We start from the raw sequence: 72,089 nt of genomic DNA, 5'->3' as shown, positions 1-72,089 counted from the left end.
TCTAACCTCCCTGCACTCGAAATAGATTTTTTGGAGCTACAGAAACCCAAATAGCGCGCTCTCAATTGCGTTAGAAAGTAGACATCCAGGGCTTTCCAGAAATATATAATAGTCCATACTTTCTCCGAGTTTAGACGACACAAACTGGTGTTCAACGCCAGCTTTCTACCCTATTCTGGCGTTAAACGCCAGAAACATGTTACAAGCTAGAGTTAAATGCCCAAAACAGGCTGCAAACTGGCGTTTAACTCTAAGAGAAGTCTCTACACATGAAAGCTTCAATGCTCAGCCCAAGCACACACCAAGTGGGCCCCAGAAGTGGATTTCTGCATCATTTACTTATTTCTGTAAACCCTAGGTTACTAGTTCATTATAAATAGGACTTTTTACTATTGTATTAGTCGTCTTGGTTATTCTGGCTCCCTCTCTGGGGCTGAAGCCAATGAACACCATTATCACTTATGTATTTTCAACAGTGGAGTTTCTACACACCATAGATTAAGGTGTGGAGCTCTGCTGTTCCTCGAGTATTAATGCAAAGTACTATTGTTCTTCTATTCAATTCATTCTTATTCTTATTCTAAGATATTCATTCGCACACAAGAACATGATGAATGTGATGATTATGTGACACTCATCACCATTCTCACTTATGAACGCGTGATTGACAACTACTTCCGTTCTACATGAAAATAAGCTTGAATGTATATCTCTTGGGTTTCTAATCAACGATTCACATCGACTCCCCTCTGAGAATGGGGCATCTGAATCCGAGATTAGAATCTTCGTGGTATAGCTAGAATCCATTGGCAGCATTCCTGAGATCTGAAAAGTCTAAACCTTGTCTGTGGTATTCCGAGTAGGATCTAGGATGGGATGACTGTGACGAGCTTCAAACTCGCGACTGTAGGGTGTGGTGACAGACGCAAAAGGATAGTAAATTCTATTCCTACACGATCGAGAACCAACAGCTGATTATCCATACGATATCTGTGCATGGTATTTTTCATCCGGGACGAGCAATCCGATAGTTGATTAGCCGTACAGAAACCGTAGAGGACCATTTTCACTAAGAGGACGGGAAGTAGCCATTGACAACGGTGACACCCAACATACAGCTTGCGATAGAAAGGAGTATGAAGGATTGGATGAAGGTAGTAGGAAAGCAGAGATTCAGAAGGAATAACGCATCTCCATACGCTTATCTAAAATTCCCACCAATGAATTACATAAGTATCTCTATCCTTATTTTATGTTTATTTATCTTTTAATTATTAAAACTCCATAGACCATTTGAATCCGCCTGACTGAGATTTACAAGATGACCATAACTTACTTCAAGCCGACAATCTCCGTGGGATCGACCCTTACTCACGTAAGGTTTATTACTTGGACGACCCAATGCACTTGCTGATTAGTTGTGCGAAATTGTGAAAAAGAGTTGAGATTACAATTGAGCAAACCAAGTTGTTGGCGTCATTGAGATCACAATTTCGTGCACCACTAACATACCAATAATAACATTTTAAATAAAAATATAAAAAAATATTTATTTACCGAAAATATTTTTTTCAACAAATTAAAATCTTTCAAGCACAAAAAAGTTTAATATTACAAAAGATATTTATAACAAAATAAAGTTAAAATAACAATCTAAATAGAAAGTACTAAACTAAATAAATTTAAATTTATAGAATAAAATCTTAAAACAAATCTAAATAAATAAATTTACATTGAAGTCAATATTAAAATTCTTAGATTTCGTTTTACTTATCTAATATGTATAAGTGTTTATACTAAAAAAAACTAATTACAACTTACAAAATAACAACAACAAAAAATTATACCAAACTATATACATATATATTTTTTTAAAATTTAAAAATTAACAAATTCATAAAATTTTAAACACAATTTATCAATTATTTTTATTAAAGAAATAGTTGCAATTTAAAAATTAATAATTAATTATTTATTTAAATTTTATAAAGATTAAACGACGTAAAGTATTTTTTTAAAGTACGTTTAATTTTTATATTATTAATATTAACATATTAATAATAATATTTTAAATAAAAAATAGAATAAATATTTATTTTTAGCAAAAATAAATTTTTTTAATAAATTAAAATTTTTCAAATACAAAAAAAAATTAATATTATAAAATTTTTTGTAACAAAATAAAATTAAAATAACAATTTAAATACAAAATACTAAAACAAATAAATTCAAATATATAGAATGAAATCTTAAAACAAATTTAAATAAATAAATTTATATTAAAATTAATTTTAAAATTTTGTTTTACTCATTTATTATGTATAAGTGTTTATATTTAAAAAATAATAATTAATTATTTATTATCGAGTAAATTTCATAAATCGAATCTTCTTAATAATTGAGATATGTATTTTTTCTCTTTTAGTAAAGCGGTTTAGACTAAACCGTATTATATATATGTATGCAGTTCGATCCTTGTAAATCGTTTTTGTTATATATATATATATATATATATATGGCTTAAATAATAGACGCCCTTATTTTATGAAATATTAAATCCGAATACATCTGAATAATTAATGGAATTTACAAACAAAATATGGAATTTAGGTTGGAAAATGTATGACATTTTGCACACTACTTAAATCTCTCATTATTTGTACACACAATATTTATTTATTTTCGTTTTTACACCTTTCCACTTCTAAGTTCAACAAACAACAGTTCCCTGATTGAAAAACTCACAAGGACCAAATTGAAAATTTTTTTATTTAAATAAATTAAAAAATATTTTATTTAATGAAATAAATAATTTATAAAATAATTACAAAATATGTAGAATGTTTTATTCCGTTTACAGTGAATAAAATAAGTTTATACATATATCGTTTATAGTGTAAACGAGATACGTATAAACTTATCTCGTTTACACGGTAAACAAAATAAGAGTGGGCGTAGTCTATATGTATATGTCGTTCACAGCAACGTTTTCGAGCCCCATTTCCAACCTTTCGACCACTTTCTCCTCTCTTTTATCCTTTTGTGACATATTATTGAGTAACACTAAGATGGCGCGCACAGATATATGTGATCCAAACATCAATCGATTGAACGCGATATGGCACGTCGCCGAAGTAGTCGACTTCACGGTTAGTTTTGTTATCTTCACATTTATGTTAACGCATATATGTATAGCCATGATTAGGATACTTGCCAAGAATTAAAATACAATTTATGGTTTAGGTGGCTGAATATATCGTTAGCAACGGTTGACTGATATTGTACGATTTTAGAAATGTGGTTTTGATTTTTGTTGTAATGAAGTTATTAAGCACATAGATGTTAGAAATAAGAGAGTAATCTGAAGAAAGTGATTATGTATTATTTTGTGTATCTAAAAGTACAATCTACAAGGGGTATATATAGGTACTAGAAGAATCAAAGTAATAAAAGCCTACAATCCTACAATTAATATACAGATATGCTATATAAATATAAATGATACTAATTGATACTAATTGATACTAATTGATCCAAACTCAAGTGGGAGCTAAGGATACTATCTTGAGTTTGGATACCAGAGTTTAGAAAACGAGTCGGGTGATGAGGCTTCGTGAAGATATCAGTAGTCTGATCCAGTGTTCCAACAATAATGAGATGAATAGCATCAATAAGCATACTTTGCCAAACAAAGTGACAATCAATCTCAATGTGTTTGTTACATTCATGAAACATATCATTATGGAAAATCTGAATAGCAATGCAGTTGTCACAAAAAAGATCAGTCGGGGATGACTGAGGAGCACCCAAGTCTTCGAGAAGCCAACGAATCGAAACAACCTTAGCAGTTGTGTCAGCAATAGCACGGTATTCAGCTTCTATGCTGGATCGAGCAGTGAACGTTTGCTTCTTAGCCCACCAGAAAATGAGAGAGTCGCCAAAAAACAAACAATAACCAAAAGTGAAACTGAAACGACGATCAATGAGATCACTAACCCAATCAGCATCTGAGTATGCCTGAAGGGATAAGGATGAATGGGTAGAAAAATAAAGGCCATGAAATAGGGTGCCTTTGATGTAGTGAAGAATGCGAAGAACTACCGCATAGTGAGTAGTACGAGGAGCTGACAAGAACTGGCTAAGAACATGAACCGGATAGGCGATGTCTGGTCGGGTCACAGTTAAGTAGATGAGTCCTCTAACTAACTGTCAATAAAGAGTAGGATTATCCAAAATAATGCCATCCATAGGAGTAAATAGAACATTAGGCTCAAGGGGAGTTGACTCAATGCGACTATCTGTAATCCCGACACAAGCAAGAAGATCTGAAGCATACTTAGCCTGAGAGAGATAGATGTCGTCATCTGTGGATAAGACCTCTAAACCAAGAAAATAACTGAGAGAACCAAGATCTTTCATCTCAAAAATACGGTGAAACAAGGCTTTGAGATTAGAGATACCATCAACATCTTCTCCAATAATGATCATGTCATCAACATACAAAAGTAGAAGAACAACTCCACGTTCACTTTTACGAGTAAAGAGAGCATTCTCATGAGGGTTGCAAGTGAAACTGAGATTGCACATAGTGGTGATAAACTTGTCAAACCATTCACGAGGGGCTTGCTTAAGACCATAAAGTGTCTTGCGAAGGAGACAAACTTTGCCAGAAGGACAAGGATAATCTGGAGGTGGTTTCATATAGACCTTCTTTTTCAAATCCCCATTAAGGAAAGCATTCTTCACATTCATCTGATTGAGAGACCATTTTTTTACTATAGTAATGGCAAGGAGAGCTTGAACAGATGTGAGACGAGAAACAGGAGCAAAAGTTTCTTCATAATCAATACCATACTCTTGCATACAACCTTGACCAACCAATCGTGCCTTATAACGATCAATAGATCCATCAGAGTGAGTCTTGATCTTGTATACCCATTTACTACCTACAACTTCCTCATCAGAAGGAGGATCAACCAAGTCCCAAGTGTGTACTTTTTCAACTGCTTGAATTTCTTCCTGCATTGCTTGCTGCCAACTTGGATTTGTGGAGGCTTCTCTGTATGACTTAGGTTCATGGTGATGAAAAATAGTAAAAAAATAATGATAATTAAGAATATGAAGAGGTGAATTTCTTACCCTAGAAAGACGAGTGGAAAGAAGAGGCATGGCAATAGGAGCAGGATCATCGTCCGGTCTAGAATCATCAGGAGTTGGAGAAGGCAGAAGACTAAGAGCCTATAGAGGTTGACTTGAGATAGAACCTGTAGAATCATCACTAGGAAAAAGATCAACATTGGGGTTAGTGAAAAATGGTGACTGAGTAGGAGGAATGGACTCAAATGAGGAGAACCTAAAAAACATGTGATGCTCCCAGAATACAACATGACGAGATATACAAATACGTCTAGAGAGAGGGTCCCAACAATGATAACCCTTGTGTTCATTGCCATAACCAAGGAAACAATACATGCGAGCCCAAAGTTCAAGTTTACTATGTTCATGAGGTTGAAGAAGAACAAAGCAAACACAACCAAAAAATCGAAGAGAACTATAATCTGGAGAGGTATGATAAAGACGCTCAAAAGAAGTAATGTTACCAAGGACAGAAGAAGAAAGTCTATTGATAACATGAATAGCAATAAGAACAGCTTCACCCTAAGTACACTCAAAACACGAAAAGGAAATAAGCAATGCACGAACAAAGCCAAGAATGTGACGGTGTTTGCATTTAGCTCGGCCATTTTGTTAAGACGTACAGGGGCAAAAAAACTCAGACAAAGTACCCTATTCTGCTAGAAAGTTTAAAAGTTTAAAGTCACGGTATTCCATAGCATTATCGTGTCAAAAAACTTTAATGACCTTGGAAAACTGAGTTTTGATCCTAGTGGCAAAATTAATATAAATCGGAGGTAGCTCATGGCGATTAGTCATCAAATAAACCCATGTAAAATAGCAATATTCATCAATAAAAATGACAAAATACCAAGCCATTCCCATAGAAGTGGTGGGAGCGGAGACCCCAAACATCAAAGTGGATAAGATCAAAAGGAGAGCAAGAGATGAATTATTGGAAAAAGATAAAGTAGGTTATTTGCCAGTTTGACAAGAAATACAATAAAAAAAGACTCATTATTAACCTGACCCAAAACACCCTGAGACACAAGAGGACACAATTTTTCTAAGGAGCTGTGGGCAAGACGGTGATGCCACAAGTGAAGGGTAGATGGAGAAAAAGCAGCACAGAGATTTGTCTCAGGAGGAATATGAAGATTCTCAAGTTCAAACAACCTTCCAACCTTACGTCCAGTCCCGATAATTTGTCCCATCCAACGATCTTGTACACGACAATCAGAAATTCAAAAATTGACATCAAAACCGAGATCAACAAGTTGACCAACAGAAAGAAGATTAAAGTTCAATTTTTGAATATAATAAGTATCAGGGAGAGTAAGAGTTGACTGCAAAATAGAACCCTTGTGTGCCGCGTGCAAGAAGGAACCATCAGCAATATTGACGGGAGGTGCATTTGTAGTGGGAGACAAAGACGAGAAAAGATTACGCAAAGGAAACGTGATTAAAACCACCAGAATCGAAATACCATTTAGAATTACCTGGAAGAGTCGAAAAAGCAGTAGGAGTATTACCAGAAGAGGAGAGAAGATGCTGAAGAAGAGAGGCAATATCAGATAGAGAGACAAGAGACGAATTGAGAGGAGCATAGGTGGTAGATTCAGTATTAGCAGCAACAGTAGAAACAGGCATAATTTTGGAGAAGTTGGGACAAGAATGATACTTGAGTTGATCAGGACGTGGCGGGCGAGTAGGCCAGGTAGTAATCAAATATCCCGAGAGCTTGCAATAGTGGCAGAACAGGTGTAGATAATTGTAGCTAATGTGACCCTTCTATTGGCATTTGCGACAGTCAATAGAAGGACAGTCTTAGAAGAAGTGTCCAGAACGGTTAAATTTCGACAGAATTTACCCTTTCAGTCTATGATAGCAAAAACATCTGATTTGTCCATAATAGTAGATACAGAGATCAAAGAGAGGAGAAAAATTGCAAATTCGGACAAAAAATGAGAAAATAGAGGGTAGAATCGGAAAGAGCTCACCAAAAAACTTTAGAGAGGGTCCCACTGTCAATCACGTCAGCAGAAACAGACATGTGGCATCACATGAAAGGAGGAGAGAATCATGTAGGTGCTGACGAGGCCAAGTGAGGTGGCACGCAGGTCAGGGGCTGGCCGGGTCGGAAGGGATGCGAGTCGAGGGAGGCCGTGGGTCCGCAACACGTGGAGGACTCTGAACCGTTGATCTTGGACGCAAATCAACGGTTCTGGAGTGTTCTGGGAGGAAGAAAATGTGATTGCGGCAGAGAGTTTTTGGCGGCGCATGGCGGCGTGTGAACGAGTTTCCAGCGACGTGGTTGGATACGTTCGACTCAGAACGACGAGACGAAGAGGATATGTGGTTACTAGAAGAGGAAAACGTCGGAAATGTGATCGAAAAGAGGAACAAAGAGATTATTGGAAAAAGAAAACATGAAAAGGCTATGAACTATTTTCCATCCGAAAAAAAAAACAACTTAAGCTCTTGATATCATGTTAGAAACAAGAGAGTAATCTGAAGAAAAGTGATTGTGTATTATTTTGTGTATCTGAAAGTACAATGTACAAGGGGTATATATAGGTGTTAGAAGAATCAAAGTAATAAAAGCATACAATCCTATAATTAATATACAAATATGGTATATAAAATGATACTAATTGATCTAAATTGATTCTAATTATTCTCTAACAATAGATATTAAATGTTGTGGTAGATGTTTACCTTGAAATTATTTTAATAATTATGTTTATTAATTTAATAATTTAATTATTAACTATCCAAATAAAATATATTTTTTAAGTAAATAATTATATAATTTTGTTTTTACTTAAATTAATATATTGAGTACAAGTTTGTTAATTAGATTATTAATTACTTTAAAAAAAATTATTTTAATTAACGTATTGAGGAGATGTTTATTAATTAACTTAGTAATTATTAACGTAAAAAATTTTATTAAAATAAATTCAGTTAGTATATATTTGTAAATTCTTGTTTAATAAATGTATGTAATAGTTAAATCAGTTTGTTATGTCAATTCTCATTGGAAGTTTATTTTTTTAATTGGATTATTTGTTTTTTGTTAGAGATCTCACCTACTTTTTTCTCGACAAATGAGTCACACACTTCTACTACTAGACGTTATCGTCCCATATTTGAGAGAGGATGGCTTCGGCAATATGGTGCCTCTCAAGGACTTCGTCTTTGACAACTCCCTGATCACGACATTCATAGAGCGCTGGTATCTGGAGACCCACACATTCCACCTACCATGAGGTGTGTGCACCATTCCCCTGCAGGACGTTGCTACCACCTTGGGCTACGTTTGCACAGAGATCCAGTAGAGGGATGCCTCCGTGATTTCCACAGATGGTACGACATCAAGACTCTAGGGACATCCAGTTGCAGCTTGGCGGCAATGCACATGGTACTTTAATCATTCCGATTCGACCACTCGGTACTCAACACTTCTGCAAATGCTGTAGTTTTTCACACCCTACATTACTGCATTTCTGCTTTTGAATATGTGGCCTATCCAAAACTCCACCCCACCATCTAGGTTGTAATCGTCTTTTCCGGTGTTGGAAAACAGAGCTTTCACATGCATCGTGTCCAGATCCAATGCATAATAGTGACTTGGTACATTTGATAGTGCCAGAATCGGGTGCGGGAGGTAAAATATAGCGCACTGCTGCCTCGGCCGGCGTCTCTGGTACAAACTCCTCCTCATCATATTTAGAAAAATCACTATCGTTGCTATCCGCAACATACTTCTCGTCGGAGTTTTCATCATCTACGTCCGTGTTTTTCACTGGACTAGCAACATAAATTGGTGGTGGTGCGAGAGGTGGGTCATCCCGCACAAAGGTTGAGTGGACGAATCCACCGCTACCAACATCACCAACCTCCACGAAAAGCTCCATTACTTGTTCCGCCATGATTCTCCCATGGATGTTAAACATGAGGCGTACATGCTCGTTGCCATGGAGCCGAAACAGACGAAACCAAGAAACTCTGTTTTCCGATGGTGCTAGCAACCTATACCCCACCCTTTCAATCTTCTTTCTCCCTAAACCACCAAGATTACTCAATATTAGACTCTTCAACTCGGACAAGGAACTTACTTGCCGAGTGCGCAACAATAACGGATTATCACACTCAAATATCACCCCAATGTCACTGTTTCTCATACGACAATTAGGATGCACACAGATAATCACATATCTGCTATTATGGGATATTTTGCCTATTTTTTAGAAGAAAAACGGAGAGAAGAAGATATGAAATGTATGTGGAGAATATTAAGGATTGCACATCCTTTTATAACTGTTGAAAATTTGTCTTACGGTATTTCATTTACACTGTAAACGAGATAAGTTTGCACGTATCTCATTTGCACTGTAAACGAGATATACACGTGTTAGGTCTGTCTTATCTCGTTTAAAGTATAAACGAGATACGTATAAACTTATCTCGTTCACACTATAAACGAGATAAGACATACTTCATATTTTTGTAATTATTTTATAAATTATTTATTTTAATAAATAAAATATTTTTTAATTTATAAATAAAAAATTCGACCAAATTGTACCAATTTAAACTTAAAAATCGAATTGAACTTATCTCAAGGTAAAATTATTTTAAACAAAAAATGGTGAAATATGACCAAATTATATTTTGGTTGCCCAAAATTTTAAGGATTATTACTATATTTTAAATTCGTTAAACATAAATCATGCAACAACTATATGAATATTTAAGTCAATAATTTGAATATTGGAGTATTATGAAAACTTCATAATAGTCAAACAAAGGACGGATTTAGTAATATATTATTATGGTGTCATTTTCATTAATCACTTGTAGAATGTAACCCACAATAACTAATCATACACTTAATTGGCACGTGCGTGGCAGCCCACGAAAGACATAGTAGGAAGCTTGGAATTATGATAAGCATGAAAGTAATCCCGGATCATGAACAGTAAACCCCCTAATAATGGAGATATTTGTACTTTATAAATTGTGGTCAATTATTAGGTCTAGGGTTGGCATCCCTTATGTATGCCTCATGGGTCATAGGTGGCCCCCAGGCTCCACCACTAATAAAGGTCCTTTTTCTTAAAAAAAAAGTATTGCTATTTGAAGGATGGCAAATGAGTTAATAGTCAAAATCGTCTCTAAAAGATATCTCGATTTTTATTTTGGTCCTCGAAAGATAAAATTAATCAAAATTGTCTCTGAAAGATACACGATTTGATCACGTTAGTCCTTCCGTCAGTTAGATGATGACGTGTCATATTAAGTGCCACATGACACATGCTGACGTGGTGGATTAATGCCACGTGATTAGTTGACGTGTCAGATCAGTGACACGTGGTATGCCACATGTCACTTGACATGTAAAAAAGTTATTTATAATTAAAATAGTCCTTGAAAGTTCAGACGTAAGTCATTTTCATCCCTAAAATTTTAAAAATTAATCAAATTAGTCCTTATATAATTTTTTTTATTTCTTCTTGATAATATTAAATTTGAAATATTTTTTGATACTACTCATTTTAATAGAAATATAATTGACAAACAAAAAATTAGTAATTGTATCTTTTTTTCTTAAAAATTTTTCAATAAAATTATCTCTCTCCTTTAATTCTTCTCAAAATCTCTTATTTTTTTCTATTTTAAAACCTTTTTTTATATTATTACATTTTGTTGGAATATATATATACTCAAAGGTATATGCTCAAAATCAAAATTTATGTACGTTAACCTAAATAAAGTTATACCACTTTTTTTCTACTATATATTTTTTTTCCATTATGGTATTACTTACATATATTACATATAGGATGTAACGGTAGTGATATTAAAAGTCAAAATTCAAGAAGATCCATAAATTTTGCTTCAATTTCAAACTTTACAAAATATTAAAAATTTGTTGTTTAATTATTATTATTATTATTATTATTATTATTATTATTATTATTATTATTATTATTATTATTATATATGCTAAACGAATTGCTTTTTAAGCGTACTACATGCAAAGATCATAATAAATTTTTGTGTGTTTCATATGTTTCAGATAGATTATATAATTTTTTTTTTAATACATAAATTTTGATTTTGAACATATAATTTTATTTAGGTTAACAAATACATACATTTCAATTTTGAGTATATATATATATATTCCTGCAAAATGTAATAATGTAAGAAAAAGGTTTTAGAATAGAAAAGAATAAGAGAGATTTTGAGAAGAATTAAACGACAGAGATAATTTTATTGAAAAAATTTTAAGAAAAGATACTAATTTTTTGTTTGTTAATTACATTTCTATTAAAATTAGTAGTATCAAAAAATTTCAAATTTAATATTATTAAGAAAAAATAAAAAAAATATATAAGGACTAATTTGATTAATTTTTAAAATTTTAAGAATGAAAATGACTTACGTCTGAACTTTCAAAAAATATTTTGATTATAAATAACTTTTTTACATATTAAGTGACACGTGGTATGCCACGTGTCACTGATATGACACGTGGCATGTGACACGTGACATTAACCCACCACGTCATCATCCAACTGACAGAAGGACTAACGTGACCAAATCGTGTATCTTTTAGAGACGATTTCAATTAATTTTATTTTTTGAGGACCAAAATAAAAATCGGGGTATCTTTCAAAAACGATTTTGACTATTAACTCAATGGCAAATATTATTAACAACTACGATCTCGAATCATAAAATCATACTTCTTCAAATTATATTAAACTAACCAGTTCGATTGGGTTAACCAAAAATTAATACAAATACGATTGCTTCATAATAAAAATTAGTTTTTAATGAATCCATTAAAAAAACGATCAACAAATCAGTAAATTAGTTGAACCAGCCTAATTTTTAATAATTAATCAATTTAAAATTATAAAAATATTTTTAAAAAATTATATATATATAATTAATATATAAAATATTATTTTATTATATCAAATTTGGATCAACTCTCGTTGAGTTTTGAATTTAGACTTTTAAACTATTAAACTTCTAATTTTATTGATTCGATATTCGATTGAGTTTTTAAAATCTTAGATAAAATACTGAGAAAGAGAAATGAACAATGAGAGTATTTTATAAACTGAAACAAGATTATTAATTTATGCATGCTACACAATGTCAGAACTTTAAGTAAACTATATAATTTTGGCCAGCCAGAGAAAAGAATTTGGATGGGTGTGGGACAAGAAAAAAAAAATGCAAGTCAAACATTAGATGAAACAAGAAGAGTTATGGAGAAGATGATTTGGGATAAAATTAAAATAAAATAAAAATTGTGCCTCTTTTATAATCAATTTTATTAAGTAACTAATAAGAAATGTAACTAATTTCAATCAACTCTTATTTGAACGTATTTTAAGATTCATGGAAAAAAAATTTACAATATATTAAAAAAATATTTAAATTATATAAAAAAAATTTAAATCATATTAAATTTATTCTTAATGTTGTGGATGCTTTTTTTTTGCAAAAGAAACATTTATATTCTAAACCCCAATAAATTTTTTTATTAAAGGATGAAAAAAAATTCACAATATACCAAAAAATCTAAATGATGTCAAAAATACATTTAAATTATATAGAAAAAATATTCACTTTACATAAAAAAAAACATCCACAATATACTAAAAAAATATCTAAATTATATCGAAAAACATTCAAATTACTTGAAAAAACATTCAAATCACATCGAAAAAATTCAAATCACAAAAAACTGACGCTGGTGGAGGGCGCAACGACGGCGACGCAATGGAAGAAGACGACACGAGGACAAGGGTACGAGCGTACGTTCGTGAGTGACAGTGGGGGCGGCAGCTACTAGTTTTGTGACGGAGGAGGGGCTAGTAATCCCTAGAAGACTAAGCGGTGGTGCGACGATGAAGCGACGACGTTGTAGTGTGTTGATTTGCGTCGCGAGGCGTGCACCGTGAGTGGAGGCTATGACGGTATGCAACAATAATGGAGTCGCGCGAACTCTTGTCGATGTTGCGGCAGTGCGGTGGAGGCGCCACAATGAAACCGTGGTAGCGTGGGATATTGGAAAAAGAAAAACGCAATATTGATTATTGGAAGAGAGGAATTAGAGTTTGTGATTTTATGTGGTGACTAGGAGTAAAATTGAAATTAAGATAATTTGTGTATGAATTTTTTTAAAAAAATAAAAATTATAGAAAAATTGATTGAGTTGGGTTATAACATAGTTGCTCGGTACTTTCTCTTTTTCAATGGTTACAATAGCAATACCCTTATTTTAATTTATATGTTCTTCATTTTTGCTCATTAGTGTATTCTCTTTGTATGACATGGTGCTTAATAAGGTTAATGTTTTCTCGTCATTCTACTTTTTTTTCCTTTCCATCCTCCTTTCTACAAATAAAGATCTCATTTTACTTTCTTAAAAACTTTTAACCAAAATTATATATAAACAACTCTTATTTATAATACTTTACCTATATGAAACACTCATTTAAACACCTTTTAGAATGGGAAAAAAATAGCTAGTAGAAATGGTAACTTTTTTCGACAGGACGAGTATTTTGAGAAATTTATCTATCAAAAAATGAATATGGGGAGATTTTTCTACCCGCAACGGCACGAAAAGAGATCCCATCCCGTGAGTATCTAATACCCATTAATATGCAATTACTAAAATATCACGCATATATATAATTTGAAAACCCCTGATTTTTCTATACTTTCTCTTTTTCTCTCTTTCCCTTTCTCCCTCTCAAACACCGAGTCTCACACACGTTCACTCAATCACTCAGCTAGTACCTGTATTACATAACACAAGTGTAGACCCAGCCCATAAATTTTTACATGTCGTAGTCTTGTTCTTGGACTCAGTCTTTGCTCCCCATCAAAAATTTATTATTAATTTATCAATTATATCCTTAATTCATTGAATTACTGAATTAATACACAATTTTTTCTTATTAATTAAGAATTGTTTATTAATATTCAAATTACACTCAATGTCACATTTATCAGTAACTGTTTTGCCAACCTTGTTAACTTAAATAAATCAATGCAAGTCTAAACACTTGATTATATTATGTATTGATTTCTGCTCTGGTATTTATTAGAAAAGGAGAAAAAAAATAATGATGCCTTTTTTTTCTCTTCGGAGTGTGCAATTGTTTTGTTCAGCTTAGAAAAATGTTATTTAAACAACAAAAATCATTGACATTTAAACAACCACCGCCTTGCCCATTAAATATGATGGTAAGAGTGGTAACCCTACTCTAACAATCATCACCATAATTAAAAACAGCTGTTTAAATGACACAATCCTTGATAGCAGATGTGGTCTTATGGATCCATACATGTGCCTCATATAGTGCTACTAATTGTAATTAATAATAGAAGAAACCCTATCCAGTTGACTTCATAACAGGACGTGTCTTAGATAAGAATAAGAGTGACATATAAAACACTCTTTCCCCACCTAAACAGTACCATTCCATAGACAATAATGCAGTTAGAATTGATAATTGAGTAACCCTTACAAGGAGCATTCACCCTTCAATTCAAGTTTAGCGTGTTAGTTAGTGCCCTATACAAAATGTTAACACACTTAATTAGAGAGAAACAAGATTTAACATAATATGTTAACAGCCAGCGGCCTTGAGGAAATTGTCAAAGGGACTAGCAGGAGGCAGCTTCATTGCCAGCCATGGCTCCCTCGGCGACGCTGCCGCTACTTGCCTATTCTCTCCACTCTTCACTTCCTGCACCCAATATACACTTTTAACAAATTATAATATAATCGTAAACTTTAGGTTAAAAAATAGTTTATAAGTACAACAACATTTCGAAATTCCATGATTATATGCAAAAGGTAATTATTTCATATCTGCAGTGATTTTATTAAATTGACAGTAGAACACATTAGAATTAGATACAGAACAAACCTTTTCAAATGCTGATTTCCAGTTATCACATATTGGAGGAAGATATTTATCAGCAGCTGGACTGCAATGATGATTCTCAAAAGTCAGCCAATTCGAAAGCTTCTTCCTTGCATATGTCCCGAGCTTCTCGCACTGGCTGGCCATGGCGTTGTATGGAAGGGGTGAGGTCGAGACGGTCGACCCTGCCACTTGACCAGCTACCTCTAGTGCCTGAAAAGTAGTGGAAGTGCTTATTTATTGAGCTTTTATAGGAACATTGGTGAGTCACATTGAAACAAATGCATCATTAAGAAAACTAAGTCCACTTATAAATAAATGCGAAACTAAGCGAGTTTACATGAAGGAGCTTCTTTCATGATAAATACACAAACATGAGAGAGAGTACCGATTCCATAAGCTGTCCAATGCTTATAACATGAGGCATAGAAGGGGATGGAGGCATCTTCGGAACAAATCGAGAAAGGTCTGAGACAGATGCTTCGCTTATTGTGTCATCCTCAACTCCTGAGCCAGAAGGAAAATCCTACCAAGAAAGGACAACTATCACCAACAGATTCATAACTGACTCAGTAGTGTAAAGACCCTAATACCCCTGTGTATCCCCCTAAATATTCTCAAATACTGATCATAATCAGAACAACAATATCCACTATCTCTAGATTCTCCAAATTCTAGTGAACTTGATGCAAACAGAGATGAGAAAACGTACCCCATCAAATGACAGTGAATCCTGGGGATGAATATTCATCTTATTATGATCAAGAATTGACTGAGGACCATAAACAAATTCCTCATCCGGCTTAAATGTCTCCGAGAGTAGCGTTGTCAGGTTATCTCTATGCAGCTTGAGAAACAGAAACCACAGAGATAAAGTAAATACAAAGGGTTATGATTCACGGACAAATAGTGTTTCAGGGTAAAATAAGAGTACCTCCGTGATATTAGCTAAATTTTGAGCCAAGTGATCCTTTATGATCTCATCACATTTGCATATTCTGCTCCGTAGATCAGATAATACTGACATGGCCACCTGATTATCCGCAGCAGTACCATATTCTCTCAAATCCACATGGACCTTAACATATACTTGATGATCGTCATTGATACCCAAAAATGGATCAACCTGATTATATAGAAGCAGGAAGTTATTAAGACATTCTTGAGGTAATAAAGTTCGGTGATTTATGACCAATATCAATTAGGTTGTGCACTTTCGTTTGGTAAGTGTCCAAGACAAGAAATACAAACAAGACAAAAAAGTTGTCTCTGTACTTTGTCCCACTTTTTAGGCTTAACAACAAATTGAGTAAATTTTGTTCCAGGACAGTAACATTGTCCATTGCGGTAACTGTATCTATTTCCCCTCCCAAACAAGTTTGTGGCTCAGTTTTCTCTAATTCTATCTTGAAAAAGCTACCAAACAATGTGTATGACTGTGTTTGAAGACAATTTCAAGATAGGTATAAGAGACATCCGGACACACGCCTGTATAGAAAAGGAGACAAGTGCAGAAACAGGACGAGCCAAAATATTTTACATGGTCCAGAATAACTACAAGACGAGCCAAACAAAACTATTAAGAGAACACTAGCAGAGTATCAAAATGAGATCAGCCACTCACTTCAGACATTGCTAACGATGTGAACACATCATTCAGATCATGAATCTGGTACACTTTACAGGCAGACATCAACATGCCAGTAGATAATACAAAAACGGACCTCTGATGTGATGGCGGCAACATTCCTGCGACAACATAAGTACATAAGTTTAAATTTTTCCTTGAAGTCAAATATCCAGTTCCATTGAAATCGGATATGCATCATAAACACTCAATAGGTCACACCATTACTGGAGTCCAGCAACATAGTCCAGAGAGACAGAGGAAGCTGGAAGAAGCGGATCAACAGGTTATCTTTGTCTTTCAGGTTCTGCAACAGTAAATTTTAAATGACTAAGGCAAAAAATAGAAATCATGAAGGTATATATCATGCACTCAAAATTGTTGATCCAGATTCATAACAAATTGAAGGATCAAAGTTTACAAAGTATGAAATCATATATTTGGTAAGCATGCTAGTCAATATGACTGTAACTAAGTCAAATGGAACCAGACCAAAGTCAAACAAAAAATAATTCTTAAGTGTAATTGATGAGATCAGCGAAGTTACATTTTCGCTTCATAGCTAAGCTTACTATAGAATTTTAGGCAAAATTTCATTTGTTTCAGTAAACTGTGGTGTCATGCTATTTTGAAGATTCTGTTCTATCAATTTGAAATGAATTAAATTGAAATAGCAGGGAGCATGAGACATATAAACCTACCTTTGCACGTAAAACAAGTAGTGTTGATATGAATGAGTGAGCTATAGCCTCAAAATTTGCAGGTAAATTATCAGGAAGATTGGCTTGAATCCAAAAGGAAGAAAGCAACTGTCCTATTTGATCCTCATTTAACTTCATAATACCTAATTCCTGAAGGAAAGTTCAATACAAAAACTGGGTAAATAACAGTTTTTCATTGTTTTCTTGACTAAAAAGGCACCAAAATCAATTCAAGTACTTACAGTGTCAGTCAAACTCGGTGATCCCATTGCCCTATCAATGATGGAGCTGAGTTTGCAAAAGTTAGGAGAATTCTTTAAGCCATACCCCGGCTTGTAGTCTTCAGCAGTAATGTCTTTTTCCTTGCAACCATCATGAATGGCACTTCCATGACCTTCAGTTTTAATGCCATCTTGGTCTTTGCGGAGCTTTTCAAGTAAAGCCGTAATAGAGGCAGATGTAGATGCAGTCTGAAAACTCTTTTTACTGTGTCGATCCGTATATACAGACCGCATAGAGGAATCATCATGTGTTTGGAAGGAACTTGGGAAAAGAAGCCCAGAAAATATTACGTGTGCTCCAACGCGAGCCTCCAAATCTGGATGCAACATTACTTTTAGAAGTTGCACGAGAAGAACTTCAGGAAATCCCTGGGTGGGAAGCGTAAAAAGATTTATTAGATGTATCCTCTGAAATGATGGGTATCATTCACTCTTAATTACTGAAAAGAATGAAAAACAAAACATCACCATCAACAACAAAAACCACCACCAAGCCTTATCCTATTGGTAAGGTTAACTACATGAATCAAACGACACCATAGTGCCTTGTCAAGATCACAAAAAGTAGTTTACTAATTGCATCACTTAATATTCTAGCTTCTGTTTGCAATATTCATCCTTTACTTTAGACAATGCTGGATGGAAACGTGCTCCTCACCTGCTGTGAATTTAAACGAGACAACGCTAGGGTGACCACACGAGTAAGGACTATCACTGATCCAATTGTTGCCCTAGCAAGAGGACCAGATGGTAAACTTTCCAGGGTTATTGCCATCAAGTCAAATAGCGGTTGGGTTTCAGTGACCTGTAAATGAAGAAAAGGAATGCAGTAATTTAGTAACTAAATATCTTGCAGCAACTTAGTTATTAGAAAACCATAATGCGGGGGAAGAATGAAAACACAAACCTACCCCGTTGGCGATTTCTAGTAAGCAGTCCTCAATAGAATTTTGGAGAGAGATATTCACATTGAACTCTTGCTCGCCGACAAATTCGCTGCCGGAGGATTGAAGGCTTTTCCTTAGATGCCTGCAGAGGTCACCAACAAAACCGATCTCTTTCAACCCTGCCCCTGATCTAATTTGCATAGACAACGATGTGGCAACTTGAACAATATATGTCTTAAGTTTTGGATCATTCATAACATTTTTGTGATCCAAATGATGTACCACACAAGTTAGAATTAACTGCTGATTTCCTGTAGAAAAAGCCGAACAGAAAGGAAAACAATATTACGGGAAAAGTATAAAAATATTTACAAAAGCACCTAACATAGCATTGATCATAGCTGTTTAAAACCCTAAATTTATTACATATTTGAATAAAGAATGATTTATTTATGAAAATTCATAGAACCGGAATGTGTCAGAGATAATATACCAGAGTTCTCCATGAAGTAGGCCATGCTGGATAAGACTTTTGCTGCTAGCCCTTGCTGAGGAGCCCAATGCTGCCTAGAATCGAAGTAAACAAACATCCGATCCATTACACGACGCATAGTAGATCTTTCCTTTGCTAACTCAACCATTCTTTGAATGCATATCTGAGCCCATATTTCTGGTGTTTCACTTTCTTCTCTGTATCAATGATTAAAAATAAAAACAAAATACAGTTTTAGAAGCAGCCAATATTAAAGGCAAAATCACCACAGCTACAAAACATTCTTGTAAGTTGTTGAATATCAGGAATACCTGGTCAATCGAGAAGGATCCTTTTTTTCTGGTTCTGGTTGGATGATGGAGCAGCTAGAGTGAATGACATCACTGACAACTGAACCACCGCGACCTTCACGTCGGACAACCTCATCCACCCAATTATGATGAGGCTCTGCCCTCACTCCACCATCTTCAATTGGTGTACCGCATTTGTAGTTATCTAAAACGGCATCAATGATCTGCATTTTGCTAATGTCAATTTAAAACCAGCTATTGATTAAAGAACATGACAGAATGATGGATGGAAATCAAAAGGGTCAAAGGGAGGTGTTCACTGTAAATTTGCTCCCTCTCGTTCACAATATTTGTTACTTTAGAGAAACTTTCTTGAGTTAGTTGTCTATCATTCTCACATTTTAATATAAAATAAAATTGATCAAGTATTTTCAACTAATGTTAAGCACAATAAACAATGAAGCATTTACACAATAAAATAGTTCAAAACCCTGACCAACAAAAAACACTCACACCCTAAGCGCATGTTACCACTCACTCTCACTCTCGTGCTCTTCATCTTCTTCATCAAAATGGTTACGCAAAAACTGAATCTCACTCTCGTATCCTCTCACTCAGTCTTAATCTTCCGATTTCTTCATGTTGTTCCTCATCACTCACTCTCATTCTCTCAATTTCTCTCTTGCTAAACATAGAAACCTTCCTAGTAATGAGTTGACTCTTAATATTATTCTCCTTTCTATTTGAGTTTATTGGTAGCAAAACCTGCTTGTTTAGCATAATCTATATAATTTTTCTATTTTGTGAAGTGTGTTGAAAGAGAATTTGAAGATTGATAATGATGAATAAGAATAAAATCCTACGACAAATTCTGGTTTCAAAAAACTACTAGAATAATGGCATGCAAAAAACATAAGGATATTTTGGTAAAAGTCCTTGATTTTGGGTTTCTTAATTGATATGGAAACAAAGGGAGTATTTCATTACAATGTCACTTCCAACAATGATGAATAACTTACCTCATCAAGATCCACGAAAATGTGTGAAAATTCAGCCATGAACCAAATCTGCCAAGGAAATCAACACGCATATACCATGAAACTTTAAAAGAAAATAGTAGGTATGGAAATAAACCAACCTCCATGCACTGAAACACAACATAATAGCACACAGAATTGGATCGAACACTCTACTTACCATCGCGGAAAGGCATTGCAAGCTTGATGCCCTCAAGCAGCGCTTTTCAAGTGCTCCGACATGCTCCCGCGATAGCATGCATACTTTCCTCACCAACTTCTCCATGTTATGAGTATAAGTTGCATCAACCTGTTCTTTCTTTGTGTCAATATATAAGGAGAGATAATCTAAAAGCAATAGCCAAGGCAAAACCTATAACTACAAAAAATAACTGCTTCAGATTATCACTACTATGTACTAGTATTCATTAACTTTTTCCTGTTTCTTGGTAGATACATCCAAGTAAATACTAATTGAATGAAATTACACTTATGCATAAGCAAACATCGAAAGTAGCTTAGGCCTTCTCGATTGCATTTTTCACCTGAGAGTATATGAAAGTTGTTAAGACTTGGCAACCAAGTGTTTGGATGGTCTCATCCTTAGAACAACCCAGGAGCTCCGACATCACATCGAGCACATTAACCGCAAAGTATGCTCTGCAATAAAAAGGACACATCATTATTATTTAACTTTTAATTTGCATTTTAGAAAAATACACTATCCAGATGAATCGAGCACTGCGTGGTAGAGACGATTAATAGTTTGATATCAGAGAACCGTCAACAGAATGTGGAAATAAAAGCTAACTATTAATCAGATAGGAAACTTACATCTGCACCTTACAAACAGAAATCAACTTATTGAAAGTTTCTGCGACGATCTTGACAGGTTTGATTTTGATGTGCTCAGATCTGAGCTCTTTGTAACACCTTTCCTCAAGATGTTTCGCAATCTATCAGGGGAAGAAAAAGGATATCATCATGAACTTCGAAAATAGACTTGTGTAAACCAAGCATGCCCAATTTTCTTTTACCAGCATTGCCAATAAACATTCAAGACAAAGAATAAATACCTTTGGAATCCGGAAAGGATTTCTTGCTGCATATTCACATAACTTGATAATCTTCCTTTCACTTGGAAACTCATCCTATTAAGTATTTGAAAAGAAAATAAGAGTCTGATAATCTTCCTTTCACATAGATAGCTGCATAATCATTCATATCTTAAGTCCTTTTTCTTAGTATATACAATAGTCACCACTAAAATTTGTCACAATGGTAAAATAAGGGGCATCACCTAAAACTAGCAACAATCTAGCTAAAAAAAATGAGATCAATGGGGTAACTAATCAAATTTTCAATGGAAAAGAGTTTGATATATAAGAGACTAACAGGGGATTTGGGGAAGATATCAGCAAGAAGCTTCCGGTAACGCTTGACTGGTTGTCGTGATCTCGACCTCAATGCAGGACAGCAAACACACATGCTTCCACATGCTGGAAAGATCTTCCTTGAAATGATTCCCATTTACCTGCATTTCCCAAAATCCAGAGAAATATTCAACAAAATTTAGAGCATACCACCAAGTTAAATTATAACACAACCATAATCTGAAAAGGAAAAAGAAACACAAGCAAAACCAAGACCAAAACACACAAAAAAAGGCTTAACATTAACAAAACCAAAGAACTGAAGAAGGTTGAAAGAATGTCATGATCCAAAGAACATGAACAGATTTCGAAACAACTGAACAAATAGATAAAATGGGGAGGGGGGGTAAGGTTGAATGTTAACACATTGAAACTGGAGGTTATCATAATTTACAAACAGTTACATGTATGTCATGTTCATTGTTCAGTTTCAAACTGAAAAGCACCAAAAGATAAAAAAATATAAAAAGAAATAAACGAGAGAAAACCAGCTACCCAGAAAAGAATATAAAAAGCAGAAACTACATAAAACGGTAAAAGTAGAAACTTGACAAGTAAGTATCGATCAACTACATCCCAAAACAAAATGTAAATCGTAACACCAACCAAAATTTAAAGAGGAAAAAGACCAAATGTTTGGATAACAGAGAAACCAATCCAAAAAATGAAAAAGAGGTTTAAAAAAAATGAGCTCACACTACCTAAGCTTGAGGAAGAAAAAGAAGAAGATCCGGGAGTGAAAAATTGAATCCCTTGAGCTTCATACAAAGTAAACGCAAGCAACAACAACAGCAACAGCAACCTCCATTAGCATAATGCCATAATAACAGTGGAGAGAGGGGGAGAGAGAGAGAGAAGAAAAATGGCGCGTGGGCTAAAGGTACTGTTTGTTTTAAGACAGCACGAAACCAATGTCGTGAGTGCTAGATCACGTGATAGTGTCAGATAACCCAAATCCAGTTACCTTTTTCTAACTCTTTATTATTATTATTATTATTATTATTATTATTATTATTATTATTTAAATATTTGATATTATTTTGGGTGTGAAAGGAAAAGGTAAAGCTATGGGAGTAGTGTTCAAACTTTGGTGTCAGGATTCAGAACGTTCAAGACACAACTCAGACTTTGATCGGTTATTTTCAAAGCTCGAGACAACCTCAATCGTTGTCACCAACTTGCACGCTTATTGTTATGGAAACCGATGCTGCAAAAATCCTTTATTTTGAAGTCAATATACCGTATATAGTAGGAGCAGAAAAGACAAGCTTTATTTAAAAATTTAAAAGAAAAAAAAAGGTAATGACCGAAGAAAAAGCTTTAATTTTGAACTCTCGAGTTCAGGTTTAAGAACAGCGAATACCGCATGGTGTACGAGCTTCTCGTATGTTCATTGTTCTTCAGTTACTAGATTTATTTCTAATCTACTTTATACATGAAGAGAAAAATTGACACTAGTTTAGTGAATAACAAGTGTATTAACTTGCGTCAAGCATGAAATGTATAAATTTCAACCATTGATTGTATAAATAAATTAACGGAAATACTGAGGATAATATAGTCTATCATCAAGTACCGTTCATTATTAGGCTACAAAAATTATAGAAATCAATAACTTTTTTGAATAATATGAACAACTACCAATTAAATTAAAACCAATTATACTTTTAGATTATTCACCTAAATTTTAAAATTAGAATAATTATTCGCACATCTAGTAAAATAAACATCCAATATATCTATTATTCATATTGTTTAGTATTTTCATTGTCTACCTATACTCTTTTTTTATATTTAATATAGACTAGAATATGTGAATTTCATTGATATTGGTGTTTTTGTATGTTTTTTTCTTCCAAAATACCGAATCATATGACAAATTAAGAAGTTGTTGGGTTCAATTTTTCATTTCCAATCATTTCTTTTTTGACAAAAAAAATCAGAAATTATTTTTCTTATGAAAAGTTTGTTGGTGTTTTGGCTGAATATTGGAGAGTGGGGTGTTTTGCCGATCGGTGGAGGTCACAGTCAACACGTAGGGGGAATAGTAACCCTGCTCGTCAGAAGCATGTCAACACCCCAACAACACGGGGTGGTCGTGTTGAAAGCTGTCTGCATGCAGGAGACAACTCTTCCACTCCAGTAAACAGCAAGCGTTGGTCATAGCCTTATATAAAGAGCCTCCCCACTCCCAGTTATATACATTAGTGAGAGTGTGTTAGTGAGATTGGAAGATACACACAACCTCCCCCGCAAGGAGCAAAGGACATTCCACTGGACCAGCATTGCATCGCTCTTCGCGGAGTGCAGCTTCATGACTGGACAGTTTTGCATGGAGCATGGATAGCGGAGTGGGACAACAGGCAAAACACTCGACTGCGGGATCTGCACCTCCTTCTGACCTGGGACTTTATACCGACCATGTAATATCGGGATTGGTACGTGGGCTCATTCGGACATATGCTGAGATTGTTGGAGTATGTTCCTCAGCATCTACAGCGATCTGCACCTCAGGGCCCACCTCAGCATGCAGTGTTTGAGCCGTTTCCTTATTATGTACCACAGCCACCGGACCATAGTCATGGTAGCTATCACACTCATCACAGTGAGTCCAGCCACCACAGACGTCGTAGTCAGCACAACCAACACTCTCAGGGCAGCCACCACTCTCAGCACAGCCAGCACCCTTAGCACAGCCACCCGGGCTAGTCCGGCTAATTGCATCAACCCATACTGATGATTGCAGCCGGTCATGATTGGTTTGACTTTTTCATCGGCGGTCACGAAGATCAGCAACTACAGAATTGGGCCAACGCTAGTTTGGGTGCTTGGTCATATGTCAGTGCTATGCATTCACCGTCAGGGTCGGCTAATTCACATGGGACATCAATAGGTATGGACCATGGTTTGCGGGGTCCTGCTTCTGACCACACGTCAGGGGGTGCGTCGTGTGATAGTGGTTTCCTTCAGCGGGCATACACAGTTATTGACGAGTACAATCCCAGTGCAGCTGCTCCGGCAGAGGCAGGTGGGTCCGATGCTTCGGCAGATGCAGGTGGGTCGGCTGCTCCGGCTATGGATGACTCAGTTCCAGGTCACCCATATGACCTACGGACGGAGTGAAATCCGCCTAATAGGTATACTCCGTCACGGTTCGGTCAGGGCATAATGGGTAAAGGATTAAACTGGTTGGCTCGAAAGAAGTAAGCATAGGGTTTAGGGTTTTTAGATTTAATCCTAAAAATTAAGTTAATGTAATTCGTATTTAATGTTCTGTATGTTGACTTATGTAATTCGTAGTTAATCTTTTTTATATTTACTTCACGAAGGTAATAAATGATAATATTCACCTGACATTAAACATCAATGGATAAACTCAAATTTAAAAATACAAACACGACTAACATAAAAAAACATCAACTGACAAAATACAAATTAAAAAATACAAACACGACGAAAATAAAAATCATTCACCTGCACCACTCGGTCCAGCATGCTGAAGACATCGACTCCGACTATGACCCTAGCACCACAGAGACGACATATCCGAGGACCACGCATGTCGCGTGAGTCCATCTCATTCAAGTATCATGTCAATTTGGGGCGACCTTTCGACGTTCGCCTCAAGGCGAGATTAGCGACCAATGTGGGTCCCTTATATGCAGGCCATGTCTCCGGATCACCTAACGGTGTGAACTCAAATCTATATACCTTACGAACCTCTGTCATCTTGTACACGTCATACACATACAGCTGATATGGACAACATGGAGGAGGTAAATATTTATGGTTCTTGTGATTCCTAGTTTCAAACGTTAATGTTAGGGTTCTAACATACGAATTATATGTGGCAGTTTGAGTCGCGGCCGTACGAAGGAATGATCATACCCGGCGAGTTACATGGACATCTTGATGTGTGTGATACCATTTTTTTGTTGTTGTCGTTCGAGTGTATCGAATGGCACCCTACGGACCGAGTGATGCGTCAGTTTGGGTATGCACATCCTCCCCCGCGAGAAGCAAGGGACATTCCACTGGACCAGCATTGCATCGCTCTTCGCGGAGTGCAGCTTCATGACTAGACAGTTTTGCATGGGACATAGATAGCGGAGTGGGGCAACAGGCGAATTACTCGACTGCGGGATCTGCACCCCCTTTCGACCTGGGACTTTATACCGACCATGGAGTATCGAGATTGGTACGTGGACTCGTTTAGACATATGCTGAGATTGTTGGAGTATGTTCCTCAGTATTTACAACCACCTGCACCTCAAGGCCCACCTCAGCATGCAGTGTTTGAGCCGTTTCCTTATTATATACCATAGCCACTGAACCACAGTCATGGTAGCTATCACACTCATCACAGTGATTCCAACCACCACACACCACAGACATCGTAAACAGTACAACCAGCACTCTCAGGGCAGCCACCACTCTCAGCACAGCTAACACCCTTAGCACAGCCACCCGTGTCAGTCCGGCTAGTTGCATCAGCCCATACCGACAATTCCAGCCGGTCATGATTATTTTGACTTTTTTGTCGGCGGCCTCGGAGATCAGCAACTACAAAAATGGGCCAATGCTAGTTTGGGCGGTTGGTTAGATTTCAATGCTATGCATTCACCGTCAAGGTCGGCTGATTCACATGGGGCATCAGTAGGTGTGGGCCATGGTTTGCGGGGTCCTGCTTCCGACCACACGTCAGGGGGTGCGTTGTGTGATAGTGGTTTCCTTCAGGGAGAATACATAGTTGTTGAAGAGTACAACCTCGGTGCATCTGCTCCGGCAGAGGCAGGTGGGTCCGACGCTCCGTCAGATGTAGGTGGGTCGACTGCTCCAGGTATGGATGACTCAGTTCCAGGTCACCCATATGACCTACGGACGGAGCGAAATCTGCCTGATAGGTAGTTCGGTCAGGGCATGATGGGTAAGGGACTAAACTGGTTGGCTCGAAAGAAGTAAGCATAGGGTTTAGGGTTTTTAGATTTAATCCTAAGAATTAAGTTAATGTAATTCGTATTTAATGTTCTGTATGTTGACCTATGTAATTCGTAGTTAATCTTTTGTATATTTACTTCACGAAGGCAGTAAATGATAATATTAACCTGACATTAAACATCAATGCATAAACTTAAATTTAAAAATACAAACACGACGAAAATAAAAATCATTCACCCGCACCACAGGGTCCAGCATGCTGAAGACATGGACTCCCACTATGACCCTGAGCACCACAGAGACGGCATATCTGAGGACCACTCATGTCGTGTGAGTCCATCTTATTCAAGTATTGGGTCAATTTGGGACGATCTTTCGACGTTCGCCTCAAGGCGGGATTAGTGACCAATAAGGGTCCCTCATATGCAGGCCATGTCTCGGGATCACCTAACGGTGTGAACTCAAATTTATATACCTTATGAACCTCTGTCATCTTGTACACCTCATGCACATACAGCTTATTTAGACTACATAGAGGAGGTAAATATTTATGGTTCTTGTGATTCCTAATTCCAAACGTTAATGTTAGAGTTTTAACATATGAATTATATGTGGCAATTTGAGTGGCGACCGTACGAAAGAATGATCATATCCGGCGAGTTACATGAACATCTTGATGTGTGTGATACCATTGCTCTGTTGTTGTTGTTGTTCGAGTGTATCGAATGGCACTCTGCAGACTGAGTGATGTGCCAGTTTGGATACGCACAACCTCCCCCGCAAGGAGCAAGGGACATTCCACTGGACCAGCGTTGCATCGCTCTTCGCGGAGTGCACCTTCATGACTGGAACGTTTTGCATGGGGCATGGATAGTGGAGTGGGGCAACAGGCGAAACACTCGACTGCAGGATCTGCACCCCCTTCCAACCTGGGACTTTATACCGACCATGGAGTATCAAGATTGGTACGTGGGCTCGTTCAGACATATGCTGAGATTGTTGGAGTATGTTCCTCAGCATCTACAGCCTCCTGCACCTCAGGGTCCACCTCAGCATGCACTATTTAAGCAGTTTCCTTATTATAAATCACAGCCACCGGACCACAGTCATGGTAGCTATCACACTCATCACAGTGATTCCAGTCACCACAAACGTCGTAGTCAGCACAACCAGCACTCTCAAGGCAGCCACCACTCTCAGCACAGCCAGAACCCTTAGCCCAACCACCCAGGCCGGTCTGGCTAGTTGCATCAGCCCATACCGACGATTCCAGCCGGTCATGATTGGTTTGACTTTTCCGTCGGCTGTCACGAAGATCAACAACTACAGAATTGGGCCAATGCTAGTTTGGGTGGTTGGTCAGATTTCAGTGCTATGCATTTACCGTTAGGGTCGGCTGACTCACATGGGGCATCAATAGGTATGGGCCATGGTTTGCAGGGTCCTGCTTTCGACCACACGTTAGGGGGTGCGTCGTGTGATAGTGGTTTCCTTCAGCGGGCATACACAGTTGTTGACAAGGCATATGGTTTAGGGTTTTTAGATTTAATCCTAATAATTAAGTTAATGTAATTCTTATTTAATGTTCTGTATGTTGACCTATGTAATTCGTAGTTAATCTTTTGTATATTTACTTCACGAAGGCAGTAAATGATAATATTAACCTGACATTAAATATCAATGGATAAACTCAAATTTAAAAATACAAATACGACTAACATAAAAAACATCAACTGAAAAAATGCAAATTTAAAAATACAATCACGATGAAAATAAAAAAACATTCACCCGCCCCACTCGGTCCAGCATGCTGAAGACATCGACTCTGACTATGACCGTGAGCACCACAGAGACGGCATATCCGAAGATCACGCATGTCGCGTGAGTGCATCTCATTTAAGTATCGGGTCAATTTGGGGCGACCTTTCGATGTTCGCCTCAAGGCGGGATTAGCGACCAATGTGGGTCCCTCATATGTAGGCCATGTCTCGGGATCACCTAACGGTGTGAACTCAAATCTATATACCTTATGAACCTCTGTCATCTTGTACACGTCATGCACATACAGCTGCCAATCGAGATGCTGGTTAGCACAGCAAGCAATAACATGGCAACATGGTAGTCGTTCCACCTGAAAGTGCCCACAGTCACATGTCCGTCGCGTAAGATCAACAACTGACACCATTCCGTTAGTCATTTTGCGCACCTCAAACACCTCATTTCGTCTGTCAAACTGGTGCACAACTATATTCCCAACCTGTTGCATATTTGCCTCTATCCGCTGTTGTGCAAATACGGAGTAAGTAAATCCAGCACGCTTGTGTTCGTGAGTCTTGGGACGCTTCCGCGTAAAAGGTTCATTTAACCTCGATAATATGTTGCTCGAACCAGCACCAACACAGGTAGATTACAGGCACCCTTCAACATTGAGTTAATTCACTCGACAAGGTTCGTCGTCATATGGCCCCATCGATGTCCCTCGTCGAATGCCAATACCCAATGTCTGAATCCAATGGCATCGCACCACCTGGCAGATGCCTCGCCTCGCTCTTCTAACCTCTTATAATTGATGTTGTACTCCTCCACCGTTCTTGAATACCCAAATTGACAACAAGCTTTTGCAAGAGATGGACTTTGAATGCTTTTAGGAAGTTGCTGCCGATGTGCCTTATACAAAACATCCATCATGCTCTTGGAGGTTTCCAGTCACCTCCGAAACGATTTACTGCTGCCCGAATTAACTCATGCCGGTATGAGATTATACCCACACCGTCTTTTCTAACAACATGCATTCGCAGATTCCTGAGAAAGAAGTGCCACGGATCAGTTGTCTCCCCTTCCACCAGCACAAAAGCGATAGGCACAATGTTTTGGTTCCCGTCTTGTGCAACAACAACCATAAGTGTATCTTTGTATTTTCCGTATAGGTGTGTGTCGTCAACCTGAACTATGGGCTTGCAATGCCTGAATGCCCTAATACATGGATTGAAACTCCAAAATACGCGATGAAGTATTTTTACACCGTGCACCTCTTCATTCCCGTTGTACAGTGGGCGTGTGTCTATTTGGACAACTGACCCAGGCATCTTCTGAACCATAATCGAGAGCCACCATGGCAAGGTTTGGTAAGAATCCTGCTAACCACCGAAAAATTTCGCTATGGACTTCTGCTTTGCCTACCAAGCCTTTCGGTAACTGATGGTATAGTTGAACCTTAACTGGACTTCCGCTATTATAGATTTCACCTTGATGGACGGATCAGTCTCGACCAACGGTGTTATAGCCTCAACAACGGTATCCGAGTCCAACTTGGAATGATCTTGTGAAATCGTTCCCATTGAGCACGTGTGCCTACCATTCTATCTGCGTATCTCCCAACAATCTTTTTTCCGTATCAAGCTGGCTCAGATAAGCCAGTCGCACCTACACCCATATATCTTACATTTTGCATAGAACGTCTGTAGCTCAGACTCATACACATTGTAGTCAACTCCTCTAGAGATAGTGTAACTTCTAATTGCTGCCACGACTGACTTTCTTAATCTGTATTCCATTCCAATCCGGAACTCTCCATCCTCAGGATCAGCAATGCCTACAAAAAGCAGAAATCATCGTTCATTAATCAATCCAAAGTATAAATTAACAAAGACATATTATCCAGTCATCACGTACCTATGTTTGCATATTCCAGAAATTCCGGTGCATGCATGGCGTCAAGATCTAACTCATGCACAAAAGGTAGCACGTTCATCGGTTGACTGATCGAGGGATGAACCACTATATTCTCCGCTGCTGTCTTAACTCCCACATCACCATCCTCATCTTCATCGCCGACTTCATAAGTGGCTTCGAAGTCCTCTTCGCTCTCACTATTCATTCCCTCGTACACTGCATCTCTATCATCCTCTATATCTAAATCATTTTGAATCCCTTCTGCCTCTACGGTTTCAAACTCAACATACAGCTCAATCTGTGACTGTCGCATCTGAGTCTGTCGGTGAGTTTGAAACATATTCTGCATACTCCCTTCGTCAGTGATTGGCATGGTATCAAACTGTATTAGACCACCAAAATCTACAATCGAATTCTGGTACAGAATTTCGCTCACTCTCATTAACGTACCGTTCTCCAGGCTTTGACAGAGACCGTTCTAAAGCTCCATTAACGTCTTGGTGCATGGAACCACAAACGAAAATAAATTCTGGCACACAAACCTCACTCCCTCATGAGTATTACGTATTATCTCACTGTTGCGATACACCACCAAGTTTGCGGTACCCTCCATTACACTACCAACACACTCAAAGAACACTCACACACTCTTACTCATAATGAAAATGGTATCGAGCTCTGCCTTATATAAAGGGGAGCATTCACCACGCCCCCACGTGCTGACTGCCTCAGAGCCAACCACGCTTTGCCACGTGTCAGCACGCCCCCCGCATGCATACTCAGCACGCCCCCCACTTGCTGTTTGAGTGAGCCAACCACGCTTTGCCACGTCGGCACTCCCCCTCGTGATGACTCAACACGCCCCCCACGTGCTACCTGAGTGAGCCAATCACGCTTTGTCACATCATCACGTCCCCCGACGTGTTGAGTAAGCACACCCCCCACGTGATTCCTGCTCCGATCAACCAGACCGTGCCACGTCTCTTCACGCCCCCCACATGTAGCAGGTAACACGCCCCCTGCGTGTTGATCTTCCATCTAATATGTCCATCTAGGGGTAATACACAATGTTCCTCCATTTCCAGCCAAAACACCACCATCTATTATATATTCAAATTCTTGAGCCAAAAAAATATTGGAGGCAATTTAAAATTTTTTTTTACATTTTAAAAATAGAAATTGTTGGATCCGATCTAAATAAATTCAAAAATCACTTACTGCAATTTAACTCGCCTTGAAATTGCTGGGGTGATTTTTCTTTTTCTTCCTAATCTGTGAATGAGTGTATTACACTTCCTTATTTTATATGTGTATTTATTTTAACAAAGTCTTTCCCATATAAAAGTTATAAAAGAGTAATTTTGTTATTTTAAAAATTAATGATGTTATTTTTGTATTGTGTATTAAAAATAAATTTTAAATATATCAATACACTAATATTTCAATAATTTTTAATTTTTAATTTTAACTTTAAAAATTATATGTAATATATATAATTAAAATTAATAGTTAAAATTAACTAAAATCCAATATACCGATATACTTAAAAGCTTTTCAATATATACTACAATGCTATACATATTGTTGCAAAAGATTTATTTATTCATTTGATCTCAACTTTTATTACGATTTAATGATAATCCTTAAGAGCATTTCTAACAATACTATAGAGAGTGCCAATTAGCTGTTTTGTCAAAAGTAAATGAATTTTTTTTTTTGGTAACCGAGACTAAACCAAGAAAGGAAAATTACGTTAGAACAACATCATGGAGCATGGTAACTCCCTCACTATCAATAGTCAAAAGCTGTTTCAGCTCTAAGACCATCTCCAGTAGGGAACTCATCCCAGTTCCTGTTTATGGCCCACCTGTCATAAAAAGTAACTCCACATCAGCTTTTGCGTCATAAACAGTAAATAGGAACTCATAGCATCTCTCTCTTCTCCATTAGGAGGAACTAACTTTAGTCCCTGTTGTGGTCCCACCTAATTAATTAATTAATTAAAATACTTGAAATTAATGTAATTAATTTTTTTAATAATATAATTTAAATATTTAAATTTAAAAATAATTCACTATTAAAAGATATTAATATTAAATAAATTTATACATAACTAACTTTAGTCCCTATTGTAGTCCTACTTAATTAATTAATTAAAATATTTAAAATTAATGTAATTAATTTTTTTGAATAATGTAATTTAAATTTATAAATTTAAAAATAATTCACTATTAAATTAATATAGAATATTAATTTAATTACTTATATTAATTATTATTTAAATAATTAATATAAATTATTAATTAAATAGAATTATAATTAATTATTAATAAATTAAATATAATTTAATTATTTGATATAATTTTTTAGATAACTAAATTAAATACTTAAATCACATTTAATTTATAAATAATTATAATATTTAATTATATACATAAGGTTAAATAAGTTAGTATATAATAAGATGAATATCAACCTTTTATTCACAACATATTCTATTAACATTATTAGTTGTTCTATTATTACAATATTATTTATTTTTTTTAAATTAAATACCACGTGTTAAAATTTTATTGCTTACCATGAAAACAAAGCAAGGCCCTGCTCAGAGGGACTTACTTGTTTTAAATTATGTGCTGGGACTCATATTTATATTACTCCAATGGTAGGCCTTCAGCTTTTGTCAGAACGGGTCCTTCATTGGATTGCCGTTGGAGATGCTCTAATGGTGTGACATATCTAAAAGTAAATGAAATTTATCCGTTGGAAAAGAGAGCAATTGGACAGGAGCATCCTCAGAGGGACTTGGTTATGGAGAAAGGTGGCCAATATATGCTCCTCATATATCATGAAATTTGGAGAAAAATTAAAAATAAATGTGAATCGGATAAAGTAAGCATTGGAGCAATCACATGATATTATACTAATTACACATACTTTTAGTCTCACAATTTTCAGAAATTAATTTATGAATGAATTAAAAAATGGTGATATGTTGGTATATTGATACATAACGTGTTATGCACAAATATGAAGCTGTTATATTCAGACCTGCAAAACGCAGGCTACGTTTTGTAAAAAACGAAAAACAAAAAAAAAAATTGTTATAAAAAAAATAAAGGCTGCGTTTGTCACGGAGAAAGAATCATGTTCCGAAACATAGACCCTTGTCTCCTGTATGCAGACATCTTCAGCAGGTTGACCACCTTAAAAAACTCCAAATGCAGACACATACTTTTAGGATAATAATAATAAATAATATTATTTAATAATGTTTTGTTTTTTATTATTTTGTAATAATTTATTATTATGATAAATAATAATAATATTGTTAGGTAAATGAATTATCATTATCTTGTTCTTATTAAATTTTTAATATAATAATAACAGTTATTATTAATATATTATTAACATAGTATAATTTTTAGAAACTTATTATTAGGGTTAAGTACTGAAATCGTTCCTAAGGTTTGGGGTCAAAATCAAAATCGTTCCCGACCTTTTTTCGTTATTAAAATCATCCTCAACGTTCAAAAACGCTTTAAAATCATCATTTTTACCAGTTTTATTTTTTTATTACCAAACTACCCCTCAACCCCTCATTAAAAAATTATAAAATAAAATAAATATAATTATAAAATAAAATAAATATAAAATAAATAAAAAAAAGTAAAGAAAGGGATAGATACAGAGAAGGAGGGTGGGGAGAGAAAGAAAGGAGGGCGAAAAAAAGGGGGCAGGGGCGAGGGGGGAGGGGGGAGAGAAGGGGACCGCCGCACCACCGCACTACCGCCCGCCGCCTTGCCGCCCTGCCACACTGCACCACCACCACTACCTTCTTCTTCTTCTCTCCTCACTGCCGCCACCGGTCTTCATTACCGTCGCCGCTCTTCGCTGCCGCCGCCGCTCTTCGCTATCGCCGGTTTTTGGTTTTTGGTTCCTTGTGGTTTCTGGTTTCTGGTTTCTTGTGGTTTCTTCTTCTTCTCTTCTTCTTCTTCTTCTTCTTCTTCTTCTTCTTCTTCTTCTTCTTCTTCTTCTTCTTCTTTGAACTGGATTTTTGTTATGAAATATCTATAATTTAATTTTTTGTGATTTGGCTTAAATTTGGAATATTATTGTTGCTGAATTTGTTGATTATTGTTCAAAGTGAATTTGTTGATTATTCTGAGTTATGATTTTCTGAGGTGGGGTGGTGGTGGGTTCTGGTGTTGATGATGATAGTGGGGGTGGTGGTGGATTTTATTTTGAATTTTGTTGTTCTTCTTCTTCTTCTCATGATGATGATGATGATGATGATGATAATGGTGGTGGTGGTGGTGGGTTCTTGTTCATCTTGTACTTCTTTTTAAAATTTTTTAATTTATGTTGCTAATTTTAGATCTGAAATTATAGTTGATGATTGCTGAATTGTTTAATTTAAAATTTTTGGTGATTTGATTTTGATTGTTGCTGTTGGTGTTGCTGGATTGTTGGTGTTTATGGTGTAGCGATGGTGATGGTGATGATAATGCAGAGGGTTGATGATAATACAGAGAGTAGTGGTGAAGGAGGAGAGACTTTTTAATTTTTGTTTAAGGGCAAAATTGTTGATTTGATTTTGATTGTTGCTGTTGGTGTTGCTGGATTGTTGGTGGTTATGGTGTAGCGATGGTGATGGTGATGATAATGCAGAGGGTTGATGATAATACAGAGGGTAGTGGTGAAAGGGGAGAGATTTTTTAATTTTTGTTTAAGGGTAAAATTGTCCGAAAAATTTTATTTATGGACAAAAGGACGATTTTATAACGTTTTGTAATGTTGGGGATGATTTTAATAACAAAAAAAAGTCGGAGACGATTTTGATTTTCACCCCAAATCTTAGGGACGATTTCAGTACTTAACCCTTATTATTATTAGTAACTTTATTATAATTATTATTGTGAGTAACGCTATTATTATTATTATTGTTGTTGTGATAGTTATAATTGTTGCTAGTTATTAAAAAAAGTATTAATAATTATGAAGTAATATAATTTTTTTTTTTTTGCAGACGATTAGAAATTTGTTGTCTAGAAAACTTGATCTGCCAGGGACCTTTAATGAGAGAGCTACGACGACACTAGCATTTACTAGGTTTCAACACATTTCATGAGTAGGCAAAATGAGAGGACATTCTACACTCTTGAGTGCCTTGGTGGAACAATGGAGGCCAAAACCCACACGTTTCACCTTCCAGTAGGCGAAGCGACAGTGACGCTGGAAGACGTGATACATATACTTAGCCTCCCGATTAACGGGTAAATCGAATAGCAATTACCAGTTTTTTGTGGATAACGGCATCGCTTGTTTTGGTCAGCAGCCGGGTCGGACGATCACGTATTGGGCAAGATAAATCTTGCATGGGTTCGACGATGCAGAGACACTGAACCGAGTGACACACAAAAGTCTATTGAGCGGTACATCAGGGCGCACATTTTCTGCGTGCTTGATACAGTGGTGTTTCCATATATGTCTACCACATCTTTAAACTCGAAGATTTTGTCTCTACTTTGAGATTTTCATCGGTTCCAGTGTACAGTTGGGGGACAGCTAGTCTAGCACATCTATACAGATCATTGTGTCGTGCATCACAGTACAATTGTAAAAAAAATGGATGGGCAACTGATTCTGTCTTTTGTTTGGGCATGGGAACGTATGCCATTCATGGCCCCAATTCCGCACAATGAAATGCAACTTGCGTTTTTCGCTGTCCAAAAAAATTTGAATAAACCCATCTGACAAACGCAACCTGCTACACGTCCATTTCATTACATAACACCATAATGATTTTCATATAAAAAAAATCAGCCCACAATTTCTTCCAATCTTTTCTAATATTTTTCAAATTTCTCCAACAAAAATTTTTCTAATATTTTTGTTCAAAAAATAATCCAAAAAAGATACCCAACAACATGAGCATCATCAAAATATAATTCATTATTCATGTAATATAAATATATACACAATGTGGCATCTTTTTTTTGGGTAAAGTATATTTTTTTGATCCGTAAAATTTGGCAAAAGTTTCAAAAATACCCCTAAGTTTTATTTTGTTTCAATTTTGTCCTAAAAGTTTTCGATTTGCATCAAATATATCTCCGACAGCTAAATTTTCAAAAAATTTAAGACCATTCCAACAACAATGCATGATAATTATGTTCGATTTACTTGTGTTGAAAGTTGTTCCTATAAAATTGTTTGGTCCTAAATTTTTTGAAAAATTAGCCGTCAGGGGTATATTTGATACAAATCGAAAACTTGTAGGACAAAATGAAAACAAAATAAAACTTAGAAGTATTTTTAAAATTCTTGCAAAGCTTTTAAGGACAAAAAGTATATTTTACCTTTTTTTTGGAGTTACCCAAGTTAAATAAATTTATAAAAAAATAGAGAGAAAATAAAAAACAGGCAAGCAAAAAGAAAAGAGAGCCCAACTGCCCAAGCAAGACCATCCAAGGCTCCAACTGCAGCAGAGAGTGCAGCTCAGAAGGGAGAGTAACTACTAATTATAGCATTACATGTTAAATAACTCTACATTCTTACCGCAATGTTGAAATTTCTTGGAGAATGAGGTGTTGCTACCATCCTTCCATTCAAAGTCAAAATTGTCATTCAACTAAGACGCTTCTCTTGTCAGACACCACCCTTTCAGCTCTAGAAACCGGATGGCTACTCTTGCTGCTGCTGCTACTACTACTACTACTACCAGTTGCATCTTTCTTAGCGACGGAACGTTGCATGATTCTTATGGGAATTCCACCCAAATCGAAATCTTCCTTCAAGGATTTTGTTAAGAACCTGATGTCTGTGTCTGAGAGCTGAGTCTTCCCACGCACAAACGCAACAAACGTAGGTGGCCGAGCCTTGACCTGAGTGAAATACTTTATCTTTGGCTGTGCTGCCTGGTCTTTCCATGAATGCCGACTCATAACCTGATCAACAAACGAGAGAGGAGAACCAAAGTAAGAAAAAGAAAATTACTGCCAGATTCAAGTGATTTTAGATGAAGTTTATTGCCTTTTGCAACCAACGGTTAAGGCGAGCGGTAGGTAATCTTGAACACCATTTTTCGTATGTGTCAATGACCCGGTTCAAGACAGCAGTCCGGCCCCTTCCCTCCAGAGCTGAAATGAATACGACTGGGATTCCTGTTATCTGTTGACAATTGCCAAAAATCAATGCTGAATCACAGAACAGAGGACAAGTCTTGTTTATTGTTCAGTGTTCATCCTCAATTTTCTTCTGTTTGGAAATCATTGCCAATTATAGCATCATGTCCAAATACCTAATTCTGACATCTAGAACACTTCAAAGCCTGATGTCAAACACAACAATCTAGAATTGATGTCAAGCTTTGTCAAAAAGACAAACCTGGGGTATAACTGTTTGAATTTCTTGAAGAACAGCCTCCATAACCTTCTTATAGGATGATGTTTTGTCTTTGCCTCTCAGAAGGTCCATCTTGTTCACAATCACAACCAAGCCGCGCCCCTCTTCCACTGCCCTTCGGGCTATAACCACTTCAGCATGCGTCATACTTCGCCTAGCATTTACAATCTGATATACAGACATGAGACAACTAAGAAAAATAAGACTCCCTAGTTCTCAATCACAAAAATGTCTTTTTAGCTTAAACTTCTGGTTTGTGAACACTGAACAGAAGCAAATGAAGTAAATTACAACAATAGGGTTTATGAAAAAATGCAGTTGTTCAAAATGTGCAATATGTACACCATACCTCTTCTGCATCTAGCACCAAAGCAATTATATGAGCTCGGAGTAGACTCTTTCTTGATTGCATAATGCTCAAGGATGCTGCTCCTTTCTCCTGTTTTGTCCTGTGCAACCACCCAGCAGTATCAACCTGAATGGCAGAAAACCAAGACAAAATTCAAACATTTTTACAATACTAGACGTTCACTTAGGAGCTATTTATTACCCCTAAGGCAAACCATGTCAGCCTGACTATCAACCATCTTTTGTCAAAATATAGGTACCAATGCTGACAATTTATACTCATTCCAGCTTACAGATTCTGTTATGTTCAATGATTAAACATATAACTGATGTACCAAGAAAATATATGAAAAGAAAATTGAAATTATTGCAAGTTGGGAATGATTTTATCATGAAGGCCAGGCAATATATTACAACCAACATCCTGCTTTTCTCTGTTATTGATCTTCAATTCTATTGATAGTCCTAACATAAGTCCATAACCAAGTATCTAGGGAACGTACCAGATAAATTGTTCTTCCTTGAAATTCAAACTCTGTCCTGATTGAGTCTCTTGTGAGACCAGCTTCAGGACCCACAAGAACACGATCTTCTTGTAACAACGTATTGAGTAAGGTTGATTTCCCAACGTTTGGGCGCCCTACAATTGCCAACTGCAATGGAAGCTTACTTTCTTCAATCTCAGGGGTGCTACCATCCCCAATGCAGCTATTGTCGTGATCACTGTCATCTAGGTCTATATTAACAAGCATGAATGCAAAATTAGATGGCAACAAACAATGATGGAATGCAATGCAGCGAGATTAGCATTGAGTTACCATTGAGGAGACGAAGCATATGTTGGTGGAGCAGAGGTCTAAGACAGTGATAAAGGTCCGGCATACCAAGGCCAGTCTCGGCAGATATAGCAATAGGATCCCCGAATCCTAACCGGTACAATTCATTGGCAGCAGAGGCTAGCGAGCCATCAGAATCAAAGAGTGATTCGGATTTATTCATGGCAACGATGGGTTTGATTTGAGGAGCATGCCTGCGGAGCCACTTGGCAACCTCCAGATCAAGAGGATGAAGTCCAGCTCTTGCATCAGTGATGAAGAGAGCCAAGTGAGAGTTGTGCAAGACATTAGCAGTAATGGAAGCAGTTCGGTGGAGGATGGTGCCGGAACATGCTTGGGCTTCAAGGCCTGCAGAGTCCAACACTCTGAAGCGAAGGTCACCCAACTTGGCAAGTCCCTCTCGGATGTCACGTGTGACATGGTCCTCCGGGGTATTGTATACCAGAGCCTCCCTCCTCCGAATCAAACGGTTAAACAATGCAGACTTTCCTACGTTGGGACGTCCTATAATCAGCACCCTTGGGAGGTGCTGCACTTCAATTCGAGTAAAATCCAGAGAAGACTTCTTTTCATGGGTGCAGAAGCACCTGGGAATCACATGAAGGGAGGTGAAGGAAGGTGTAAGGTTGCGGCTGCGAGTGCCAGTCCTAACTCTCAGAAGCACTAGGCGAAGCATTCTATCAACCAGGTGGTGCACGTCACCTAAATAAATTCATATATCCATTCTGAGAGCATATGGCAATACTATCTTCCTATCACACAGCCAAAAACATAAATTAGCAAATAATCTTTCAATCTTATACTAAAATATTCAAATTTCAATGATAATCCTAAATTAGTTTAAAGCTTCAATCAGACCAAAACCATAATCGGCAAAATTTATGTTCATTTTCATAGATGGATTCAGTTTCAATCCCAAGGAGGCACATATTATAAAGAGAGCCATAAATAAACAAATAAATAATGTAATAAACTCACAAAGTTAATAAACAGAGTGGCAGTATAAATAGATGTAATAAACAGTAGTGGCAGCGAAAGTAAAGCGGCCAGGGAGACGAGAACAAAGAGCACGCAAGTAACGGGATAGGAAGAGAAGGAGAGCAAGGCATTGGGGGAAATTGCGTGGGGAGAACAGAGGCAGTGAAGGTGAGAGCAGAGCAGTGGCAGCGACAGCACAGCAGCGGCGCCGAAACTAGCTGGCGTGGGTGCTGACGCGGACAGTGGGTATTAGAGATAGAAACTTATAAAGTGAGTGAGGCTTATGAGCAAGGTTCTGAAAACCAAATCGGTCATCGAACCGTTCTAACTACTGATTTACTGATTTATTGGTTTGACCGTAATTCAACCGAAATAATCGTTTCATAATAAAATAGTAATAAAATATATAAATAAATCCAAAAAACATAATCATAATTTAATGTAAACCTTAAAATGTCATCTAAATTAAAAAGTATTACATCAAACAAAATGTTATAAACTCATTCAAGTACAAATTCAAAAGTCAAATAACAAAATTTATAACAAATGTTTTTTAATTGATACTATCGTTTATAACTAAAACAAATATAAGTTATCAATCAGACACAAATTATACAAGGACAAGAACAATTATAAGTTTATAACACAGCAACCCAAGAAGGCAACAAATTATAGCAAATTATAAGACAGAAACAATTAAAAAGTTATAGCAAATTATAATAAAACAAGAACACGAACATGAACTAAAAATCACAATAACAACAAGAACAATTAAAACACAGTAACATCACAACACCACCAATAGGAACAACTAAAACACAGCAACAAAGTGAGAATAACTTGATACGTGTATCCTCAAAGAATCAAAGGCTAAGCTTCCATACACATAGTGGTAGCTACTATCACTGGGAAAGTGAATAACACCCAAACGAAGGAACCTTCAATCACAGCTTAAAACAAAATTCACAATTCCCTCAAATTGAAGCAGCAAGCAACTTGAAAAGGAAAGCACCAAAAACCAACTTCCAAGTAAAAGATTCACATCACCCGTCCCAACCAGAAATAAAACCAAATCTCAAGAACAAAGAGATCTAAAACAGTGATCATTGAAGGGAAAAACCAAGGTTCTGAGAACTGGTTCGGTCATCGAGCCGTTCTAGTCACTGGTTCACTGATCCAACCGGTTCAACCGAAAAAATCATTTTATAATAAAATAATAAATAAATTATAAACACAACCCTAAAAAGGAAATGCAATGTGATCAACTTTACTCTCGTCATGTTTGCATCACTTTTATCTACTCTTTAGCTGATATATCATGTAAAACTTGCAAATTTTCCTAATCATATCACCATTCCTTACAAGTAGAAAAGTTGCTACAACTATTTTTGTTATAACACACTTCAAGAAAAACCTGGAATACAGTTTAGCAGTCAACTCTTACGTTTTCCATTTGAACATAAGTCCCATGTTCAAGTAGCATTAAACCAGAGCTATACAGCCATAACCAAGAGCCCTTTAATCTGGAAATTTAAAATTGATTTCCATGAAGATCTATCTATTAATGACTTGCATCTAAAGAGGCTTGAAATTGGGAAGAACACAATTGAGGTAATCCATATCTGAAATCAATAATTCGTCAAGACAATCACCATCTAAACACAATTAAGTCACCAAAACAGTTAAACACAACACAGCAGCAGATCACTACGCAAAAAAATCACAATATACAGAACAGCCAGCACATCATACGCAAAAATATCACAACATACAGAACAGCAACACAGCCAGAGCTAATCAATAATCAAATAATCATTCAATAAAAAGTTAAACGCAGAAAACATTCAATGATCATCCAAATTTCAATAATCACAATCTAAGTACAATTAAATTTAAATCACAAAACAAAACAGTATAACCCAACACATAAAATCAGTAAAGAATCAGAGCTAATCACTAATCAGTAAAGAACCAATAATCAATGAAGAACCAAAGCTAATCACAAGACATTCACTAATCAATAAAATCACAACACACAAAACCAGAGGTAATCAGAGACCAGAGCTAATTACAGACTAGAGCTAATCACAGAAAGAGAGCATAAAAAATAAAAAAAAAGAACAACTGAACAAGTGAAGAACAAGCGAGCACTGAGCCACTGACCTTCGAAGACGACGCCGACAGACCGTTGATTGACGGACGACGCCAACCAGACGACGGCGAGAAGGTGAAGACGAGGGCTGGGCCGAGCTCGCAGAAGAAGAGTGCAGGGGTTACTCCTCATGGGACCAGTGGCTACACAGACGGACAGCGGCCGAGCCCGACGGACGGAGGGCGGCAGCGGCTCGACGGACGGGCGGCGGCAGTGGTTTAAGAGATGCTAGGGTTCGAGAAGGGGAGTGACTGTGATTCAGAGTTATGCTTGAGGTTGAGAGGAGAGAGGAGAGAGGAGTGAAGTGAGAGTGAGAGGCATGGTTTTAGGACTCCACATGAATGGGATAATATCTGCATATTTACGGTAATTATCTGTATTCGATCTATATTTTGTAAGTATTATTTGATATGTAGAACCATCAGATTGAATCTGTATTATGGTAGGATCGGATTGCGAATTTAATAGTGATATCTATAAATCCACATATCCGTACGTCTCATATAAATAAAAGTTTAAGAAAGTAAACATTAATGTGATATGAATTTTAGTGTGTTATTTTATGAATTTTGTGATATCTTGTTTTTAATTTATTATGTTGTACTTCAACTTAGAATAATTAAACTTAAATTTTGTGTTATTATTTTTTTTGTTATTGAAGAGAACTTTTATTGATAATATTTTAGGAGTAAATGAGCTTAAACAGGTGAAAAATAAATTTTATGCATTTTTTTGTAAAAATAGTCAAATAGAATCTTAAAATAGTTCTTTTTTAAATTATGCGGATATACCTGATATCCGATCTGAACTTGCGGATCGGATCGGATCTGGCCTGAAAAAATGCGGATATCGTATCCGATCCGATCCGATGAGTGGAGTGCGGATCGGATAGAGTTTTAGGCTATATCCGATCCGATCCGATCTTTGTGCAGCCCTACATGGTTCAGTATTTCTGCCAAAACGACGCCGTTTCTTTCAAACTAGCCCGTTCCCGGTCCATTCTAACCTGTCAGGATTGGCCAGTTCAATGATTCTCCATCGGTGTCTAACTGGATTGTTAATATTGTCAGTCTGGTCTGACTTTTAGAACCATAAAAAACCTCATAAATCACCTTTCACTATTTCATAAATTCGAACGCAGATGAGGGAGACAGAGTATAGATGAGGAACTCAAACTAGGATACACAGGTGATGAAACTGGAACAGACGACAGTTAGAGCCCGACGGAACAAAAGTGACATAGCGAAAGTGGAACAAAGGTGACGTGGCTGAGACGATTCAAAGAGTTGCGATGGCAAAGGGCGACTAGAGCATATTCGAAGGCGATGCTAGGACGGTGACAGCAACATAGCTTGAAGAAGAGAGAAGAGATTGAGGCTTAGGATTTTTTGGGTCTGGGAGTAAGTATCTCACCAGGAGGAGCTAAGGGGATTTGTTTTTTTTTTTTCATTTGAATAAACTTTCATTTCTGCCTTACCTATGAAGTTTCAGATTGCTAACAAATCTAACTAAAAACAAAATAAAACTGACTTCGTACCTATAAAAGATAGGTTTGGATCGATAAAACTACCCAAGTCTTAAAATTTTTCAAAATTCATAAATTATCCCTCGTAATCTAAATTCTTACATTCCAAATTTTCAACCTTTAACCCTTTACCCCCATTATCCTAACTCTTAACTTTTACCAGCACCATCCAAATTTTTTTATCGTCCAATTCTCAATGCCAACTACTATTATCGTTGTCGTCGTTGTCGTCACCGCCGCTACCACCACTACCACTACTAATACCACGTTAAAAATGTGTTCCACATTCTCTAGATCCTTTCCCAATAAACCAACTGTTCTTGTGCGTTTTGTTGTCCTTTTAGTATTGGTGTTACTGTTAGTGTTGGTGTTACTGTATCATTTTCTAAACAAAAAAAAAAAAAAGAGGAGGAAGACCTTCGTCACCTATTTTCTTAGTTCTGCTATCACTAATCATCATTCATACCATGAATTCACTTTTTCTCTTTTCCTTGACAATTTCAATGTTGGTTCTGCTTCTTCAAGTAAGGAATCCTGAAAGTTTCAAATTCAGATTTTGAATATATGCTTTTGTGTTCTTTCAAAAATTTTCTCATTAAATTAATAGTCCTTTCAACCAGTTTGTAAAATAAAGTTGAAGGGATTTTCCTATGCTTCGTCGAACATGGCAATGGATCACGAAGCAAATGTTGCCAACAATAAAAATTATGTTTAATCATTTGAAAAATTGTCTCTCTCTTCTCTTGATTTATTAAGGGAAGGTGGATATATGCATGAAGGACTGGGTGAAGAAAGAGGAGGCAGTAGTAATGGTCATGGTGGCGGCAACGGTGGCAGTTGCGGTAGTGGTAGTGATAAAGGGTTAGAGATTGTGGTAGTGGTGGATTGAGAATTAAGGATGAGATAGGATAGGTCAAATAGGTAGTTTAGGAATTTCGGATAATTTGTTAGAATTTGGATAGTTTTATCTAATGAAATCAATCTTTTATAGCTAGAAATGGTACTTTACTCTTTTTTTTTTTTATAAAATAGCAAAATGACGTCATTTAGAGGGTATTAGGCAAAAATGGCCAATTCTCGATTTAATTCAATTAGCCGATTCTGAGCCAGTTTAGTGTTTCGTCATTAATTTTTGAAGCAAGCGATTATGCATATCAACCGAACCGATGCACTCACTGATTCTCGATTTGACTAGTCCAACCGATTGGTTCGAATCGATTTTCAAAATATTGCTTATGAGTGAAATGAGCTAGCTTAATAAACAATAATGCTCAACAACCAAAAAGTGGGATTTTTTAAATAAATATAATAAAAATAAAGCATAATTATGCAATTCCTTGGTAATTTTAGTTACATATACATCTATAACATCTATATCATTATATAATATAGATTCTTAAGTTTGGTATCCAATTTTCACTCTTCTTATGTTACTCTACAAATATCTTTTTTTTATAAACAATAGGATAAAAGCGCCAAAAAAAATCAAATTATACAATCATTATTTTAAAAAATATTATTCTAACCAAATTTACAAAGAAAAGAGGAGAAATATAGGAGGTATAAAAAGAAAATATATGACAACTATATTGTAAATCATACCTATGTAAGACTAGTCTATCAAAGAATTCTCTTTTCTAAACTCATGTTGGAGGCTCCAACTCTCCAATCTGCTGCAATGATTCTTAATGACCAAGATCAAAGGATCCGAGAAATGAAGATCAATTAAATCTTGAAGACATATAATCACAGCTACTTTTGAGTTAACTTCTATCTCCACATGAGCGAAACTCATATTCAATGCCAAATCTCACCCCTAAAGGATGCTCCAGAGCTCAACAAACGTCACTGTACAGGTGCCCAAGTTGGTAATATATGCTGCTAAGAATTTCTCTTCATGATCCCTGAGGATTCTTCTACATGCTGCCTTCCCATCCTTCATCACAGAACCATCTGAATTAAGTTTAATAGCTGAGGGTTTAAGGAGTAGCTAACATACATGTTTTTTCATGAAGTCATCCACCATCCTCCTTACCCGAGACAATTCAATTTGGACCAAATCATAGTCTTTGGCCAAATAGAGAGCTAATTCCCAAATCTTTCCATCATCAAGGACTTTATCTCTTTCAAAAATAAAATTATTCATACAAAACCATGGTGAATTCATAGTGCTAGCAAAAGGAGGAGTCACAGGATCCCTTTAATGTGGGACTGAGAAGATAATTCACTAATAATCAAGGGACTAGAGATAAGGTGAAAAAGTTACTTGAGATCAGCCTTCGGTTTATGTTCTTCCACATCCTATGTGCAACTTTACAATTACATAGAACATGGAGAAAAGACTCAAATGAAGATCCACAAACTGCACAAATTATCTAAAGTCATATGTTTTCTAAAGCGAAACTCATTCGTCAACAGTGCATCCGTAGTAACTAACCAGCAAAAACTCTGAATTCTTCGGGGTGCTTCAAGCCTCCAAATCTTAGAGTAAAGTTCGACCTTATCATCCTCCAGAGGTTTAAGTATAGACTAGAGTTAAATCTCAATTTGGCCCCTGAAATTTGGCTCAAGACTCAAAATGACCCCTACAATTTCATCAGCCTCAATTAGAACCCCCAAATTTGTAATTGTGGCTCCGGCTTGTCCCTGCTATCATCTTCGTCACCGTAAAGCTGATGTGGTACAGTGTCATGACACGGTGGACTATACTAAAACGACGGTGTATGGCTTCGTGCCCAAATCCTATTGAAACTACGTCGTTTCACTTGTTTTAGTGGTTAAAACTCTTCGTCTTCTCAATACGACGATCATATTCTTCTTCTTCTTCTTCTTCTTCTTCTTCTTCTTCTTCTTTTGCTTCCTCGTTTTTCCTGATGTGTTGCTGTGAAATCCAAAGGAGTTCCTTCTAGTCATTCTGAAAATCTATGCAAACTTGGAGGTTTTGGCAAGAGTGAAGAAACCACAAACACAAGTTCATACAGAGGTTAGTTACAAAACCCATTGCTACCAATGCGCTATGTTCTACTTCTTTAACTTTGGATGCTGATTTTTCCTGTATTTTGATAATAAACTGTTGTGGTTAATGTGCACATGCAATGTAGGACTTAGGGTTTGATGCTGCTTTTTTTTTAGTTTGCTACAAAGTTAGTTTTGTTGATGAGTGACATATTAGTTGTTTGTGGGTCTAGGATTAATGTTGTAATGGAAAGATTTGACAGTTGTGCTTTTGGGATGGTTTCCTATGAATGTCGTATGCATAAAAATTAGTCTAAATTTGTTTGAAATTTCTTTGCAGATGGATGATCATATAACCATAGTATTTCATCATGGAGGTAGGTTTGTTACCAAGGAGGATGGTAATGTAGCATATATTAGAGACAACACTGATGAGTTGGTTGGATTAGATGAAGACACAATGCAGGGAGCAAGTTATATGCATACGACATTCATGGTGGTCCTCGCCCAGGTTCCATGTGAACGTGACCTATTTGAGCTCCCTGAACCTTGACTGCTGCTCCCAATCATCCCTATGAAGACGATGATGAATTATCAGTTTAGGAGTTTTGAGCCATTGTCTAGGAATTTATTTCAATCGTAGGGGACAAATTGAGACATAAAATTCTATCTCCAGGTCATGTAACTGTTAGCAATCCCATTCAGCACTTAACAAGCCACGTGTAGTCCACTGTGTCATGATATTGTGCCAGATCAGCTTTCCGGTGACGGAGAGGTGATGAGCGGATAATTTGTACCCTTTTTGGCATTGTTTTTAGTATGTTTTTAGTATCTTTTAGTTAGTTTTTAGTATATTTTTAGTAGTTTTTAGTTAAAATTCACTTTTCTGGACTTTACTATGAGTTTGTGTGTTTTTCTGTGATTTCAGGTATTTTCTGACTGAAATTGAAGGTTCTGAGCAAAAATCTGATTCAGAGACTGAAAAGGACTGCAGATGCTGTTGGATTCTGACCTCCCTGCACTCGAAGTGGATTTTCTGGAGCTACAGAAGCCCAATTGGCGCGCTCTCAACGGCGTTGGAAAGTAGACATTCTGGGCTTTCCAGCAATATATGATAGTCCATACTTTGCCCAAGATTTGATGGCCCAAACCGGCGTGGCAAATCAGCCTCAGAAATTCCAGCGTTTAACGCTGGAACTGGCATGAAACTTGGAGTTAAACGCCCAAACTGGCATGAAGCTGGCGTTTAACTCCAGAAAAGGTCTCTATACGAAAATGCTTCACTGCTCAGCCCAAGCACACACTAAGTGGACCCAGAAGTGGATTTTTACGTCATTTACTCATTTCTGTACACCTAGGTTACTAGTCTACTATTAATAGGATCTTTTGACATTGTATCTGAACCTCATGACATTTTACACATTTCATTGTATACCTTCCATGGCATGAGTCTCTAAACCCCATGGTTGGGGTGAGGAGCTCTGCTGTGTCTTGATGGATTAATGCAATTACTACTGTTTCTTATTCAATCATGCTTGCTTCCATTCTAAGATATCACTTGCTCTTAACCCGGATGAATGTGATGATCCGTGACACTCATCATCATTCTCAACTATGAACATGTGCCTGACAACCACCCCTGTTCTACTTTAGATTGAGTAGATATCTCTTGGATTCCTTAACCAGAATCTTCGTGGTATAAGCTAGAACTGATGGCGGCATTCAAGAGAATCCGGAAGGTCTAAACCTTGTCTGTGGTATTCTGAGTAGGATTCAATGACTGAATGACTGTGACGTGCTTCAAACTCCTAGCAGGCGGGGCGTTAGTGACAGACGCAAAAGAATCAATGGATTCTATTCCGGCCTGACCGAACCGACAGATGATTAGCCATGCTGTGACAGAGCATAAGAACGTTTTCACTGAGAGGATGGGAGGTAGCCACTGACAACGGTGAAACCCTACATACAGCTTGCCATGGAAGGAGCCTTGTGTGTTTGATGAAGAAGACAGTAGGAAAGCAGAGATTTAGAAGATGGAGCATCTCCAAAGCCTCAACCTATTCTCCATTACTGCAAAACAAGTACCTATTTCATGTTCTTTTGCTTTTCACAATCAATCCTGATAATTTCTGATATCCTGACTAAGATTACAAGATAACCATAGCTTGCTTCAAGCCGACAATCTCCGTGGGATCGACCCTTGCTCACGCAAGGTATTACTTGGACGACCCAGTGCACTTGCTGGTTAGTTGTGCGGGATTGCAAAAGTGTGATTGCAATTTCGTGCACCAAGTTTTGGCGCAGTTGCCGGGGATGTTCGAGTTTGGACAACTGACGGTTTATCTTGTTGCTTAGATTAGGACTGTTTATTTTTTAGTTTAGAGTCTTTTAGTTGAGTCTAGATTCATATTCTAAGTTTGGTGTCAATTGCATGCTTTTGTTTTTCTTTTAAAATTTTCGATTTTGCATGTTCTTAGTCCCTTTTTGATTCATAAAAATTCTAAGTTTGGTGTCCTCTTTGTGTTTTTCCTTTAAAATTTTCGAAAATTAGTGTTTGATTTTCTAAAAATTTTAAGTTTGGGTTCTTTTTGTGGTTTTTCTCTTTCCTCTGTTCAAAAATCAAATCTTTTTCATAAAACTTTTCAATCATATCTTTCTAATTGCTTTTTTCAAAATCTTTTAATTAACTAATTGATTCAGTTATCAATTTGCTTTGATTTTGTTTCTTTTGATTTTCGAATTTTTTTTAATTTCCTTTTATTTTATTTTAATTTTTTTCGTTTAATTAAAAAAAAAAACAAATTTATCTATTTGCAATCATTATCATTTCCCTTTTGTCCATTATGGACCTAAGAGGGATTGATCAGTCCAAAAGGACTCTGGGGTCATATGCTAACCCCATTACAGCTGCATGGGAGTAGCATCTGTACACCTCCCATCAAAGCAAGCAGCTTTGAGCTGAATCCTCAACTCATTATCATAGTGCAGCAAAACTGCCAGTATTCCGGTCTTCCACAGGAAGAACCTACTGAGTTTCTGGCACAGTTCTTACAAATTGCTGACACAGTACATGATAAAGAGGTAGATCAGGATGTCTACAGACTATTACTGTTTCCATTTGCTGTAAAAGATCAAGCTAAAAGGTGGTTGAATAACCAACCTACAGCAAGCATAAGACATGAAAATAGTTGTCAGACAAATCCTGAATCATTTTTACCCTCCAAAGAGGATGACACAGCTAAGGCTGGACATCCAAGGCTTTAAACAAGAGGATAATGAATCCCTTTATAATGCCTGGGAGAGGTATAGAGGTATGCTTAGAAAATGCCCCTCTGAAATGTTTTCAGAGTGGGTACAGTTAGACATCTTCTACTATGGGCTCACAGAAAAAGTTCAGATGTCTTTAGACCACTCAGCTGGTGGATCTATACACATGAGAAAGACAATTGAAGAAGCTCAAGAGCTTATAGACACTGTTGCTAGAAACCAATACTTATATCTAGCAATGAGTTCGTTCCAAAAGAGGAATCATGGATTAGTCACTGATCCTAATCCTCAAGAACAGATGAATGTTCAAAATCCCTCTGAGGACAGTAAGAGCCCAGAGAGGAATGTTATTGGCGTTCAAACGCCAGAAAGGGAAGGAAAGCTAGCGTTAAACGCCCATTCCTTGCCCAGTTCTGGCGTTCAAACGCCAGAAAAGGGGGAAAAGTTGGCGTTAAACGCCCATTTTCCACCCAATCCTGGCGTTCAGACGCCAAGGGGAGATCAGACACCTGAGAGTGCTGACAGTAATCCCTCTAACAAAGCTTCTTTAACCACTTCTGTAAGAAATAAACCTGCAGCATCTAAGGTTGAAGAATATCAAGCCAAGATGCCTTATCCTCAGAAACTCCGCAAAGCGGAACAGGATAAGCAATTTGCCCGCTTTGCAGACTATCTAAGGACTCTTGAAATAAAGATTCTGTTTGCAGAGGCACTTGAGCAAATACCTTCCTATGCTAAGTTCATGAAAGAGATCTTAAGTCATAAGAAGGATTGGAGAGAAACTGAAAAAGTGTTTCTCACTGAAGAATGCAGTGCAGTCATTCTGAAAAGCTTACCAGAAAAGCTTCAAGATCTGGAAGCTTTATGATACCATGCACATTAGAGGGCGCTTGCACCAAGACAGCCCTATGTGATCTTGGAGCAAGCATCAATCTAATACCTGCATTCACTATCAGAAAGCTGGGTTGACTGAGAAGTCAAACCAACCAGGATATGCCTCCAACTTGCTGATGGCTCATTAAACACCCATCAGGCATAATAGAGGACATGATTGTCAGGTTGGGCCCTTTGCCTTTCCAACTGACTTTGTGGTGCTGGAAATGGAGGAGCACAAGAGTTGCAACTCTCATTTAGGAAGACCTTTCCTAGCAACTGGACGAACTCTCATTGATGTACAAAGAGGGGAAGTAACCCTGAGAGTCAATGAGGATGAGTTCAAGTTGAATGCTGTAAAAGCTATGCAGCATCCAGACACACCAAATGACTGCATGGGCGCTGACATTATTGACTCTCTGGTAGAAGAGATCAATATGGCTGAAAGCCTAGAATCAGAGCTTGAAGACATCTTCAAGGATGTTCAACCTGATCAAGAAGAACCACAAGAAACAAGGGAATTTTCGAAAATTTCTCAGGAGGAGGATAAGCCTCCCAAACCTGAACTCAAACCACTACCACCATCCCTGAAATATGCATTTCTGGGAGGGGGTGAAACTTTTCCAATGATTATAAGCTCTGCTTTAAATCCACAGGAAGAGGAAGCACTGATTCATGTGCTAAGGACACACAAGACAGCTCTTGGGTGGTCCATAAGTGATCTCAAGTGTATTAGCCCAGCTAGATGCATGCACAAGATCCTGTTGGAGGATAATGCCAAACCAGTGGTCCAACCACAAAGGAGGCTAAATCCAGCCATGATGGAGGTAGTGCAGAAAGAGGTCACTAAATTACTAGAGGCTGGGATTATTTATCCTATTTCTGATAGCCCCTGGGTGAGCCCTGTCCAAGTTATCCCCAAAAAGGGAGGCATGACAGTGGTTCATAATGAAAAAAATGAACTGGTTCCTACAAGAACAGTTACAGGGTGGCGTATGTGTATTGACTACAGAAGGCTCAATACAGCCACAAGAAAGGATCATTTTCCTTTACCATTCATAGACCAAATGCTAGAAAAACTAGCTGGTCATGATTATTACTGCTTTTTGGATGGCTATTCAGGCTACAACCAAATTGCAGTAGATCCTCAGGACCAAGAGAAAACGGCATTTACCTGCCCTTCTGGCGTGTTTGCCTACAGAAGGATGCCTTTTGGTCTGTGCAATGCACCTGCAACCTTTCAGAGGTGCATGCTCTCTATCTTCTCAGATATGGTAGAGAAATTTCTGGAAGTCTTTATGGATGACTTCTCAGTATATGGAGACTCATTCAGCTCCTGTCTTAACCACCTATCACTTGTCCTGAAAAGATGCCAAGAGACTAACCTGGTTTTAAACTGGGGGAAATGTCACTTTATGGTGACTGAAGGAATTGTCCTTGGGCACAAAATTTCAAACAGGGGAATAGAGGTGGATAAGGCAAAGGTAGAGGTAATTGAAAAATTACCACCACCTGCCAATGTTAAGGCAATCAGAAGCTTTCTGGGGCATGCAGGATTCTACAGAAGGTTTATAAAGGATTTTTCGAAAATTGCAAAACCTCTGAGTAACCTGCTAGCTGCTGACACACCATTTGTGTTTGACACACAGTGTCAGCAGGCGTTTGAGACCCTGAAAGCTAAGCTGGTCACAGCACCAGTCATCTCTGCACCAGATTGGACATTGCCATTTGAGTTAATGTGTGATGCCAGTGATCATGCCATTGGTGCAGTGTTGGGACAGAGGCATAACAAACTTCTGCACGTCATTTATTATGCTAGCCGTGTTCTAAATGATGCACAGAAGAATTACACAACCACAGAAAAAGAATTACTTGCAGTGGTTTATGACATTGACAAGTTTAGATCTTATCTAGTGGGATCCAAAGTGATTGTGTACACTGACCATGCTGCTCTTAAATACTTACTCACAAAGCAGGACTCAAAACCCAGGCTAATAAGATGGGTGTTGCTTCTGCAAGAGTTTGATATAGAAATAAGAGACAGAAAAGGGATAGAGAACCAAGTAGCCGATCATCTGTCCCGAATAGAACCAGTAGCTGGGGCGTCCCTCCCTTCTACTGAGATCTCCGAGACTTTCCCAGATGAGCAACTCTTTGCCATTCAGGAAGCTCCCTGGTTTGCAGATATTGCAAATTATAAAGCTGTGAGGTTCATACCCAAGGAGTACAGCAGTGTGCAAAGAAAGAAATTAATTTCAGATACCAAGTACTACCTCTGGGATGAACCATATCTCTTTAAGAGATGTGCTGACGGAGTGATCCGCAAATGTGTACCCAGAGAAGAAGCGCAAAGGATCCTATGGCATTGCCATGGATCACAGTATGGAGGACATTTTGGAAGTGAGCGAACAGCCACTAAAGTCCTCCAGTGTGGCTTCTACTGGCCTACTCTCTATAAAGATTCCCGAGAGTTTGTGCGTAACTGTGACAGTTGCCAAAGAGCTGGTAACCTGCCTCACGGATATGCCATGCCTCAACAAGGGATATTAGAGATAGAATTGTTTGATGTATGGGGAATTGACTTCATGGGGCCATTCCCACCATCATACTCAAACACTTACATTCTGGTGGCGGTGGACTATGTATCTAAGTGGGTAGAAGCAATTGCTACACCCACTAATGATACCAAGACCGTGCTAAAATTCTCCAGAAAACATCTTCAGCAGATTTGGTGTTCCCAGAGTACTAATCAGTGATGGGGGCTCTCATTTCTGCAATAGACAGCTACACTCTGCTATGGTTAGATATGGAATTAGCCATAAAGTGGCAACTCCGTATCATCCACAGACAAATGGGCAAGCTGAAGTCTCTAACAGAGAGCTAAAAAGAATCTTAGAATGGACTGTGATAGCCCGAAGAAAGGATTGGGCAAAGAGCTTGGATGATGCTCTGTGGGCATACAGAACAGCATTCAAGACTCCTATAGGAACCTCTCCATACCAACTGGTGTATGGGAAGGCCTGTCATCTGCCCGTGAAACTGGAACATAAAGCCTACTGGGCAACCAGATTCCTAAACATGGATGCTCAGTTAGCTGGTGAAAAAAGATTGCTCCAGTTAAATGAGCTAGAGGAGTTCAGACTCAATGCCTTTGAAAATGCAAAAATTTATAAGGAAAAGGCAAAGAAGTGGCATGACAAGAAGTTGTCAACCAGAGTCTTTGAGCCAGGACAAAAAGTTCTATTCTTCAACTCCAGGCTCAAATTGTTTCCAGGAAAACTCAAATCCCGATGGAAGGGTCCATATGTGATCACAGGAGTGTCACCATATGGATATGTTGAGCTTCAGGATATTGATTCTGACAAAAAGTTCATTGTTAATGGACAGAGAATCAAGCATTATCTTGAAAGCAATTTTGAGCAGGAATGCTCAAAACTGAGACTTGAGTGAGTCTCAGTAAAGGTCCAGCTAAAGACAGTAAAGAAGCGCTTGCTGGGAGGCAACCCAGTCATTAGGAGGCTATATGATTTGTTTTTACAGAGGCAAGTATCAAAAATGAAGGAATTCACAGAGTTACAGAAGGATTCAGCTCAAAAAGCAGAGAAAAAGAGCTTACTGGCGAAAAAACGCCAGTAAGGGGCATTTTGGGCGTTAAACGCCAGAATGGGTACCATTCTGGGCGTTTAACGCCAGGAATGGTGCCATTTTGGGCGTTAAACGCCAGAATGGGCACCATTCTGGGCGTTTAACGCCAGGTGTGCAGAATCCTGGGCGTTTAGAAAAACGCCCAGTGATAAAGGCTTTTTGGCGTTTAACGCCAGCCAGGGCATCTGGCTGGGCGTTAAACGCCCAAAAGGGGGCATCAAATGGGTGTTAAACGCCAGAATGGGTGCCATTCTGGGCGTTTAATGCCAGAAAGGTGGGGGGACCACAATTTCGTTTTCAACTCAAATTTTTTCAAACTTTCCTTTTATTACCCATACTCTTCTACATAAATGCACTTCAACCTTTCATCATTCACTCTAAATCTTCACAAATCAAAACCATTCTTCAAATCTATCTCAAATTAATCCCAAATCTTCTTCAAAAACTCACCCTTTTTTCAAATTCTCTCCATATCTTCTCAAATCTCTTCTTTTTTTTTCAAAATCTCCCTTCCCCCCCCTTATAAGAACACGTTCGGCCCCTCATTGCCCACACCATTCGAATTTGCTCCTCTCTCTCTTCTTTCCATTCTTTTGCTTGGGGACAAGCAACCTCTAAGTTTGGTGTGCTTTTCCGTGATCACTAAGCCAAGATTCATCAATATCATGGCTCCTAAAAAACAAACCAATTTAAGAGGCAAGAAAGAGAATAATCCAAAGACTCTTTGGAATCAAGAGAAGTTCTTAACCAAAGAACATGAAGACCATTATCACAAAATAATGGGTCTGAGGTCAGTGATCCCGGAAGTAAAATTTGATCTGAAAGAAGATGAATATCCGGGGATCCAAGAGCAAATTCGAAACAGAGGATGGGGAGTTCTAACCAATCCTGAGACAAAGGTTGGAAGGAACATGGTTCAGGAATTCTACTCAAATCTGTGGCTAACAGATAAGCAGAGAATGACTGGAACCGCTTACCATACCTACAGAACCATGGTCAGAGGGAAAGTTATGTACTTCCATCTGGACAAAATAAGAGAAATCTTCAAGTTGCCTCAACTGCAAGATGATCCTGACTCCTTTAATAGGAGAATGGTGAGAGCAGACAAAGGGTTGGATCAAGTTCTAGAGGACATATGCCTCCTTGGAACTAAGTGGATAACCAATTCTAAGGGTGTCCCAAACCAACTCAAGAGGGGAGACCTCAAACCAATTGCAAGAGGTTGGCTAGACTTTATTGGGCGTTCCATACTGCCCACTAGTAACCGTTCTGAGGTAACAAGAGAGCAGTGATGATTCATTGCATTATGCTTGGAAAAGAAGTGGAGGTTCATCATGTGATTGCTTGTGAGATCTACACAATTGCAAATAAGAATTCCACTGAAGCCAAACTGGCTTACCCAAGCTTGATCTCCTTGCTCTGTAAAGAGGCTGGGGTAAAAATGGGAGTAGATGAATTCATACCCATTGAACACCAATCACCAAGAAGTCAATGGAAGGACAAGTGCAAGACAACTCTATCAAAAGGAGGGCGCAGGAGTTCCTCCCTGAATTTCCTGAAATTGGCTACTGGGCCAGCCTAGAAGCATCTATCACCAAGTTGCAAGAGACTATGGAGCAACTTAAGGAAGAACAGCAGAATCAGAACTGCATGCTCTGCAAATTGCTGAAGGAACAAGAGAAGCAGGGGCGTGAACTCCAAGAGATGAAACGCCAAAAGCTCTCCTCTCAAGCTGAGGGAGCATCCACTTCTCAAAATCAAGGTTGTTGAGTCCTAACTCTGTGAAAACCTCTATCATTAGGAGCCTATGTTTTGTGTTTTTTTTTTGTTTTGTTTTCTATTTCTAGTTTCATCTTATATTTATTTTCTGAGTCTTGTTCTTAATTCATAATTAATAAAATTTGAAGCTTATGCCTTAAAGCTATGAATGTCCTATGAATCCATCACCTCTCTTAAATGAAAAATGCTTTAACCACAAAGAACAAAAGTACAGGATTTCGAAATTAATCCTTGAAACTAGTTGAATTAGTTTGATGTGAAGACAATACTTTTTGTTTTCTGAATGAATGCTTGAACAGTGCATATGTCTTTTGAATTTGTTGTTTTGAGAATGTTAAAATTGTTGGCTCTTGAAAGAATGAGGAGAAAGAGAACTGTTATTGAGGATCTGAAAAATCATCAAATTGATTCTTGAAGCAAAAAAAAAAAAAAAATTTCGAAAAAAAGAGAAAAAGAAAGAAAAAGAAAGAAATAAAGTTGTGAACCAAGGCAAAAAGAGTGTGCTTAAGAACCTTGGACACCTCTAATTGGGGACTCTAGCAAAGCTGGGTCACAATCTAAAAAGGTTCACCCAATTATGTGTCTGTGGCATGTATGTATCCGGTGGTAATACTGGAAGACAGAGTGCTTTGGGCCACAGCCAAGACTCATACACTAGCTATGTTCAAGAATCATTATACTTAACTAGGAGAATCAATAACACTATCTGAGTTCTGAGTTCTCATAGATGCCAATCATTCTGGACTTCAAAGGATAGAGTGAGATGCCAAAACTGTTCGGAGGCAAAAAGCTACTAGTCCCGCTCATCTAATTGGAACTATGTTTCTTTGATATTTTGGAGTCTATAGTATATTCTCTTCTTTTTATTCTATTTTGATTTTCAGTTGCTTGGGGACAAGCAACAATTTAAGTTTGGTGTTGTGATGAGCGGATAATTTGTACCCTTTTTGGCATTGTTTTTAGTATGTTTTTAGTATCTTTTAGTTAGTTTTTAGTATATTTTTAGTAGTTTTTAGTTAAAATTCACTTTTCTGGACTTTACTATGAGTTTGTGTGTTTTTCTGTGATTTCAGGTATTTTCTGACTGAAATTGAAGGTTCTGAGCAAAAATCTGATTCAAAGACTGAAAAGGACTGCAGATGCTGTTGGATTCTGACCTCCCTGCACTCGAAATAGATTTTCTGGAGCTACAGAAGCCCAATTGGCGCGCTCTCAACGGCGTTGGAAAGTAGACATCCTGGGCTTTCCAGCAATATATGATAGTTCATACTTTGCCCAAGATTTGATGGCCCAAACCGGCGTGGCAAATCAGCCTCAGAAATTCCAGCGTTTAACGCTGGAACTGGCATGAAACTTGGAGTTAAACGCCCAAACTGGCATGAAAGCTGGCGTTTAACTCCAGAAAAGGTCTCTATACGAAAATGCTTCACTGCTCAGCCCAAGCACACGCTAAGTGGACCCAGAAGTGGATTTTTACGTCATTTACTCATTTCTGTACACCCTAGGTTACTAGTCTACTATTAATAGGATCTTTTGACATTGTATCTGAACCTCATGACATTTTTACACATTTCATTGTATACCTTCCACGGCATGAGTCTCTAAACCCCATGGTTGGGGGTGAGGAGCTCTGCTGTGTCTTGATGGATTAATGCAATTACTACTGTTTCTTATTTAATCATGCTTGCTTCCATTCTAAGATATCACTTGCTCTTAACCCGGATGATGTGATGATCCGTGACACTCATCATCATTCTCAACTATGAACATGTGCCTGACAACCACCCCGTTCTACTTTAGATTGAGTAGATATCTCTTGGATTCCTTAACCAGAATCTTCGTGGTATAAGCTAGAACTGATGGCGGCATTCAAGAGAATCCGGAAGGTCTAAACCTTGTCTGTGGTATTCTGAGTAGGATTCAATGACTGAATGACTGTGACGTGCTTCAAACTCCTAGCAGGCGGGGCGTAGTGACAGACGCAAAAGAATCAATGGATTCTATTCCGGCCTGACCGAGAACCGACAGATGATTAGCCATGCTGTGACAGAGCATAGGAACGTTTTCACTGAGAGGATGGGAGGTAGCCACTGACAATGGTGAAACCCTACATACAGCTTGCCATGGAAGGAGCCTTGCGTGTTTGATGAAGAAGACAGTAGGAAAGCAGAGATTCAGAAGATGGAGCATCTCCAAAGCCTTAACCTATTCTCCATTACTGCAAAACAAGTACCTATTTCATGTTCTTTTGCTTTTCACAATCAATCCTGATAATTTCTGATATCCTGACTAAGATTTACAAGATAACCATAGCTTGCTTCAAGCCGACAATCTCCGTGGGATCGACCCTTGCTCACGCAAGGTATTACTTGGACGACCCAGTGCACTTGCTGGTTAGTTGTGCGGGATTGCAAAAGTGTGATTGCAATTTCGTGCACCAAGAGGATTGCAGGGGCAAGGCGGAGCCACAATTAAAAATTTGGGGGTTCTAATTGAGGCTAATGAAATTGTAAGGGTCATTTTAAGTCTCGAGCCAAATTTCAGGGGTCAAATTGAGATTTAACTCAACTACATGCCAATTTATTGGTAAATAAACCATTGGGGTTCAAGAGCCACGCAACTATATCCTTTTTCAAACATGGCTCTGAGGTCTTTAAGGTAGTGAAAATGGGTTACCATTTCTCTCCCAGAACATCTACAATGCGTTCCAAGTCCCATTCATTTTCAGTTACATAATTGCAAACTCTCTTATCAAGCATGTCCTCAGTTATATCGCTCTTAGTAAAATCAACTAAATTGTGGACACCTAAAACTCAATGGTCTTTCCAAAAGTTGATTAAACATTAAATATATATGTTACTCAGTTACATTTAAACCATTATATCATGACATGATGATACAGTTTTTAGATTCACATTGTTTGCCTTTAAGTCATCAAGCCATTATTAAACAATTCTTTGCATACATACTTTCTTCTCAATTCATACATTTGCATTTGATAACACAAGAATTCAATTACCCCTCTCCATTTCTTTGCATTCTTTCATTTCTAGATCTCAATCTTCTTATTTTTATGTAATCTAAGGTTTGTTCCATTTTCTTTATCTTCTTTTTATTGCCTTCTTTTACAGAAAAAATTCTTTAAATAGGAAGGCGTTATATTATTCATTAAATACTGGAATATGGTTGCGGATTCATAATTTTTTTTTATTTTACAAAGTGTCAAATTATTGTTATAATTAATTTGTATGTCCCAAAACTAATACTTGAGAATTCAATAAGAATTTTTTTAATGGATAATTCAATATTAATGGATAATTAATTTGTATGTCCCAAAACTAATACTTGAGAGTGTGTCAAATAGTTGTTATTATTAATATGTGTAAAATTCTCTAATGATGAGTGAGGATTTGAGTTTGGAGAGAGTGCTACCAGTGAGTTAGGAAGAGAAAAATGAGTTCTGTGTTAGAATGATGAATCACACCTTACATTAGTAAGTTTGTGAGCTTATATACTATCTCTCTAGTTGTAACTAACAATTAACTATAGATAAACTATCTTCTAGAGTTAACTTAATCACACTATTAACTACTTGTTACCATGACATTTTTAGTGTAATGACAAATGAATTTTTGTCGGTATAGAAATTATCAAGTGATCAATCGTAGTATAGTCTAAACCGACGCAAAATCCATCATCAAACAAATCTACAATCTATATCCGAGAGTATTAATCTCCCGAGTCGTTCTCCCTTGGAATTGCCAAAGTGTGCATCTTATTGGTTTAGTAAGCTTTGTTGAAATTCTTTGAAGGTTTTAGCAAAACAATGAGAAACAAACAATCAATTATCAAAAGACTTGGCTTAGGATTGGCATTGGAAATTCTATCCTTATAGTTCATTCAATGTTGACAACAATTAGGTCTTGCTTCATTTAGTTATCCCCTAAGTATAGAAGAAAATCAAATGAAAATAATCAACTTGAGTCACAAGTCCTAGCTTCACCTCATGGGAATCTAGCTTTAGTGCACTCCAAGCCAACTAGCAATCCCTAATTCCAAATCAACCATTGATATAACTATTCAACTTCTTCCAATGACCAAATCCTATGCCAAGTGTGAAAATTCTACTCCATGGCTAGTGTTGACATTTTATCAAACATGTGATGAGCAAAAAGGAAAGCCATGGCAAAATGAAAAGAAAAGTAGAATTAAAAGTATTGCAACACAAGGATCTAACAACAAATCTCAAAGAGTAACAATAGAAATTAAATTCTCAAAGTATGGATGAAATCCAAAATTACAAAGTTGAATTCTAGATCTATGAGAATTGGTCAATTACAACTACTACTTGAAATTGAAGAGGAAAATCTATGACATGAACAAAGTAGAGTGAGAATTGCAATGGATCTCACCAAAGAGTCACTGAAAATCCCGAAATTGAATGAAGATGAACCCTAGGGAAAAGCTTGGAATCTCTCTCTTCTCTTCTCCAAAAGTGTAACTAACTCCTCCCAAAATATCTAATTCTAGAAAATGAGCTAAGTGTCCTTAACCCTTGCTCCTCTGGTCTTCTTAAGTTTTCCCTCCAAGGCATTTCCCAAAAGTGGGATTCTTAACTACCTCCACGCCCAAGTCACGTGACTTCTAAAAAAAATCCTATTCGCAAATCGGCGCGCACGCGCAAGGTACGCGTATGCGCCGTCGAGGCGTCTTGTAAAGTGCGCGGAGGCGTGATGTACGCGTGCGCGTCCATGAAGGTCCTGGCTTGGCCGCTATTCAAGCCGGCTCGTGGCTTGGCTCTTAGTCTCGACTTCACGTTGCTCTCATCCGCGCGGATGCGCCAGGTGCGCGCACGCGCCCATGCAGAAATTCCCAAGGCTCAACTCTCATGCTTCTTTCCTTTGCATCCGTCTTCCTTCTCTCTTCCGGTCCATTCCTATCTATGTCCTGAAACCACTTAACACACAAGTCACGGCATCGAATGGCATCAAGAGAAGATTAGAAATGTATCTATTTTAGTACAAAATAAGCATGTTTTCATTCATGAGGCAAAACTAGGAAAGGGATGCAAAATCTTGTACTTTCATATAGAAAGTGTGTGGAATCATTGATAAAACCCCTGAAATCAGTACAAGATAAACCCTCAAAATGGGGTTTGTCATGTAACTAACTACAAAACTGTTACTGCAAAACTATTGCTAACTATAAGTGACTATACTAGCCAACATCCCCCCTCAAGCTAGGAGTGTGGATGTCAAACATTCCTAGCTTAGATTCAAAAAACTTGAAAGGACTGGAGCCAGAGATTTTGTTAAAATATTTGCAATTTGCCTGGCTGATGGAATCGGGAGAAGCTTTAGTGCACCCTATTGGACTTTGTCCCAAATTGTGTGGCAATCTATCTCCACATGCTTCGTACGTTCGTGGAAGACAGGGTTGGCGGTAATATGCAAAGCAGATTGATTGTCACAGAAGATCGTCATAGGTCGAGATAAAGAGAATCCAATATCGCTTAAGATCTTCACAATCCAGGTTTTTTCACAAGTTTCTAGTGCTAAGGTGTGATACCCGGCTTCACAGGATGATCTAGCCACAGTGTGTTATTTACGGCTCTTCCAGGAAATTATAGAGCTTCCTAGGAAAAACAAAAACCAGAAACAGACCGTCTTGTGTCTGGACAAGTTTCCCAATCAGAATCAGCATAGCCAGTTAAGTGCAGTTCAAAATTGGATGAGAATAAGACCCCTTTAGCTGGTGCATTTTTGAGATACTTTAAGATGTGAAGAGTGGCCTTGAGATGATCAATTGTTGCACAATCAAGGTATTGACTAAGCTTGTTGACTGCAAAACTAATGTAGGGTCTTGTATTAGTTAAGTATAGCAAGCGGCCAATCAATCTTCTAAAGGGTTTCAAGTCCTTAAGTGTTATTCTAGAGGCCTTGGAGAGTTGTGAAGTGTAGTTCATAGGCGTAGAGACAGGTTTGGTGTCTATTAACCCAAATTCTTTTATTAACTCAAAAGCATACTTGCACTAATATAGTAAGATCCCTCTTTTTCTTCTTACAACTTCTAAATCTAAGAAATATTTTATGTTTTCCATGTCTTTGATCTTGAATCTGTCATCCAACACTTGTTTCATGCACTGAATTTCACCTAGATCATTCTCTGTAAGCACTAAGTCATCAACATACACAAGAATAGATGAAAATTTGCTATCAACTTTCTTAGAAAATAGGGAATAATCAGATTTTGATTGTGTATAGTCATGAGAACGCAAAACACAGCACAACTTAGAATTCCACTGATGGATGGCCTGTTTCAAACCATAAAGGGATTGCTGCAATTTGCATACATGATCTGAGGGTGCTGTCAAACCAAGTGGTACCTTTATAAACACATCTTCAGTAAGTCTTCGTGTAAGAATGCGGTATTAACGTCTAATTGGTGTACAAGCCAATTATTCTTAGCAGCCAAAGCCAGCAAAATCCTCAAGGTAGACATTTTGACAACTGGACTGAAGGTGTAAAAAAAAATAAATCCAGGAACTTGAGTAAAGCCTTTGACGACTAAGTGTGCTTTATGCCTCTCGATGGTACCATCTGCCTTGTGTTTAATCTTGAACACCCTTTTGCACCCGATTGCCTTCTTTTCCTTTGGAAGAGGGGTAAAAATCCAGGTCTTGTTATCTTCTAGGGACTTTAGTTCTGCCTTAATTGCATTCTTCCAACAATCATGTAACATAGCTTGCTCATATGTTTGTGGTTTAGTGTTGGATGAGATGCTGTTGGATAATACTTTATGTGACTCAGACAGGGAGTTGTAACAAACATACTTGGAGATAGGGTATTTTGTTTGAATGAGAGATGATTGGCAATTTGAGGTAGTTGTTTGTAAACATTGAAAGTCTTGTAGGTATTTGATAAACCCCATTTGTAGGGTCTATCTTGTGATTGATTTAGGGGATTTTATCACCTTTTACCCACATTTATTCAATGAAATAGCATGGTTTTATAACTTCTCCCTTAATTGTGCTTAAGAGTGAAAACATGCTTTTTAGGTCTTAAAATAGCTAAATTTAATTCATCTTGATTCCATTAGATGCCTTGATATGTTTGTTAAGTGATTTCAGATTTAGGAGGCAAAGATTGGATTAAGGGAATAAAGGAAAAGCATGAAGAAATGGAGAACTCATGAAGAAATGAAGGAATCGCAAAAGCTGTCAAGCCGACCTCTTCGCACTTAATCGACTATAACTTGAGCTACAGAGATCCAATTGATGCGGTTTTAGTTGGGTTGGAAAGCTAACATCCGGGGCTTCGAAACGATATAAGATTTGCCATAGTTGCATCGCGCATAGGGGCGCGCACGCGCACAGTACGCGGACGCGCCGATGGTGGCACATGACCCACTTAATGCAACTCATGGCCAGCGATTTTAGAAGCCTTGTGGGCCCAATTCAACTCATTTCTGATGCTATTTAAGCCAAGAATTGAAGGGGAATCAACATACTTTTGATTATTAGTCATAGTTTAGTTTTAGAAGTAGTTAGAGTTAGAGAGAGAAGCTCTCTCTTCTCTCTAGAATTAGGATTAGGAATTAGGGTTAGATTAGGATCTCATAGTTCTAGGTTTAATTCAAGTCTCCTACTTCTACCTTCAATTGATGATTGCTACACTTTGGTTCTTCTTTCTATCCCTATTCTCTTGTTGTAATTTCTCTTATTTTGTTTCTAGGTTTTGTAATTGAGATACTCTTGTTCTCTTTGTTTTCTTTTAATAATGCAATTTGAGGTAATTCATGATAATTGTGATTTCCTTGATTGTTGTTGTTAATTCTTTGTATTTGTTCATACCCTGACCGGGCTCCTCATACTCGGTCAATCCATGAAAGGTCCGACCTCATCCAAAGGCCCACGCCTAAAGGTCGGACCTCGGACATCATAGCAAGGAAGGCCCATCAAAAGGAACGCAGCCCAAAACCTAAAGGCCGAAATAGGCCTAGAAGAGGCGGTTCCGCAAAGATAGAGATAAAACTCCCAAAAGATAAGATAAGATAAGAATATCTTATCCAGGGAAGATCACGGCCAACTACTATAAATACACTGGAGCACCCAGGTATGGCATTCATTCCACATTCTACACTTATCTGCTTGGACCCATGCTAACTTAAGCATCGGAGTGTCATTGCAGGTACCACCACCAACCGCCAACACATCAAGCTCGGGTCCCTGACCCCCACCTCGGGCATCTCCAGACGACCGAGCTATACATTTCAGGTAACCCCCGGAACATTGGCGCCGTTGCCGGGGACCTGGAAGTCATCCCTTTACCATGGCGGACGACCCTCTCAACAACGACCACGCTGCATCAGAACAAGAGGAGGAAGTTGACACCGGAGAACGACCGGACAGCCCTCTATCACCACGCACTCCAGGAGGAAACAAACAGAATCGCCCAAAGACATCACTCCCAAACAAAAGATCAAGAAAAGAGCTCGGAAATTCTAGAAGCAGTCCAGGCACAACAAAACCGACTGAAGCAACTCGAAGAGGACATAAAGAAGCAAAAAAAACTGAACAAGATCTGAGAAGGGAGGCTCGCAAGCGCAGAGAATTAGAAGAAAAACTGCGGAAAATAGAGGCCAACCTGAAAAGTCGGACAGAACGCGACACCACCCCCGAAGGCAACCATGATCCCTTCACGCAAGAGATCATGAAGGAGAAGGTACCGCGAAACTTCAAACCACCCGATATGGATCTCTACGACGGCACCACCGATCCAAGTCACCACCTCAGCAACTTCAGAAGCAGAATGTACCTAGTCGACGCCTCCGACGCGATCCGGTGCAAAGCCTTCCCCACCACTCTCACCAAGTCAGCCATGAAGTGGTTCGACAACCTGCCACCAAGATCAATTGCCAGCTTCGAAGACCTAACCAAAAAATTCCTAACAAAGTTCTCCATTCAAAAGGACAAGGCAAAACATGCCCCCAGTCTACTCGGGATCAAACAAGGTAACCAAGAAACTCTCCGAGAATACATGGAGCGATTCAACAAAGCCTGCCTGGACATACAACACTTGCCCACTGAAGCGGCCATCATGGGACTAGCAAACGGCCTAAAAGAGGGACCGTTTAGCCAATCCCTATCCAAACGATACCCGACCTCCCTATACGAAGTGCAGGAGCGGGCAGAAAAATATATTAACATGGAGGAAACCTCCCAGCTAAGAGACTCTTCTAGGAAGGAATCAACCTACCCACTCCGAGATCGAGAGCGGGAACAGAAGAAGAAAGAAGAACCTAACTCGGACAAGCCACGGAAGTACCACAACTACACCCCCCTCCGAGTCGCCCTGGTAGACGTCTACAGAGAAGTATGCCACACCGAAAAAATTCCACCGCCCCGACCTCTAAAACACAAGAGAGCGGGGAGAGATCGGTCCGAATACTGTGAATATCACAAGCTCTACGGTCATTCTACTAACGACTGCTACGACCTAAAAAACGTTATAGAAAAACTAGCCAGAGAAGGAAAACTCGACAGATACATAGCAGAGAAAGGAGAAGAGACCAGGAAGAGAAGGCGGGGGGATAACGAAGGTCGGGCCGAACAAACCCCGCGAACCCCCGAAAGGCACGTACACATGATAAATGGAGGCTTTGCAGGCGGAGGAACATCCAGATCCTCACGAAAAAGACATCTCAAAGAAGTCTATCATGTCCGAGAAGACAGCCTCCTGCCCGAGATACCTACTATCTCATTTACCCGAGAAGATGCTCAAGGGATAATACCCGGGCACGACGATCCAATGGTAATCACCGTTGTCCTAGCAAACGCCAACTTACATCGAACCCTGATTGACCAGGGAAGCTCAGCGGACATCCTGTTCAAAACGGCCTTCGACAAGCTCGGACTCGAAGAAAAAGAACTAAAGGCCTACCCCACCGACCTATTTGGGCTAGGGGACACCCCGATCCATCCCTTAGGATACATCTCGCTACACACTACCTTTGGAAGAGGCGAGCAATCCAAAACATTAAGCATCGACTACATTATAGTCGACGTCACTTCAGCATACAATGCCCTCATTGGGCGACCAATCCTAAATAGATTAGCGGCAATAGTCTCGACCCCACACCTCTGTATGAAGTTCCCTACCGCAAAAGGAATCGCTACCCTAAAAGGCGACCAAAAACTAGCACGGCGATGCTACAACGAAAGCCTGAGCCTAAAAGGGAAAGAGATTAACACAATAGAACTCGGACGAGTTCAAACCCGAGAAGATCTTCGGCCACAGCCAGAGGGAGAAACCGAAGAAGTCCAGATTGGGAACACACCTGAAAAAATAACAAACATAGGAGCAAACCTTGAGGCAGGCCTAAAAGAGGAACTCATAACCCTCTTAAAGGGAAATTCCGACCTCTTCGCCTGGAAGGCCTCCGACATGCCAGGCATAAACCCCGACCTAATGTGCCATAAACTATCAGTCTACCCGGGATCCAGACCTGTCCAGCAAAGACGCCGGAAGCTCGGACCCGAGCGCATGCAAGCAATAGAAGAACAAGTAAAAGCACTGGTAGATGCTGGGTTCATTAGGGAAGTAAAATACCCCCTATGGCTCGCAAACGTAGTCCTGGTAAAAAAGCCTAATGGAAAATGGAGGATGTGCGTCGATTACACGAATCTCAATAAAGCCTGCCCTAAAGACCCGTATCTACTACCAAACATCGACGCCTTAGTAGATGCAGCCTCAGGCTACAGATATCTCTCCTTCATGGACGCATACTCGGGATACAATCAAATCCCGATGTACGGACCCGACCAAGAAAAGACCTCGTTCATAACCCCAAGGGCAAACTACTGCTACGTAGTAATGCCCTTCGGGCTGAAGAACGCAGGGGCAACCTACCAGAGGCTAATGAACAAAGTGTTCTCAGAGCACATCGGACTACAGCTGGAGGTGTACGTCGACGACATGCTGGTAAAGACACAAGAAGACAGAAACTTAATGTCTGACCTCACCAGTGTCTTCGGCACCCTTAGAAAACACAACATGAGACTTAACCCGACAAAGTGCACCTTCGCCGCAGAAGCCGGAAAGTTTTTAGGCTTCATGCTGACCCAAAGGGGCATCGAAGCAAACCCAGACAAATGCCAAGCAATACTCAATATGAAGAGCCCGACGTGTGTCAAAGAAGTACAGCAACTGAATGGAAGGCTAGCCGCCCTATCAAGATTCTTGGCAGGATCAGCGATAAAATCACTACCTCTCTACTCACTCCTAAAGAAAGGGAAACCCTTCTCATGGACCCCGGAGTGCGAAAAAGCCTTCCAAGAATTCAAGGAATTCCTCGGGCAACCACCAATCCTAACCCAACCTTTAAAAGGAGAAGAACTCGTACTATACCTCTCGGTTGGAAATCGAGCAGTCGCTTCAGCGTTAATACGAGAAAATGACCAAGGACAACGCCCCATATACTTTATAAGCAAAGCACTACAGGGGGCCGAATTAAACTATCAGAAGATAGAAAAATTCGCCTACGCCCTAGTGTTCACAGCTCGGAGGCTCCGTCCTTACTTTCAAGCCCACACCATCAAAATCCGGACAAACCAACGAAAAGACCAAGGACCGCCCCATATACTTTATAAGCAAAGCACTACAGGGGGCGAATTAAACTATCAGAAGATAGAAAATTCGCCTACGCCCTAGTGTTCACAGCTCGGAGGCTCCGTCCTTACTTTCAAGCCCACACCATCAAATCCGGACAACCAACCCATAGACACATCCTACAAAAACAGACCTGGCGGGACGAATCTACAATGGGCGTGGAACTGTCCGAGTTCGACCTCCACTATGAAGCTCGGACTGCCATAAATCTCATATCTAGCCGACTTCATCGCAGAATACACTGAAACCCCTGGAACCCCACTCTCATGGAACCTGTATGTTCGACGGGTCCTCAAACAAAACAGGAAGCGGCCGGGTTATACTCGAAAGAGACCAAGGAACGCGGATAACTATCCCTAAAATTCGAGTTCCAGGCTTCAAACAACCAAGCCGAATACGAGGCCTACTAGCAGTCTAAAGCTAGCCGAAGAGGTCGGAGCCCAGAAAATCACGATCTTCAGCGACTCCCAGGTCGTCACATCACAAGTAAATGGAAACTACCAGGCCAAAGACCCAACTATGAAGAAATACCTGGACCAAACACAGGCACAATTACGCCACTTTTCAGAAATACGATCCAGCACATACCCGGGAACAAAACGCCCGGGCAGATGCCCTCTCAAAGCTCGCCAGCACCAAGCCCGGAGGCGACAACAGAAGTCTCCTTCAGGAAACCTTACAATCTCCCTCCGTGCTAAGAGAGGAAGAAGCGCTAAATATATCCAGCCAACAGCAAGGATGGATGACCCCCATCTCAACTACCTGAAGTCGGAACTCTCCCCGCCGAAGGAAAGGAAGCTAAAAGACTCACGAAAGACGCCCAGATTATACGCTAATTCACGACGTATTATACAGAAGAGGATTCTCAAACCCCCTCCTTAGTGCGTCCCGACCTCAGAACAAAAAGCGTCCTCGAAGAAATCCACGGAGGCATGTGTGGGAACCATCTCGGAGCTCGGGCATTCCAAGAAAGTAGTCCGAGCCGGGTTCTATTGGCGCGACCTTGCAAGAGACGCTACGGAATTTGTGAAAATATGCCCCCCTGCCAAAAACACGCCAATTTCCACAAGGCACCGCCAGAAGACCTTATCAGCATCACTGCACCATGGCCCTTCGCAAATGGGGACTCGACCTACTCGGCCCGTTCCCCCAAGGACCAGGCAGGTCAAATACCTCATAGAGAGTCGACTACTTCACAAAGTGGATCGAAGCTGAACCCTTGGCCACCATTACAGCTCAGAAAGTCGCAAATTCCTATCAAGAACATTGTCACAAGGTTCGGAGTCCCCTACTCCATCACAACAGACAATGGAACACAGTTCACAGACACAAGTTTTCAGAACTTGGTGGCCGAACTAAAAATCAAACAGCAATTCACCTCAGTCGAGCACCACAAGCCAATGGACAAGCAGAGGCTGCAAATAAGTTATCTTGGCCGGGTTAAAACGAGACTCCAAGAAGCCAAAGGGCATGGGCCGAAGAGCTCCCCCAGGTGCTATGGGCATATCGGACAACTCCACACTCTACAACGGGAGAATCCCCATTCCGACTAGCCTACGGGATGGAGGCAATGATTCCTATCGAAATAGAGGAGGGTCACCCAGAACCATCTTCTACAACGAAAAAGGTAACCCGCAGGCGCAAAGGGAAGAACCGATCTCCTCCCCGAGGTCCGAGAAGAGCCCGAATCCAGGAAGAAGCCTTAAACGGCGAACGCACTCAGATACAATCAGAAGTAATAAAGCGAAGCTTCTCCATTCACGACCTGATTCTAATCCGAAATGACATCAGAACACAAAGTCGGAGAAGGAAAGCTAGCTGCAAATTGGAAAGGGCCCTACAAGGTAACAGAAGTTCTTAGGACAGGCTACTACAGAGTATCCGACCTAGAAGGCAATGAGCTGCCCAGGGCCTGGCACGCCTGTAATCTAAGACGGTACTACAGCTAGAAAAATTTAACCCGATGTACTCTTTTTCCCTACAAGGGTTTTTTAAATGAGACACCCGGTTAAAAACCCGACCTAGTCAAGGGTAAACACTCTGTAAATATTCTTTCTTTTTAATACTAATCAATTTTTCTATTTTCTTTTCTCCTTCCTCATGATGAAACAAATCCTAGAAAGTACCCCGCCAAGGCGCATTAATTTATGCTCGGCAAAACGCAAAAAATCATTTGCCAAGAGACCACACAAGGTCGGCAAAGATAAAGCGACGAGGTTCAAATTAATGTGAGAAGTTATAAAGCAACTCTGAAAAGGCTCAAAAAGCCAAATAAAAAGAGATTACAAAAATAACTTAAAAGGCCGACCAACAATAAAGTCGGGCCCAAAGAAGGGAGGTACTCGAACGCCCGAGGTCCGAGAAAAAAAGCCCGGATCCAAGAAAGAAGCCTTAAAAAAGGCAAAGGCCAAGATTTCCAAAACGCTAGCTAAAAAGTCGTTATCCCAAAAACAACTAAAAAGCATAAAAGCGGAACAAAGGTCAAAAGCCCAAACAAGGGTAAAACAAAAGTTCCAAGCGCTAGCTAAAAAGTTGTTATCCCAAAGACAACTAAAAAGCATAAAAGCGGAACAAAGGTCAAAAGCCCAAGCAAGGGTAAAACAAAAGTTCCAAGCGCTAGCTAAAAAGTTGTTATCCCAAAAACAACTAAAAAGCATAAAAGCGGAACAAAGGTCAAAAGCCCAAGCAAGGGTAAAACAAAAGTTCCAAAGCGCAAGCTAAAAAGTTGTTACCCAAAAACAACTAAAAAGCATAAAAGCGGAACAAAGGTCAAAAGCCCAAGCAAGGGTAAAACAAAAGTTCCAAAGCGCAAGCTAAAAAGTTGTTATCCAAGAACAGCTAAAAAGCATAAAAGCGGAACAAAAAAGCCAAAACAAAAACGCCGCATAATAAGCTAAAATAAGTTACTACAAGTAGCTAAAGGCAGAAAGGCGTCCAAAGTGTTCACAGAAACCATCCAAAAACAAAAGAGCCCATAGGCCGGGCAAAAAACCAAAATAAATGACTACAGAGGATCAAGCTCCTTTCCGGTCTCCACATCGGTAGAAGGCTGTGGAGGAAGAACCATAGAAATCGGGACAGCCTTGACAGCACCATCTCTCGAGTTGAAACCTCCACACCGAACTATCCCCGGCAATGAGAAGTCGGGTTTGCAACCGGAACATTGGAGTCGGACACCGGAACTTTGGGGTCGGACACCGGAGCTCATCCTCGTTGGAGCAGGAACAATCTTTCCCTCCACCACAACGTTATCCGTACTAAATAAACTCAGATCCAGGTCGGGAGCAAGAACCCGGACCTGATCCTTCAAATTTGCAAACATAGCATCCATACCCTTGGCCACATGACCTTCCAGCTCATAAAAGTCATCCTGAGCAGATTGCAACCTCTCCTTCGTCCCCACAAGCTCGGCATATATCCGAGTATAATTCTCCGTCGCCGCCTTCGCCATCTCCTCAGATGCTTTCGCCGCCGCCACAGCCGCGGTAGCTTTGGCTTTCTCTTTCTCCAAAGAGGCCTCCAGCTCAGTAATCCTGGCATCCTTCAGCTCACTAATCTTCTCGAGCTCAGACTGAGCCTTCTCAAGTCGGGAGCTGGTCGCGCCAATGGGGGATTTCCTGAACTCCCGGGCAATAGCAGCATGAAGACTGGCCATCCGGACACAACTCCGCGCCATGTACTGAAAATGGTGCTCCATAGATACGTCATCAGTAGAAATAAAAGTCTGAGGGAGAATATGCTGTTCAATCCAACCAAGAGCATCAAAATCCTTGTCATTAAAACCCGCGAGCTCCTGAGAGGTCTTCTGTCTCTTGAGAGGAGGACCCGAGGTCGAAGGCGGGGAAAGGTGACCGGGTCCAGAGGTCGGAGGATCTTGAGTTATAGCTCGGAACTGGGGAGTCGGAATAGTCTTCGACCGAGTCTGAACACCCACAGTAGGCTTCTGCGGAGAAGATCGGGCAGAACCCTCCTCAGCCTCGATATTTCGAGCAGCCGCAGACTTTTTCGCCCGACGAAGGAACTTCATGGAATCCGCCTGGGAGGACATCTCTGCAGAAACAAAAGAAAAATCATCACCACAACAGAAAACCCACCAAAACAAGCAAAACAAAAGTACTAAAAAAATGAAATCTCGGAGAGGTCGGGAACTACCTAACTCGGAACGGAGAAGGCTTGGATCTCCCAACATTTTCTTCGTGTCCAAGTGAGGTGCCCGACCCCATAGACTGCT

At 38.6% G+C, this 72,089-nt stretch overlaps 2 protein-coding genes across 3 annotated transcripts; both read right to left on the bottom strand.

Moving 5' to 3' along the window:
• Window positions 1-14,439: 14,439 nt before the first annotated feature.
• LOC130951924 (protein SEMI-ROLLED LEAF 2) lies at window positions 14,440-22,718 on the bottom strand. Its single transcript, XM_057880674.1, has 20 exons — window positions 22,516-22,718; window positions 21,777-21,915; window positions 21,458-21,532; window positions 21,216-21,337; window positions 20,927-21,041; window positions 20,563-20,691; window positions 20,385-20,432; window positions 19,387-19,589; window positions 19,076-19,272; window positions 18,607-18,893; window positions 18,354-18,500; window positions 17,657-18,064; window positions 17,415-17,564; window positions 16,936-17,020; window positions 16,711-16,835; window positions 16,021-16,212; window positions 15,799-15,933; window positions 15,475-15,612; window positions 15,090-15,299; window positions 14,440-14,906 (listed from the first exon to the last, which is right to left on the bottom strand). The coding sequence occupies exons 2-20, from the start codon at window positions 21,909-21,911 to the stop codon at window positions 14,787-14,789; spliced, it is 3,021 nt and encodes a 1,006-aa protein (XP_057736657.1). The 5' UTR covers window positions 21,912-21,915; window positions 22,516-22,718; the 3' UTR covers window positions 14,440-14,786.
• A 13,611-nt stretch (window positions 22,719-36,329) lies between these two features.
• LOC130951657 (uncharacterized) lies at window positions 36,330-42,425 on the bottom strand. 2 transcript variants are annotated; one of them, XR_009074059.1, is made up of 8 exons: window positions 42,157-42,425; window positions 38,998-39,767; window positions 38,683-38,915; window positions 38,181-38,306; window positions 37,814-37,999; window positions 37,460-37,597; window positions 36,986-37,374; window positions 36,330-36,906 (listed from the first exon to the last, which is right to left on the bottom strand). XR_009074059.1 is itself a non-coding variant. In XM_057880352.1 (7 exons), exons 2-7 carry the CDS (start codon window positions 39,689-39,691, stop codon window positions 37,051-37,053), a joined length of 1,701 nt encoding a protein of 566 aa, XP_057736335.1. In that variant the 5' UTR covers window positions 39,692-39,767; window positions 42,157-42,425; the 3' UTR covers window positions 36,330-37,050. The 2 variants fall into 2 exon arrangements, 1 of the variants encoding a protein (XP_057736335.1); XM_057880352.1 differs by having other exon boundaries at window positions 36,330-37,374.
• Window positions 42,426-72,089: the final 29,664 nt, after the last annotated feature.

The sequence above is a fragment of the Arachis stenosperma genome, chromosome 9, assembly GCF_014773155.1.
Source record: "Arachis stenosperma cultivar V10309 chromosome 9, arast.V10309.gnm1.PFL2, whole genome shotgun sequence".
In the NCBI taxonomy this organism is placed as follows: domain Eukaryota; kingdom Viridiplantae; phylum Streptophyta; class Magnoliopsida; order Fabales; family Fabaceae; genus Arachis; species Arachis stenosperma.
The sequence above is the reverse complement of the archived record's forward strand: the minus strand, read 5'-3'. Positions and strand labels throughout refer to the sequence as shown.

Coding starts and splice junctions, on each gene's coding strand:
- LOC130951924 (XM_057880674.1), bottom strand. CDS start 21,911: ATGGGAATCATTTCAAGGAAGATCTTTCCAGCATGTGGAAGCATGTGT. Junction 21,042..21,215: donor TCTGTTTGTAAGGTGCAGAT/GTAAGTTTCCTA, acceptor TTTTTATTGCAG/AGCATACTTTGCGGTTAATG. Junction 18,501..18,606: donor TACTAGAAATCGCCAACGGG/GTAGGTTTGTGT, acceptor CTTCATTTACAG/GTCACTGAAACCCAACCGCT.
- LOC130951657 (XM_057880352.1), bottom strand. CDS start 39,691: ATGCTTCGCCTAGTGCTTCTGAGAGTTAGGACTGGCACTCGCAGCCGC. Junction 38,916..38,997: donor TATGCTTCGTCTCCTCAATG/GTAACTCAATGC, acceptor TTGTTAATATAG/ACCTAGATGACAGTGATCAC. Junction 37,598..37,813: donor TTCAAACAGTTATACCCCAG/GTTTGTCTTTTT, acceptor AATTGTCAACAG/ATAACAGGAATCCCAGTCGT.